The sequence below is a fragment of the Neolamprologus multifasciatus genome, chromosome 16, assembly GCF_963576455.1.
Source record: "Neolamprologus multifasciatus chromosome 16, fNeoMul1.2, whole genome shotgun sequence".
Classification (NCBI taxonomy): Eukaryota; Metazoa; Chordata; class Actinopteri; order Cichliformes; family Cichlidae; genus Neolamprologus; species Neolamprologus multifasciatus.
Window position 1 is genome coordinate 9,947,104 of NC_140454.1, and position 56,243 is coordinate 10,003,346.

Sequence of the window (56,243 nt, forward strand, 5' to 3'; positions counted from 1 at the left end):
ACTGAAAAAAACAAAGGAAAACGTTCGCATTAAAAGGTGTTCAAACAAGTACAAGATATTTACAATAAGCAGACCTCATTACAAGAAAGTGTCTTTCCAACACTGAAAACACAGAGGCCAACTTTAACATTAAAAGGTGTTCAAACAAGTACAAGATATTTACAATAAGCAGACCTCATTACAAGAAAGTGTCTTTCCAACACTGAAAAAAACAAAGGAAAACGTTCGCATTAAAAGGTGTTCAAACAAGTACAAGATATTTACAATAAGCAGACCTCAGTGCAAGAAAGAGTCTTTCCAACACTGAAAAAAACAAAGGAAAACGTTCGCATTAAAAGGTGTTCAAACAAGTACAAGATATTTACAATAAGCAGACCTCATTACAAGAAAGTGTCTTTCCAACACTGAAAAAACAAAGGAAAACGTTAGCATTAAAAGGTGTTCAAACAAGTACAAGATATTTACAATAAGCAGACCTCAGTACAAGAAAGTGTCTTTCCAACACTGAAAAAAACAAAGGAAAACGTTCGCATTAAAAGGTGTTCAAACAAGTACAAGATATTTACAATAAGCAGACCTCAGTACAAGAAAGTGTCTTTCCAACACTGAAAACACAGAGGCCGACTTTAACATTAAAAGGTGTTCAAAAAAGTACAAGATATTTACAATAAGCAGACCTCATTACAAGAAAGTGTCTTTCCAACACTGAAAACACAGAGGCCGACTTTAACATTAAAAGGTGTTCAAACAAGTACAAGATATTTACAATAAGCAGACCTCAGTACAAGAAAGTGTCTTTCCAACACTGAAAAAAACAAAGGAAAACGTTCGCATTAAAAGGTGTTCAAACAAGTACAAGATATTTACAATAAGCAGACCTCAGTACAAGAAAGAGTCTTTCCAACACTGAAAAGCACAGAGGCCGACTTTAACATTAAAAGGTGTTCAAACAAGTACAAGATATTTACAATAAGCAGACCTCATTACAAGAAAGTGTCTTTCCAACACTGAAAAAAACAAAGGAAAACGTTCGCATTAAAAGGTGTTCAAACAAGTACAAGATATTTACAATAAGCAGACCTCAGTACAAGAAAGAGTCTTTCCAACACTGAAAAGCACAGAGGAAGACTTTAACATTAAAAGGTGTTCAAACAAGTACAAGATATTTACAATAAGCAGACCTCATTACAAGAAAGTGTCTTTCCAACACTGAAAAAAACAAAGGAAAACGTTCGCATTAAAAGGTGTTCAAACAAGTACAAGATATTTACAATAAGCAGACCTCAGTACAAGAAAGAGTCTTTCCAACACTGAAAAGCACAGAGGCCGACTTTAGCATTAAAAGGTGTTCAAACAAGTACAAGATATTTACAATAAGCAGACCTCAGTACAAGAAAGTGTCTTTCCAACACTGAAAAAACAAAGGAAAACGTTAGCATTAAAAGGTGTTCAAACAAGTACAAGATATTTACAATAAGCAGACCTCAGTACAAGAAAGTGTCTTTCCAACACTGAAAAAAACAAAGGAAAACGTTCGCATTAAAAGGTGTTCAAACAAGTACAAGATATTTACAATAAGCAGACCTCAGTACAAGAAAGTGTCTTTCCAACACTGAAAAAACAAAGGAAACGTTTGCGTTAAAAGGTGTTCAAACAAGTACAAGATATTTACAATAAGCAGACCTCAGTACAAGAAAGTGTCTTTCCAACACTGAAAAAACAAAGGAAAACGTTCGCATTAAAAGGTGTTCAAACAAGTACAAGATATTTACAATAAGCAGACCTCAGTACAAGAAAGTGTCTTTCCAACACTGAAAAAACAAAGGAAACGTTAGCATTAAAAGGTGTTCAAACAAGTACAAGATATTTACAATAAGCAGACCTCAGTACAAGAAAGTGTCTTTCCAACACTGAAAAAACAAAGGAAACTTTAACATTAAAAGGTGTTCAAACAAGTACAAGATATTTACAATAAGCAGACCTCATTACAAGAAAGTGTCTTTCCAACACTGAAAAAACAAAGGAAAACGTTAGCATTAAAAGGTGTTCAAACAAGTACAAGATATTTACAATAAGCAGACCTCAGTACAAGAAAGTGTCTTTCCAACACTGAAAAACACAAAAGAAAACTTTAGCATTAAAAGGTGTTCAAACAAGTACAAGATATTTACAATAAGCAGACCTCATTACAAGAAAGTGTCTTTCCAACACTGAAAAAAACAAAGGAAAACGTTAGCATTAAAAGGTGTTCAAACAAGTACAAGATATTTACAATAAGCAGACCTCAGTACAAGAAAGTGTCTTTCCAACACTGAAAAACACAGAGGCCGACTTTAGCATTAAAAGGTGTTCAAACAAGTACAAGATATTTACAATAAGCAGACCTCATTACAAGAAAGTGTCTTTCCAACACTGAAAAAAACAAAGGAAAACGTTCGCATTAAAAGGTGTTCAAACAAGTACAAGATATTTACAATAAGCAGACCTCAGTACAAGAAAGTGTCTTTCCAACACTGAAAAAAACAAAGGAAAACGTTCGCATTAAAAGGTGTTCAAACAAGTACAAGATATTTACAATAAGCAGACCTCAGTACAAGAAAGTGTCTTTCCAACACTGAAAAAAACAAAGGAAAACGTTTGCATTAAAAGGTGTTCAAACAAGTACAAGATATTTACAATAAGCAGACCTCATTACAAGAAAGTGTCTTTCCAACACTGAAAAACACAAAGGAAAACGTTTAGCATTAAAAGGTGTTCAAACAAGTACAAGATATTTACAATAAGCAGACCTCATTACAAGAAAGTGTCTTTCCAACACTGAAAACACAGAGGCCGACTTTAACATTAAAAGGTGTTCAAACAAGTACAAGATATTTACAATAAGCAGACCTCAGTACAAGAAAGTGTCTTTCCAACACTGAAAAAAACAAAGGAAAACGTTCGCATTAAAAGGTGTTCAAACAAGTACAAGATATTTACAATAAGCAGACCTCAGTACAAGAAAGTGTCTTTCCAACACTGAAAAACACAGAGGCCGACTTTAACATTAAAAGGTGTTCAAACAAGTACAAGATATTTACAATAAGCAGACCTCAGTACAAGAAAGTGTCTTTCCAACACTGAAAACACAGAGGCCGACTTTAACATTAAAAGGTGTTCAAACAAGTACAAGATATTTACAATAAGCAGACCTCATTACAAGAAAGTGTCTTTCCAACACTGAAAAAACAAAGGAAAACGTTAGCATTAAAAGGTGTTCAAACAAGTACAAGATATTTACAATAAGCAGACCTCAGTACAAGAAAGTGTCTTTCCAACACTGAAAAAAACAAAGGAAAACGTTTAGCATTAAAAGGTGTTCAAACAAGTACAAGATATTTACAATAAGCAGACCTCAGTACAAGAAAGTGTCTTTCCAACACTGAAAAAACAAAGGAAAACGTTCGCATTAAAAGGTGTTCAAACAAGTACAAGATATTTACAATAAGCAGACCTCATTACAAGAAAGTGTCTTTCCAACACTGAAAAAAACAAAGGAAAACGTTAGCATTAAAAGGTGTTCAAACAAGTACAAGATATTTACAATAAGCAGACCTCATTACAAGAAAGTGTCTTTCCAACACTGAAAACACAAAGGAAAACTTTCAGCATTAAAAGGTGTTCAAAAAAGTACAAGATATTTACAATAAGCAGACCTCATTACAAGAAAGTGTCTTTCCAACACTGAAAAAAACAAAGGAAAACGTTCGCATTAAAAGGTGTTCAAACAAGTACAAGATATTTACAATAAGCAGACCTCAGTACAAGAAAGAGTCTTTCCAACACTGAAAAGCACAAAGGAAAACGTTCGCATTAAAAGGTGTTCAAACAAGTACAAGATATTTACAATAAGCAGACCTCATTACAAGAAAGTGTCTTTCCAACACTGAAAAAAACAAAGGAAAACGTTCGCATTAAAAGGTGTTCAAACAAGTACAAGATATTTACAATAAGCAGACCTCATTACAAGAAAGTGTCTTTCCAACACTGAAAAAAACAAAGGAAAACGTTCGCATTAAAAGGTGTTCAAACAAGTACAAGATATTTACAATAAGCAGACCTCAGTACAAGAAAGAGTCTTTCCAACACTGAAAAGCACAGAGGCCGACTTTAACATTAAAAGGTGTTCAAAAAAGTACAAGATATTTACAATAAGCAGACCTCATTACAAGAAAGTGTCTTTCCAACACTGAAAACACAGAGGCCGACTTTAACATTAAAAGGTGTTCAAAAAAGTACAAGATATTTACAATAAGCAGACCTCATTACAAGAAAGTGTCTTTCCAACACTGAAAAAAACAAAGGAAAACGTTCGCATTAAAAGGTGTTCAAACAAGTACAAGATATTTACAATAAGCAGACCTCAGTACAAGAAAGTGTCTTTCCAACACTGAAAAAAACAAAGGAAAACGTTTGCATTAAAAGGTGTTCAAACAAGTACAAGATATTTACAATAAGCAGACCTCAGTACAAGAAAGTGTCTTTCCAACACTGAAAAAAACAAAGGAAAACGTTCGAATTAAAAGGTGTTCAAACAAGTACAAGATATTTACAATAAGCAGACCTCATTACAAGAAAGTGTCTTTCCAACACTGAAAAAAACAAAGGAAAACGTTCGCATTAAAAGGTGTTCAAACAAGTACAAGATATTTACAATAAGCAGACCTCAGTACAAGAAAGAGTCTTTCCAACACTGAAAAGCACAGAGGCCGACTTTAACATTAAAAGGTGTTCAAACAAGTACAAGATATTTACAATAAGCAGACCTCATTACAAGAAAGTGTCTTTCCAACACTGAAAAAAACAAAGGAAAACGTTTCGCATTAAAAGGTGTTCAAACAAGTACAAGATATTTACAATAAGCAGACCTCAGTACAAGAAAGAGTCTTTCCAACACTGAAAACACAGAGGCCGACTTTAACATTAAAAGGTGTTCAAACAAGTACAAGATATTTACAATAAGCAGACCTCATTACAAGAAAGTGTCTTTCCAACACTGAAAAAAACAAAGGAAAACGTTCGCATTAAAAGGTGTTCAAACAAGTACAAGATATTTACAATAAGCAGACCTCAGTGCAAGAAAGAGTCTTTCCAACACTGAAAAGCACAAAGGAAAACGTTCGCATTAAAAGGTGTTCAAACAACTACAAGATATTTACAATAAGCAGACCTCATTACAAGAAAGTGTCTTTCCAACACTGAAAAAAACAAAGGAAAACGTTCGAATTAAAAGGTGTTCAAACAAGTACAAGATATTTACAATAAGCAGACCTCATTACAAGAAAGTGTCTTTCCAACACTGAAAAAAACAAAGGAAAACGTTCGCATTAAAAGGTGTTCAAACAAGTACAAGATATTTACAATAAGCAGACCTCAGTACAAGAAAGAGTCTTTCCAACACTGAAAAGCACAGAGGCCGACTTTAACATTAAAAGGTGTTCAAAAAAGTACAAGATATTTACAATAAGCAGACCTCATTACAAGAAAGTGTCTTTCCAACACTGAAAACACAGAGGCCGACTTTAACATTAAAAGGTGTTCAAAAAAGTACAAGATATTTACAATAAGCAGACCTCATTACAAGAAAGTGTCTTTCCAACACTGAAAAAAACAAAGGAAAACGTTCGCATTAAAAGGTGTTCAAACAAGTACAAGATATTTACAATAAGCAGACCTCATTACAAGAAAGTGTCTTTCCAACACTGAAAAAAACAAAGGAAAACGTTTGCATTAAAAGGTGTTCAAACAAGTACAAGATATTTACAATAAGCAGACCTCAGTGCAAGAAAGTGTCTTTCCAACACTGAAAAAAACAAAGGAAAACGTTCGAATTAAAAGGTGTTCAAACAAGTACAAGATATTTACAATAAGCAGACCTCATTACAAGAAAGTGTCTTTCCAACACTGAAAAAAACAAAGGAAAACGTTCGCATTAAAAGGTGTTCAAACAAGTACAAGATATTTACAATAAGCAGACCTCATTACAAGAAAGAGTCTTTCCAACACTGAAAAGCACAGAGGCCGACTTTAACATTAAAAGGTGTTCAAAAAAGTACAAGATATTTACAATAAGCAGACCTCATTACAAGAAAGTGTCTTTCCAACACTGAAAAAAACAAAGGAAAACGTTTGCATTAAAAGGTGTTCAAACAAGTACAAGATATTTACAATAAGCAGACCTCATTACAAGAAAGTGTCTTTCCAACACTGAAAATCACAAAGGAAAACTTTCAGCATTAAAAGGTGTTCAAAAAAGTACAAGATATTTACAATAAGCAGACCTCATTACAAGAAAGTGTCTTTCCAACACTGAAAAAAACAAAGGAAAACGTTCGCATTAAAAGGTGTTCAAACAAGTACAAGATATTTACAATAAGCAGACCTCAGTACAAGAAAGAGTCTTTCCAACACTGAAAAGCACAAAGGAAAACGTTCGCATTAAAAGGTGTTCAAACAAGTACAAGATATTTACAATAAGCAGACCTCATTACAAGAAAGTGTCTTTCCAACACTGAAAAAAACAAAGGAAAACGTTCGAATTAAAAGGTGTTCAAACAAGTACAAGATATTTACAATAAGCAGACCTCATTACAAGAAAGTGTCTTTCCAACACTGAAAAAAACAAAGGAAAACGTTCGCATTAAAAGGTGTTCAAACAAGTACAAGATATTTACAATAAGCAGACCTCAGTACAAGAAAGAGTCTTTCCAACACTGAAAAGCACAGAGGCCGACTTTAACATTAAAAGGTGTTCAAAAAAGTACAAGATATTTACAATAAGCAGACCTCATTACAAGAAAGTGTCTTTCCAACACTGAAAACACAGAGGCCGACTTTAACATTAAAAGGTGTTCAAAAAAGTACAAGATATTTACAATAAGCAGACCTCATTACAAGAAAGTGTCTTTCCAACACTGAAAAAAACAAAGGAAAACGTTCGCATTAAAAGGTGTTCAAACAAGTACAAGATATTTACAATAAGCAGACCTCATTACAAGAAAGTGTCTTTCCAACACTGAAAAAAACAAAGGAAAACGTTTGCATTAAAAGGTGTTCAAACAAGTACAAGATATTTACAATAAGCAGACCTCAGTACAAGAAAGAGTCTTTCCAACACTGAAAACACAGAGGCCGACTTTAACATTAAAAGGTGTTCAAAAAAGTACAAGATATTTACAATAAGCAGACCTCATTACAAGAAAGTGTCTTTCCAACACTGAAAAGAACAGAGGCCGACTTTAACATTAAAAGGTGTTCAAAAAAGTACAAGATATTTACAATAAGCAGACCTCATTACAAGAAAGTGTCTTTCCAACACTGAAAAGCACAAAGGAAAACTTCAGCATTAAAAGGTGTTCAAAAAAGTACAAGATATTTACAATAAGCAGACCTCATTACAAGAAAGTGTCTTTCCAACACTGAAAAAAACAAAGGAAAACGTTCGCATTAAAAGGTGTTCAAACAAGTACAAGATATTTACAATAAGCAGACCTCAGTGCAAGAAAGAGTCTTTCTAGCACTGAAAAGCACAAAGGAAAACGTTCGCATTAAAAGGTGTTCAAACAACTACAAGATATTTACAATAAGCAGACCTCATTACAAGAAAGTGTCTTTCCAACACTGAAAAAAACAAAGGAAAACGTTTGAATTAAAAGGTGTTCAAACAAGTACAAGATATTTACAATAAGCAGACCTCATTACAAGAAAGTGTCTTTCCAACACTGAAAAAAACAAAGGAAAACAGTTCGCATTAAAAGGTGTTCAAACAAGTACAAGATATTTACAATAAGCAGACCTCAGTACAAGAAAGAGTCTTTCCAACACTGAAAAGCACAGAAGCCGACTTTAACATTAAAAGGTGTTCAAAAAAGTACAAGATATTTACAATAAGCAGACCTCATTACAAGAAAGTGTCTTTCCAACACTGAAAACACAGAGGCCGACTTTAACATTAAAAGGTGTTCAAAAAAGTACAAGATATTTACAATAAGCAGACCTCATTACAAGAAAGTGTCTTTCCAACACTGAAAAAAACAAAGGAAAACGTTTGCATTAAAAGGTGTTCAAACAAGTACAAGATATTTACAATAAGCAGACCTCAGTGCAAGAAAGTGTCTTTCCAACACTGAAAAAAACAAAGGAAAACGTTCGAATTAAAAGGTGTTCAAACAAGTACAAGATATTTACAATAAGCAGACCTCATTACAAGAAAGTGTCTTTCCAACACTGAAAAAAACAAAGGAAAACGTTCGCATTAAAAGGTGTTCAAACAAGTACAAGATATTTACAATAAGCAGACCTCAGTACAAGAAAGAGTCTTTCCAACACTGAAAAGCACAGAGGCCGACTTTAACATTAAAAGGTGTTCAAACAAGTACAAGATATTTACAATAAGCAGACCTCATTACAAGAAAGTGTCTTTCCAACACTGAAAAAAACAAAGGAAAACGTTTGCATTAAAAGGTGTTCAAACAAGTACAAGATATTTACAATAAGCAGACCTCAGTGCAAGAAAGAGTCTTTCCAACACTGAAAACACAGAGGCCGACTTTAACATTAAAAGGTGTTCAAAAAAGTACAAGATATTTACAATAAGCAGACCTCATTACAAGAAAGAGTCTTTCCAACACTGAAAAGCACAGAGGCCGACTTTAACATTAAAAGGTGTTCAAAAAAGTACAAGATATTTACAATAAGCAGACCTCATTACAAGAAAGTGTCTTTCCAACACTGAAAAGCACAAAGGAAAACTTCAGCATTAAAAGGTGTTCAAAAAAGTACAAGATATTTACAATAAGCAGACCTCATTACAAGAAAGTGTCTTTCCAACACTGAAAATCACAAAGGAAAACTTCAGCATTAAAAGGTGTTCAAAAAAGTACAAGATATTTACAATAAGCAGACCTCATTACAAGAAAGTGTCTTTCCAACACTGAAAAAAACAAAGGAAAACGTTCGCATTAAAAGGTGTTCAAACAAGTACAAGATATTTACAATAAGCAGACCTCAGTGCAAGAAAGAGTCTTTCTAGCACTGAAAAGCACAAAGGAAAACGTTCGCATTAAAAGGTGTTCAAACAACTACAAGATATTTACAATAAGCAGACCTCATTACAAGAAAGTGTCTTTCCAACACTGAAAAAAACAAAGGAAAACGTTCGAATTAAAAGGTGTTCAAACAAGTACAAGATATTTACAATAAGCAGACCTCATTACAAGAAAGTGTCTTTCCAACACTGAAAAAAACAAAGGAAAACGTTTGCATTAAAAGGTGTTCAAACAAGTACAAGATATTTACAATAAGCAGACCTCAGTACAAGAAAGAGTCTTTCCAACACTGAAAAGCACAAAGGAAAACGTTAGCATTAAAAGGTGTTCAAACAAGTACAAGATATTTACAATAAGCAGACCTCATTACAAGAAAGAGTCTTTCCAACACTGAAAACACAGAGGCCGACTTTAACATTAAAAGGTGTTCAAACAAGTACAAGATATTTACAATAAGCAGACCTCAGTACAAGAAAGTGTCTTTCCAACACTGAAAAAAACAAAGGAAAACGTTCGCATTAAAAGGTGTTCAAACAAGTACAAGATATTTACAATAAGCAGACCTCATTACAAGAAAGTGTCTTTCCAACACTGAAAAAAACAAAGGAAAACGTTTGCATTAAAAGGTGTTCAAACAAGTACAAGATATTTACAATAAGCAGACCTCAGTGCAAGAAAGTGTCTTTCCAACACTGAAAAAAACAAAGGAAAACGTTCGAATTAAAAGGTGTTCAAACAAGTACAAGATATTTACAATAAGCAGACCTCATTACAAGAAAGTGTCTTTCCAACACTGAAAAAAACAAAGGAAAACGTTCGCATTAAAAGGTGTTCAAACAAGTACAAGATATTTACAATAAGCAGACCTCAGTACAAGAAAGTGTCTTTCCAACACTGAAAACACAGAGGCCGACTTTAACATTAAAAGGTGTTCAAAAAAGTACAAGATATTTACAATAAGCAGACCTCATTACAAGAAAGTGTCTTTCCAACACTGAAAACACAGAGGCCAACTTTAACATTAAAAGGTGTTCAAAAAAGTACAAGATATTTACAATAAGCAGACCTCATTACAAGAAAGTGTCTTTCCAACACTGAAAAAAACAAAGGAAAACGTTTGCATTAAAAGGTGTTCAAACAAGTACAAGATATTTACAATAAGCAGACCTCAGTGCAAGAAAGAGTCTTTCCAGCACTGAAAAGCACAAAGGAAAACGTTCGCATTAAAAGGTGTTCAAACAAGTACAAGATATTTACAATAAGCAGACCTCATTACAAGAAAGTGTCTTTCCAACACTGAAAACACAGAGGCCAACTTTAACATTAAAAGGTGTTCAAAAAAGTACAAGATATTTACAATAAGCAGACCTCATTACAAGAAAGTGTCTTTCCAACACTGAAAAAAACAAAGGAAAACGTTCGCATTAAAAGGTGTTCAAACAAGTACAAGATATTTACAATAAGCAGACCTCAGTACAAGAAAGAGTCTTTCCAACACTGAAAACACAGAGGCCGACTTTAACATTAAAAGGTGTTCAAAAAAGTACAAGATATTTACAATAAGCAGACCTCATTACAAGAAAGTGTCTTTCCAACACTGAAAACACAGAGGCCAACTTTAACATTAAAAGGTGTTCAAACAAGTACAAGATATTTACAATAAGCAGACCTCAGTACAAGAAAGTGTCTTTCCAACACTGAAAAAAACAAAGGAAAACTTTAACATTAAAAGGTGTTCAAAACAAGTACAAGATATTTACAATAAGCAGACCTCAGTACAAGAAAGAGTCTTTCCAACACTGAAAAGCACAGAGGCCGACTTTAACATTAAAAGGTGTTCAAACAAGTACAAGATATTTACAATAAGCAGACCTCATTACAAGAAAGTGTCTTTCCAACACTGAAAAAAACAAAGGAAAACGTTCGCATTAAAAGGTGTTCAAACAAGTACAAGATATTTACAATAAGCAGACCTCAGTACAAGAAAGAGTCTTTCCAACACTGAAAAGCACAGAGGCCGACTTTAACATTAAAAGGTGTTCAAACAAGTACAAGATATTTACAATAAGCAGACCTCATTACAAGAAAGTGTCTTTCCAACACTGAAAAAAACAAAGGAAAACGTTCGCATTAAAAGGTGTTCAAACAAGTACAAGATATTTACAATAAGCAGACCTCAGTACAAGAAAGTGTCTTTCCAACACTGAAAAGAACAGCGGCCGACTTTAGCATTAAAAGGTGTTCAAACAAGTACAAGATATTTACAATAAGCAGACCTCAGTACAAGAAAGTGTCTTTCCAACACTGAAAAGCACAGAGGCCGACTTTAACATTAAAAGGTGTTCAAACAAGTACAAGATATTTACAATAAGCAGACCTCAGTACAAGAAAGTGTCTTTCCAACACTGAAAAAAACAAAGGAAAACGTTTGCGTTAAAAGGTGTTCAAACAAGTACAAGATATTTACAATAAGCAGACCTCAGTACAAGAAAGAGTCTTTCCAACACTGAAAAAAACAAAGGAAAACGTTCGCATTAAAAGGTGTTCAAACAAGTACAAGATATTTACAATAAGCAGACCTCAGTGCAAGAAAGTATATTTCCAACACTGAAAAAAACAAAGGAAAACTTTAGCATTAAAAGGTGTTCAAACAAGTACAAGATATTTACAATAAGCAGACCTCAGTACAAGAAAGTGTCTTTCCAACACTGAAAAGCACAGAGGCCGACTTTAACATTAAAAGGTGTTCAAACAAGTACAAGATATTTACAATAAGCAGACCTCAGTACAAGAAAGAGTCTTTCCAACACTGAAAAAAACAAAGGAAAACTTTAACATTAAAAGGTGTTCAAACAAGTACAAGATATTTACAATAAGCAGACCTCAGTACAAGAAAGTGTCTTTCCAACACTGAAAAAAACAAAGGAAAACATTAGCATTAAAAGGTGTTCAAACAAGTACAAGATATTTACAATAAGCAGACCTCAGTGCAAGAAAGAGTCTTTCCAACACTGAAAAAAACAAAGGAAAACTTTAGCATTAAAAGGTGTTCAAACAAGTACAAGATATTTACAATAAGCAGACCTCATTACAAGAAAGTGTCTTTCCAACACTGAAAAAAACAAAGGAAAACGTTCGCATTAAAAGGTGTTCAAACAAGTACAAGATATTTACAATAAGCAGACCTCAGTACAAGAAAGTGTCTTTCCAACACTGAAAAGCACAGAGGAAAACTTTAGCATTAAAAGGTGTTCAAACAAGTACAAGATATTTACAATAAGCAGACCTCAGTACAAGAAAGTGTCTTTCCAACACTGAAAAAAACAAAGGAAAACGTTAGCATTAAAAGGTGTTCAAACAAGTACAAGATATTTACAATAAGCAGACCTCAGTACAAGAAAGTGTCTTTCCAACACTGAAAAAAACAAAGGAAAACGTTAGCATTAAAAGGTGTTCAAACAACTACAAGATATTAACAATAAGCAGACCTCAGTGCAAGAAAGTGTATTTTCAACACTGAAAAAAACAAAGGAAAACTTTAGATTTAAAAGGTGTTCAAACAAGTACAAGATATTTACAATAAGCAGACCTCATTACAAGAAAGTGTCTTTCCAGCACTGAGAAGCACAAAGGAAAACTTTTACATTAAAAGGTGTAAAAACAACTACAAGATATTTACAATAAGCAGACCTCAGTACAAGAAAGTGTTTTTCAAACACTGAAAAGCACAGCGGCCGACTTTAACATTAAAAGGTGTTCAAACAACTACAAGACATTTACAATAAGCAGACCTGAGTACAAGAAAGTGTCTTTCCAACACTGAAAAAAACAAAGGAAAACTTTAGCATTAAAAGGTGTTCAAACAAGTACAAGATATTTACAATAAGCAGACCTCAGTACAAGAAAGAGTCTTTCCAACACTGAAAAGCACAGAGGCCGACTTTAACATTAAAAGATGTTCAAACAAGTACAAGATATTTACAATAAGCAGACCTCAGTACAAGAAAGTGTCTTTCCAACACTGAAAAACACAGAGGCCGACTTTAACATTAAAAGGTGTTCAAACAAGTACAAGATATTTACAATAAGCAGACCTCAGTACAAGAAAGAGTCTTTCCAACACTGAAAAAAACAAAGGAAAACTTTAGCATTAAAAGGTGTTCAAACAAGTACAAGATATTTACAATAAGCAGACCTCAGTACAAGAAAGTGTCTTTCCAACACTGAAAAAAACAAAGGAAAACTTTAGCATTAAAAGGTGTTCAAACAAGTACAAGATATTTACAATAAGCAGACCTCAGTGCAAGAAAGTGTCTTTCCAACACTGAAAAAAACAAAGGAAAACTTTAGCATTAAAAGGTGTTCAAAAAAGTACAAGATATTTACAATAAGCAGACCTCATTACAAGAAAGAGTCTTTCCAACACTGAAAAGCACAGAGGCCGACTTTAACATTAAAAGGTGTTCAAAAAAGTACAAGATATTTACAATAAGCAGACCTCAGTACAAGAAAGTGTCTTTCCAACACTGAAAACACAAAGGAAAACTTTAGCATTAAAAGGTGTTCAAACAAGTACAAGATATTTACAATAAGCAGACCTCAGTGCAAGAAAGGGAGGTGGGGAGAATCACTTTCCACTTCAATGACAGGCTTCACCATCCAAATCTTCATGAGAAGAGGGGAGGGTGAGAGGGCGATGTACTCACCTTTACTGACACGCTCGGTATCAGTGTCCCATGCTTCATCAGAAGAGATGGGGCTCAGGAGACTGTCATCAAGGATCTTGATGACTTCAGAAAGGTTTCGTTCACGGGACGTTCAACAATGTAGTCAAGATAGCCTGTAAGGAAACAAGTTTAAAATAACATTAGGAATGTAGTAAACACCCAGTGCTAAAGCTACAGGCTTCATTTATGTCAAACTGAATGACACTTTACTTGTTCATGTGAGAAGAAAACAAGATTTCAACTATGTCCACAATCATTAAGTGAAGATCCATTTTTTAAAGAAGAGCAAATCTCTGCCAAGGCAGCTCACTCTGTGCACACTACACTTTTAAGGTAACAGCATTGTATTTTGTATAGTTCATTTTGTTTATTTATTCTTTTTAAAGCTTTATGCAAACACTACGTTGGAGTAGGGTAATGGATAATAGGTAGTGATTTGTAAAGAACTGGACATGAATAGCTTATCATATAAATATAGTATAGTAAATTTATAACTAACTTCGCAGCTCATTCCCTTATTTTTTTTTTAATTCTTTCATTAACGATGTAAAATATAACGCAACATTTAAACTCCCCATGTACCAATTCCATGTCCTAAATATTGCAATACAAAAAAACGCAGTAGAACTCCAAGCACAATTTTAAAAATAAAACACATTTTTGTAACAGTTTGACTTCATGATTATTTTTGACTATGATTAATGGTTTCAATATTCTTTTTTATATTATTTTATTTTTATTATTTTTTTATCATCGCATTATGTAGCTGGGAAAAAGTTATAGTTTATTTAAATGAAACCTTTGATCCAGAGAAGAAAATGATGTTAGGACCTACAGGGGTTCTGGTATGTTTACTCCTATATGTTCTACCATTGTGAGGACATCTGTTACCATAGAAACTGATATACACATATATATATGTATATTTGGGGGAGGGGGGCATTTTACGAATTTTAAGCTAATTTTAACCATTGCACTGGAAAAAAGTGTCAAATTTGAAGGCTTCAAATCAAAATAACACCTTTTTTCACATTCATACACCAGTCGGGAATAAATTCTACACCTCTCCTGGAAAATTTTAAGCATACAAGCAATTTACCGGGAAAAGTCTTGGAATACACTTATTTTGATCACATTAAAACTTGATATTCAAACTGGAACTTGTTAAATTATTATAGTCATCTAGTGACTCTTAAAATAACTGAAGAAATTTTGAAATGTACCAGGTGACTGTCGACAACTCGGGGTCCACGACGAGCCATCTTCAAGCTTCGCTGTTATGATGAAACACAAGTACAAAAGATCCAAAGATGCAGTAGTTGTTGTCGCTTTCTAGTAAAATCCGCTTTCTGTAGAAATATTCTCTAAAAGTTATCTTTCCACAAGCTGAGCTTGGAGCAGGTCAAGACAAGTCCAAGAGCAAGTGTAAAGGAACGACTGGAACCTTGTGCAGCATTCATATACCTACAGCGGGCCATGGTTACGGTTGCTAACATGCATGTGCACGTGATAGAACTATATGAACTGAGCCCATCGCAGTGTAATTTACAGTAAAGTTATGGTCATTTATAGTTACTGCCTTTGTCACCCTTTATGTGGGATGTCTAATAACCATGTAGGTATATCCAGAAATAAACATAGATATTAGAAAGCAGTAAGTCAGTGCCTGAGATGTTTGCTTGAGTGAAAATCATTAGCATAGCTCATGCTAATATTACATTTTCACATTTTTCTTTTCAAAGGTAACAAAAACTTAGCGTTCTCGCTACTTACCATGCTGTAATACAGGTATATCCTAGCAATGACAACATTTAACAAATGTCTTTTAAAATGCTAGCCGTGCTAATTAGCCTTAGGATTGCTTGAGGTCTTGTTTGCAGCTGACAAAAATCCTTAGAACCTAGAAACTATTATTCTTACCACTGTGCTGTGTTTATGTCATAGCAAGAACCTATAACGATTATTGACATTTGACCTCACTGTATGATTATAGCAGCTGTGTGTTATGTCATGGCACGTTTAAAAAATGCCACCTGAAATTTATGCAACCAGTGCAAGGAGGGGGGTTCTTGAGAGTTTTGTACTTTCATCTGATAACACATACTGTTTATGTATATTTAACACAACGGGCAAGGGATTCTGGTATAATTATAATTAACACAGATTGTGTAGTCTTTAAATAGACGAGCATTTTTAAAAGCACATATTATTTGAACACTTCAGTAACTTATTTTTAGTTTTGCTGCATATACGTTGAATGCAACTAAATCACATTACCTTGACTTATTTCTAATTCAACACGTAATATAAACACTGTATGCTTATTTTAAAAAATAATAATTAAAACACTCCTTGTAATGCGTTGAAATCAGCCCAACTTTTATTTTTTAATTTAAATAAAGCATTTCAGCCAACATACTGGACACTGTTCTGCTGAACAACACACATATTTCCAATATTGTAGCTGGTGTTACTTAATAATTTATTATTTTATTTGTCAAACAATTTAAAACTTTAATAACCTTTCAATAAAACAAAGTCTCAGATTTAATTATTCTGAAACTAAGTTCAAGCTTCCCATAACTTTTTATTGCAAGTTACATTACTAATATAATAAACATAAAATGTTTTTATTGTTCATCCACAAGTGCAGTCTCTGGCTCAAACAACACAGAGGCTTGGTATGTTCGTTTGTCAGTCGAGGCATTACTGCTTGAATGCCTGTCATGAATTTAGCTCATCCAAATGCAATTGTCTGAAGAAAGTCTTTAACACTGTCCTAACTTCCCTTAAGTACAGTGGCAGTAGATGTGGGCTGTAGATGCAATGACCTTGAACCTGCAGGTGACCACACCATCTGTGATCGAGAGCTCATCTCTCCTGGTGTCCTGCAAGGAAACAACAATATTCTTTAGAACACCAAGTTATATTTGGTCTACTTATTTAATTTATCTGTGGCCAGGTTGTGGGGGCAGCAGCCTAAGCAGAGAACTCCAGACCTCCTTCTCCACATCCACCTCCTCCAGCTTATCTAGGGGAACTCCATCATGTCTTGGGTCTGATTCAGGGCCTCCTCTTGGTGGGAGACGGCCAGTACACCTCACCTGGGAAACGCCCAGGAGGAATCCTTGTCAGATGCCAGAACCACTTTAACTGGCTCCTTTCAATATGGATAAGAGAAAAATACAGAAAAAAAACATGTTCTGTCTGTGATAGACTATATATAAGACATCAACAGGGCGTTTTTACCTAGAGAAGTGATGATCACTTGATTCTTTTTCTCATTTTCAGATCATTGTAAGTACAAATGGTTGTGCGTGAAAATTCAAAGATCATCAGTTTGTGAAATAGTCAGAACAGCCCGACTGTTTATGTTTTTTTAAACATAATGTGTGTGTGTTTGCAAAATATATACAATGTGCAGGGGTCCAGAGCTCCAAAGGAAGGAAATTGCACACAACCACACTCTCTTCTGTTTACACACACTGCTCTTCTGTCACTCACTCCTTCTCACTCCATGGCACTCAGCCGAACTCGGGAATCTGGGACAGGTTACAGGGGCAGGTCTAGGGAATCTATTTACAGAGACAAATAGTTAGAAAAAAGCTAGAGAATCACAAGGAAATAAGATGAGGAATTTGCCGGGGCTACATGAACTCAGGTTGTACAACGATCCAGCATTGAGACGCTCTGAGCCACAAGTAGTTGCTAGGGAAACTAGGTCAATGACCAGCAGTTGGTGATAATCAGTCCAGGTGCGTGGGCCAAGGGCAGGAGCCCATAATGAGCTCTGCCCAGACAGACAGGAGGCAGTGGAGAGAGAGCAAGAGAGGAAACAAAAATCAACAAACATGTCCAAGAGTGAGCTAGCTGGGGAGATACAGACACCCAGAACATCATCATTCCCAACGTGTAAAATACTGGTGATTTGTCGCACCCCTAGGGCTCTCATACTGAAGCAAAAGGTATCTTTCTACATCCTTATTATATGCTCTGGGTTCTCAATTGACTCCAATATAAACCCGCTCTCGGTAAGAGATGCTTAGAGGCTCCAGCCATCCATTCAAACACAAACACATCAAAGTATCACTAATAATTAAACAATAAAATAGCTTCATGTTGTGGCCATCACATAGTGTTTTCCAAAGTGATTCAGGATCTGAAAGTGAACAGATTTAACATACATAACGCTTTGTTAGGTTTATTATTTTCATTTCACACACAAAACACATTTATAGATTCATTCCAGCCTGCTCTCATTTCCAATGCGTAAAATACAGACGACTTGTCACTTGTCACGACTTGTTATTTTACAGGTTGAGATGAGAACGTGTTGAGGAACCATGACATCTTAGTACCTTTCATTCGCTTGTTTTCTCTCACTCCTTACTTGTCATATATGGTTGCTTGGTCAAGGTCCCTTCCCAGCCAACACACACATATGGGGCCAAAATGGGAAGTAGCAGGGCTAAAATTTGGGGCCCACTTCAGAAACCCAGCTGGGGCCCAGCTAATTTTGTCTTCAGTTTCCATGGTGTTTCCAGTGTGTTTGCCAAGATGGGTTAATGATGGGCCTTGGATGAGCCCAAATCAGGCCCAGCCAACCAAAACATGTGTGGGGCCCAGATGAACAGAAGCAGGTCTGATACTTGGGACCCAGCTGTCTTTGTCCTCAGTTTCCATGGTGGACCCAACTGTGTTTCCCCAGATGGGACCTAGATGGGCATCATGTTAGACCCATATTGTTTAACCTAATCCAATAAGTGTCCCCAAAGCCTTTCCCACCATGGGTATAGAATTACATAAATTTCCTCATGAGATCAACGTGGTTTGGACACAAACACCAAATTTTGTTTTTTGAATTTTATCAAAGCTACACATTCTGTGTCAGACACTCTGCCCACAGAAAAGTGAAGGGCAATTTATAATTCAAAGCATATATTTGACACTTCAAAAAAGGAATATTTGTGATTGGCTATCGATGGGCAGAGGCCGTGGTTTAGACTTTGCGCTCTCTGATTCGTTCTCCTCATGGTCCTTCCCCAAAGGACAAAGGAATTGTCCTTCAGGCAGGGGTCTTGTCCTGTGTGAGAAACTCCTTCCTACTCTACAGTTGTTACCGGACATGTTTTATCTCTACATAAGTGTCAGCCTTAACTGGTAGTTTCTGATTTTGTTGCACTATCAGCAGGCTGGAAAATTATGGATTTAAGAGTGTTCCTTTCCTCTCCTCCTTTGAATCCATAAGTGCAATAATGTATAACAGTAGCATATCAACGGCTATGATCCCATAATAGAAGGAAGTGTGAAATCAGATGGTAAGCAAAACAAGCAGTACTAGTATTTAAAAGTATATTTCAATACTATGACTTTTGTTTCAAGTCAGCAATCTGCACAGAAAACTTTACTGTGACCAGCAACCAATGTGGAGACATGTCAAGAAAACTGAGAAATGCACCGAATATCTTTGTACTTTTTCAGAAGGAGATGTAGACCGGTTTAAGGATTTAATGAGCATATTCAAATTATTTTATTTAAGCATTAAAAAAAAATAAAAATCACAAAGAATGAAGTGCTGAATGTCTACGTAACCCCCCCAAAACAAAAACCCAAATCAAAACAAAACAGGATATTTAAGTGAGATGACAAAAGGCAAATAAACTCTGAAACTACAAAACATCACAACACAGGAATTTATCAGCCTGTAGAATAGGCACATGGGAGGAAAACATATGAACAAGGCATGAAGGCTTCAGCTGCACATGGGGAACATTGAATTACTTTATAAATGTCTCAGTCCTTTAAAACAATGTGCACAATGTGCAGAGAAAGTTTAAATGTAAAATGCAGAGACTGCAGCTATTAAAAATCATCACTGTGCAACTGTGCTTCCCTTTCAGTGTTTCTTAAATGTATAAACCCAACCTCAAGCATAGTATGAGAGATGATGTGAAATGTGTTGCTCGCATTTATTAAAAAGTCCTTCAAGCAAGAGGGAAACGCCACCGCCCCCCCGAAAGGGATACTAAGTTAAAACCCTAAAATCTTCTTTGTACAATGGGCTCATTAAACCATTCTCAAATATTTGTATCTTTCGTTGCAGAGTCTTTGAAACCCTTCGGTGTGTGCTTCATAACAGATACAGCCGTCTGATGCTTCAGTCCTTTCAGTGTTTGCCGTCTGTCTGGCAAAGGCGAGTCTGCAGCTCAACCACGACACGTCTCATCATGCCTCCCAACTGATCGTGCATCTCAACAAGCTGCTGTGGGGAGCAGACGCTCAGTTCCTGTGGTGTCATTCTGCAGGACAGTGCCTCTATTTCTGATGACAGACTGTCTCGGGGTAGCTGGCATTCAATTTTCTCATCTCCATCTGGCACCTCTGGTGTCAGATTCCCAGAGGCATCCTGCTCAGGTCTCTCATCTGCACAGACAGGCTCGTCCACCAGCTCTGTTGCTACAAACACAAAGAGGAATTCTGTTTACATAATTCTAAAGAGATCAACACTTACACAAGAAATCATTAGCATGGCATCACTCAGGACATTAACTTGTCACTGATGTAATACGCAATTTTTACACACCCAGTGTGTCGCCTGAGGGTTTATCCTCTTCTGCGTTTTGAGGGACACTTGTCTCTTCCAGTTCAGAAGTCATCATCTCTGTTTCATCAAAACTCTTCAATTCATCCCCGCCCCGTCCTTTACGCTGGAAAATGACAGTGAGACATCAGGTACATGTGGAAAAGCTGCAGTAATCTTAGTATTTGTGCTGGGTGGTGTTAGCCTACTGAGGTACCTGTTGTTCATAAATTTTGAGTGCTTTTTTCACATTAGAGATCTTTGGGGAGCGAATTGGCAGAGTCTTGATTTCACTGGGAGTCAGTGCACTCAGGTCACCGACCGTTTTAATGTTTCGGGCACGAACAAGCTGCCCGAAACCTCGAGACCTATGAGGGAGATTGAAGGTTAAATGAGTCTTGGTTACTTTGGTCAGAGATTAACAGAGAATAAATATTTGACCAAAATTTTCCTTTGGTGAACCCCGCACTGTCCTCACCACATGTTAGAGGAAATCTGAGGCAGCACAGCTTCCACAGGTGTAGAGCAGCCAACCAGGGCAGGGTAGATGCAGTCCCTGGACACAGGTCGAGGTTCCTGGCCCATTTCAGAAATCTGACAAAAAAGGTTCTATGTACCATTAGGATGAGGTCTGATACCTATGTAAAGCTGGAATAATCAAGATGTTAATGCTACTGCGACTGAAATTCTGGACCTATGCCAGTGTTTTTTGGGTCATTCCTTCTCTTTCTGGTAAGAAAACAACAACAAAAATTATTCTAAAAACATGAGTGAAGCCTCATGCAGGATTCCAGATTAGGGCTGCCACAATTAGTCGACTAGTCGCAATTACGTCTACGACTAATTTAATAGTCAACGCGTCGTTTGAAGCTTTGTAAGATCCCGAAAGACGCAGGAATAAGTAGTAGGATTTAAGAGTGTAATAGCAGACTGAAACAGAAGACGGCAGCACTGCATGTACAAGGATGCCAGCTGCCGTGAAACCCCACAGAAGAAAAAGCAGTGTCCGGTATCATAGCTGTGTCGAAATTCAGGGGCCACATCCTTCAGAGACTGCATTTGTAGGCCGATTACGTTACAGCAACGCGACAAAGGCCGTGCAAATTTGAAGACTCCTCCAAATGCGTCCTCCTTTTCCCCAGATTTGAAGGATGGGTGGGGTGTATACTTCGTGGCCCAACCTATCCCAGAATTCATAGCGCAGCTCAGCCAGTTCCAGTTTCCAACAATAGCAGCTACGTAGTTTTAATATTACTCTTTCTGGGTCACAAAGTAAACTTTTAACATATTTTCAGGCAAGAATGTAGCTGGGTAAACTTCAAATATCTTCTCGGGTTATCAAGACACCACATATTTGCAAAAGTGATCGGACATTTTCTGAGACATCTGTTACCCACCAGCTCAATAGCTAGCCGGGGTTCAAGGCTCACTAGAGCCGGCGAGAACACCAAACTCCCAGCACATCGAATTTACTCCAGTGTCCTGTTATATTTTAGATAGCAAGGAGCAGACTGCTGAGTTTATTAAATTCCACTGAGACAATCTGCAAATTTCATTAAAAGTTTAATAAACTATCATCTGTTTTTATTTTTAGTTAGCACATACCTTAAACAATTCAAACTGTAAGCTAATGATAGTTATATAAGAGCAGATGCATGCTGGTGCAATAAGCTGAACGTTTTACGTTCAATGGATGCACGATCTGATTAATCAACTAATCGCAAAAACAACCAGTGACTAGTCGACTATCAAAATAATCGTTTGTGGCAGCCCTATTCCAGATACATCCCAGTTGCAAAACTAAGGACGGGTACTGAAATCCATCTGTACTAAATGGGCCTGAGGCTACATTTTTCAATTGAATTTATACAGTGCGAAATTCCAACAACAGTCGCTTGAAGGTGAAGACCCTACAATAATACATCTGCCGAGTCTGGTTGGGGATGAGGGGAGAGAGATGGGACATTAAAGAGAGATCAGCGTTATCAATAACTACTAAAGACCAGAGTATTAATAATCTCCAATGGCAACAGCACTCCTTTTGAACTTCTTTAAGAAGAAATCTGATTGGTACATTAAAGTTCTTTCATATTTGTACCTGACCAGCCAGCATGCTACCCGGGCAGCTAACTGGCACCATCTAGTCCAAAAGAAAAGCCACATGTATTTTTCAGAAGTCTGAAACTAAGCTTTAGAAGTAAAGAACACACTGGGCTAAAATGTTGTTTGTGTGTGGCAGCTTACTGGTGAGAAATATCACATTTGTGTGCTTACCAGACATTTCTTGGAGCTCTTGTAACCTGGGCTGTGAAGATTTCTAGGATTCAGTATCACCAAGCCCTTTGTTGGAGTAGTGACCTGCTAAAAGAAGCAGAAGACCGTCAGAGTTTGCATGGTTGTAAAATATCGCAATTACAAACACTGATACTCAAACGTACCTTTGGCTGTGGAATATTAGTAACCCTTGACCTTCTAGGTGAGCTGGTTCTGATGGCTGGGCTACGACGATCGATGTCGTCTGCAGTTTCCTGCTGCTGGATTGGATTAGCAAAGGACACACGCCTGGACTACAAGTCGACAACAAAAAAAAGTTACAAATATTTCAAGCCAATGTTTATTTGAAATACATTTTACCAAAATGTGTTCATCACTCACTTTAACAAGAGGTGAAGGAGTGTCCACTTCCAGTGATCTCTTCTGGCCCTTCTTAAGAATACTGGTAGAGGGTGAAGCAGAAGGAGACCAGGTACCTCTGGTCTTGCCACTGCTGGGGCTATGTCCAGTATCTGGAGCCATTACAGTCTCCAGGTCCTTCTGTTTCACTGGAGAATCAAGAAAATCGCCTTTACTTGTAGGTTCTGATTGCAATGAAGTCTTACAAACATCAGTCAAAGCATCAGTGCTGGCAGTATTCTGTTCATCCTCCACAATCTCACTTTGACCATCTTTTTCATTCTCCTGTGGTGGTGTGGTCTCTTTCTCAGCACTGGCCTCTGAATGCTGAATTGAAGCAGCATGTTGTTCCTCCTCAGAAAGGTCACCAGTAACTTTTAGACTCTCCATTTGCGTGTCCGTGTTCTCCTCAGGAGGTTTTTGGGGATCTGAATTTAAATCCAACATTTGTTTTTCTGTCACCACTTCATCAGCTTTCTCCTCTGGTGACTCCCTGACCTGCACACTGTGTGTTGCCTCATTAGGAGGTGCAAGTGTCTGTTCATTACACACTTCGACAGATTCAATCATTTCCAAGTCCCCTGTGTGATTTTGTGTGGTGGAATCATCACCATTTGTTTCAGAGTCTCTTTGCTCTGTCTCACTGGCTGGCACAGTCCTTTGCTTTGAGTCATCAGCTTGAGGTTCTGGACCTAGAACATCATCTACTTCCATTGGCAACTCTTCTTTACTTTGAGCTTCAATTGTATTTGTATGCTGGATCAACTCAGAACTAGGTGAATCTTGGGTTTTTGATTCCTCCAAATCAGTGACATCTTTTGGTTCGGTGATTTGACTATCCAACTCCTGAGAGGCATCGGTGTCAACCTTTTCCATATCTTTCTCAATAGTGTCCTTCGATTCGACTGAAAGAAGTCTCTGAAGTGATGCTCGGGGCCTCCCTCTTTTCTTTTTGGGAATGACTGAGTGTTCTCTGACCTCAGAGGATTCAGATTCTGAGGACTCCATACTTGCCATTAACGCTGGAGAGGACCTTCGTCTGGAATATCTGCCCCTGCCTTGAGAGGACTCTGAACCGGAAAGATCTAATGACTGGGAACTCTCTGGTGTAGAGCTAGGACTTGATTTTAGGTGCTCCTCTAATAACTTGCTCCTTCTAGTCCTTCCTCCAATTCGAGCGTCTGCCTGGCTGACTACAGAATTTGTTATCTGAGAATTAGACCTCATTTGCCTTCCTGATGAAATTGTATCGTCATTTTTGTCTTCAGATTCTGACACTTCAGATGATACCTTACTTCTTCTTGATCTACGTTTAGAGGGGCTATCAGTAGATGAAGGTGTGATCACTTGAGAGTCTTCTCTACTTTCTAGTTCGTTGTCTTCATCCTTGAGTAGTTCTTTGCCTAAAATATTTGTCGTGCTTGAGCCAACTTGGGACTTATTAGTTGGAGAAGTAGTGACAACTTGAGAATCCTTTTTGGCGTCTCCATTAGGCTCAGACTCCTGCGACTGGCCTTTAACTTGAGGTGAAGAAATAACCATTTCAGAGTCCTTCTGTTTCTCGCCATTGTTTTCTGACTTTTGGGACTCACCGCCAGTTTGAGGAGAAAGAATGATTGCTTGGGAGTCTGTATCTGACTCCTTTTCTTTTTCAATGTGGTTTACTTGCTCATCTGTGGCAGTTTGACAAGACTCCTTTGTGTCAGGCAAAATGTTTTTTTCCAATCCATCTTCATCACTGAATGCTTTGCTCTGTTGACTAAGCCTACCCTGTGATTTGCTTTCATGATTAGACTGCTTGTCTGATCTTAAATCAGTTTGGCTGGACTCATTGATGCTTCTCCTTTTACGTCCAGGTTTATCAAGTAACTCCTGTGAACTGGTGTTCAGTTTGATCTTCTTGCGAGCTCTACCCTGAGAATTGGTTTGGCTCGACTCACTCGAGTCCCTCTGCGCTCTTGAGCGCAATCCTTCTCTACCGGTATCCTCTGCAGCTTGCTTACTTCTTGTGTTTGGTCTGCTCTGCATCAGAGACTTTGGAGAATCACTGATAGGCTCTTCTCCAGAACGTCTCCTTTTGACATGTGAGTATTTGGCTTCCCGTTCCTCAGGGTCCTCTCCAGGGAGCTGAGGTCTAACTCTCTGGCGTCCAGATCGTCTGGGTTCACTGGGAGATGTCTGACTTGGAGATGACTGAGAATCCTCCAGCGCTGATTGAGATTCCTCTTCCTGACTTGAGGGAATTATTTCCTGTGAAATAGAAGGTCTTTTTGTGCTCTCCATTTCAGTCTGTGTATCTGGGATGACATTTTCATCCTCCATTGAGTCACTAGACAGTCTCTCAGTCAGCTTTACGGGCTCAGTTTTTGTTCTACAGTCTTTGGGTCTTCGAGGGGACTCGTCAGCATTGTTAACTGAGCACTGAGAGCTAGATTTTCCTGTCTGAATGGATTGGGAATCCTGAGAGTTTGGACAAGTGACAGGAGATGAATCCTGAGAGGCTGATGTCTTGCTGGTTTTAGAGCGTTCTTGGCTATTGGATATCTTTAAAAGAGGGCCTGTAAATGAGGACGCAGTGCTGGCGCTGGCGGGTTTTCCCTCACCATACTTCTCCAGAGTAATGAAAGACTGACGACGACTGTTGGGTTTCTGGGGAGTCCCTGAAACCAAATCGGATGAGGGAGAGATGTCAGGGCCTGTGCCTTCTTTAGACTCTTTGTCTACATCTTCACCCCTATCGTCACTCTTTGTATGCTCCTCCATCGAAACATCTGCACACTCTGGGATATTCTCTTGCTGCTTGCCATTTTCTGTCAACTTCTCTGCATCTGTTGGGCTGGCATAGTCTTGAGTCTCTTTCGTTAGAATTTCAGCATCTTCTTTTTCAGTGTCCATCTGAGGAAGGTAAAAGAAACAAAAATAAAAGTTATCAACTCTCTCTACAGATGTACACCAGAACTAACTGATCAATATATCTATATAGTGTTCATTTGGCAATTGCAGTTTGGTTTCAATGTTGAGCTGATTGGTGCCTATAGAAAAGAACAAAACAATGTCTATGTTATCTCTGTATGTACTCCAGGGGTCTCGAACTCCAGGCCTCGAGGGCTGCTGTCCTGCAGATTTTAGATGTGTCCTTGATCCAACACAGCAGATTTAAATGGCTAAGTTACCTCCTCAACATGTCTTGAAGTTCTCCAGAGGCCTGGTAATGAGCTAATCGTTTGATTCAGGTGTGTTGACCCAGGGTGAGATCTAAAACCTGCAGGACACCGGCCCTCGAGGCCTGGAGTTCGAGACCCCTGATGTACTCATTGCTGTTAGCTTATGTAGTCAACTAAAAATGTCCATTTGATTTGTCCAAACAAATCAAAAACATCGAATCAACCCCCTCCCCCAAGAGGAGACTTGGAACTTTGAACCCGACTGGAGTTGTGTGTTTTGTTACCTTGTCAGTAGTCTTTTCGTTTAACACATCGACTTGTTCAGTTGGCAATTTGTCCCTGTGGAGGAAAATAAATAAATTCTCTGTTAATTCTGAATATATTTTATTGTTAGGGAGCAGGGATTTATTGTGATTCTGAGAACTTACAAAGAGTCTTCTTGACTCTGTGTGTACTGTGTGAAGGCCGTGGTATCCAGAGAGGCATCAAGGTTGTTGTACATGGCAGGAATGTCAACTCTTTAACAAAAAGCATTTGCTTTACATAAACAATCATGTGAAATCCAAATGAAAACAGGCTAAAGAGGGGAAACCTGACCGACCTTTTAGTCCTTTTCACCTCTTTCTGATGCTCTGTCAGAACTCTCTCCTTCGCCTCAGGAGGAATGAACACAAAGTCGATGGATGCCTCTTCTTCCAGGACCTCCCTGCGGGGTGGCTTGGGTGAACCAAAGTCCAGTTTTGTCTGAAGGGAAACAGATGAAATCAGTTTTGCGATTAAGGGCGACAATAAGGGATTACTAATTATAACATATCTAATTGATATTGTGTTTTTAATACGAGTATTTAAACAAATCAATATGGATAAGCTGGCTGGTTAATCTGGGGCTCAAATTGTGTCTCCCCCCCCCCAATGTGTTTATTTCATCCAACATGTCCCTCAGGAAATTATCAAGTTTGATTCTAAAATTACAGAAACTGGCTTGTTGGTCTTCATTGAGCTCTTCTCCTTCAGCTCAGCAGTCTTTCCCAGCAGCGAGTCCCTCTTCCCCACAGATGAAACCGGCATCCCGCTGAGCTTTGTCTCCAACTGAGAATTCTCACTCTGAACACAGAGACAGAGAGAAAGTGCTGAATAAAGCTGAAATCACAAAAGTGAAAAACAAAGATAACTAGGGCAACTCACTGAATACTGTCCACTGAGCTCATCGGGAAAACTGACGAGCTCGAAGCCAGGAAGAATGATCGGGGTCTTCTGTTTCACCTGGCTCAGTATTGGCCTGTGTTTATTAAAAAAAAAAATTTGGGTAATATTAGCGACATTAGAGTCTTAAAACCATAGGAATGCCCCTGCACGGACTAGGAGCCTCTGTAGGAGTATTTTTTTTTCCACAGTAGTAGTTTTTAAATGCAATAAAAATTGTGAACTCATTAAAAAAAAAATTAATGAAGACAATCACCTCATCTCATCAGGATACGTGAGGCTGACTGCATTGGCAAAGGTGGAGTTCCAGAACTGGGTGACTGAGGTGCGGAGGTGCTTGTTCTTGTGCGGAAACACCACACAAAGCAGAGGAGAGAGCAAAGCCAGGAGTTCATCATTGTAGGCCAGAGAGGAACGGCTTTGCAAGCAGTTGAAAACCTCACCAAGAAGCTTCTCCAACTGTAGGAAGGGAAGAGACAAGGACAGACGTTAAAACTAAACCCTAAAATGATAAATGCTAAAAACCTACTTGGTCAGCTGATGAGGAGCCCACCTTTCCCAGAAGCTGTGAGGTGAACTTGGATGGCTCACTGGCTGCATGTTTATAAAGGAGAGTGAGGGGATGAATCAGAGAGTTCAGAGCCTCCTGGACAACATTTGCCAGAACGAGGTTGGTGAAGAGAGCAGAAAGGACGGACAGCAGGGCCGAGCCTACTGCCTCAGAGGAAGTCTCAGGGTCCTCCAGATAAACCTCTAAACACTGTACCAGCAGGGACTGGAACATAGACAGGTTGCCCAGGGCTTTATTCCTCTTTCGCATCCAATTCACAGGAGTATGGGGGGCTGGAGGAAATGACAGGGTTAGAAACTAAGAGCATGTGTGTAATTTGTATAAAAGATGAAGTCAAGCTCGTTTCAGTTCTTACACTTAAGCTTCTGCTGAAACTGAGGCGTGTACGGAGAGAAGTCCACACACTCGACCATGACATTGAGGATACTGGCAACAGCATTACACGTCGAAGGAACCTGAAGGATCACGTCAGAGTCAGATTAGAGTTCTTCTAAAGGCTACAAGCAATATTCTCACCACTGTGGATTTTTTTTAAATCATGACAGATTGATGAATCAGCTTATTTTCCAAATATTCACATCTCTGAAAATGTTTATTTTTTGTCCATATTTGTTATGGAACATGAAATAAAGTCTAGTTAAGGTTTGAGCTTGTTATACTCGGCTCTGCTGGAAAGCTTCTATGTAAAGTTGTTTATACGTCACCATGTACTCACCCTTAGGGCTTCTCTGTCTATTGCAGCATCCATCTTTGCACAGAGCTCCTCGCAGCAGATGTTCTCCTCAGCTGTGACCACCAATGCAGAGCAGCAAGCAAATACTTTGTAGAGCTTGGACCATGAAGAAAGCATCGACTTCTGAGCCAGCTGAAGAAATTAAAGGGATGAGAATGAGGTCATTGAAGCGGACTGAATGGAAAGAATGACTTTGTTATTTCTTTATGGTTGTTCCATTTGCACCAGACCTGTGGCAGTGGTGTGCCGTGTAAGAGATGTGTAATGGGGAGCATCAGGGCAGAGTGCATAGCACTGAAGTTGTGCTCCAGAGCGTCACCTTGGTTCACTTCATTAGTCTGTCAAAATAAAAAATAAAAAAAAAGAGTCAAAGTTAAATGCTGGTGCTACATTTGTTAAATAAGACTTTAACAGAATGTTAAGGTACAAAAATAAAAACCTTTACACTGCGTTCCAAATTTTTATGCAAATGATGTTTTTCTCTGATATTCCTAAATAGTCGATTCAAATGACAATCAGCATCATTTTCGTGTCTTCAACCATTAGAGTATAATTCAAATGTTACTCAAAACTGCTAATGAAAACAGTGTTTTTCAAAAATAACTGAAAATGCACTGTTCCAAATTATTACGCACAGAGTTTCAAAACATTTTATAGATAGTAGAGAATTGAAAATGGTCATTTGTTGAATTTGCAGCATTAGTAGATCAATTTTACTGAAGTCAAAAGCTATTTCAATCAAAAACATCTTAACAGGTCAAAGCTACATATTAACATAGGATCCCTTATTTGATAGCAGTTTTACAATTCTTGCATCCATGGAACTTGTGAGTTTTTGGAAAGTTTCTTCTTAAATGTCTTTGCAGGATGTCAGAATAACCTCCCAGAGCTGCTGTTTGGATGTGAACTGCCTCCCACCCTCTTATTTTTTTGTTTGAGGATGCTCCAAAGGTTCTCAATAGGATTGAGATCAGGGAAGAATGGGGACCACACCGTGAGTTTCTCTCCTTTTATGCCGATAGCAGCCAATGATGCAGAGGTGTTCGCTGTAGCATAAGGTGGTGCATTGTCTTGCATGAAGATGGTTTTGTTGCAGAAGGCACAGTTCTTCTCTTTCTACCATGGAAGAAAGTGGTCAGTCAGAAACTCCACATACTTTGCAGAGGTCATTTTCACACCTTCAGGGACCCTAAAGACGCCAACGAGCTCTCTCTCCATGATTCAAAACATGGCTCCACCACGTCCTTGCTGACGTTGCAGCCCTGTTGAGACATGGTGGCTGTCAGCCAACCATCCACCACTGCATCCATCTGGACCATCCAGGGTTGCATTGCACTCATCAGTGAACAGGACTGTTTCAAAATTAGTCTTCATGTAGTTCTGGGCCCACTGCAGCCGTTTCTGCTTGTGAGCATTGGTTAGGGGTGGCCAAATATAAGGTTTATGCACAACTGCAAGTCTCTGGAGGACCCTACACCTTGATGTTCGCAGGGTTCCAGAGGCAGCAGCAGCTTCAAATATCTGTTTGCTGCTTTGTTAGCAGCTACTCTCTTAATCTGATGCATTTGTCTGGCAGAAACCTTCCTCATTGTGCCTTTATCTGCACGAACCCATGTGTGCTCTGACTCAGCCACAAATCTCTTACATTATGGTGATCACGCTTAAGTTTTCGTGAAATATCTAAGGTTTTCATTACGTGTCCAAGGCATTCAACTATTTCACGCTTTTCAGCAGCAGAGATCATTTTTGCTTCCTATTTTGCTTGAAAATGGTGGTCTGCTTAATAATGTGGAACATCAGTAGTTTTTCTTTTAATTGGGCTCACCTGGCAAACTAATGATCATAGGTGTCCAAGATTGATTTCAGTCATCCAAAGAGCCCTGAGACACAATTTCATCCATGGGTTTAATTGAAAAACAACTTATTTAATCTTTATGACACTTAAACACAATTTGCATAATAATTTGGAACGCGGTGTATATTCTAAAGTTATTTGGTCTTAAACTTGCATTTTTCTACATCCATATATTAATAAGTGGGCCACCAAGCAAGGCTTTGTTCTTCATACTCAGGGTTTCCACCATTGCACTGCAAACCCTAAAGTTGCTTCCAGCTTTGGAGAATTGTGTTGCGTTTTTCTGTCTATGTCTTTGGACTGTGGGAGGAAGCTGGAAGAAACCACAAAGACACAGGTAGAAAAACTAACACTGTCATGATATTATGAAAGGATACTAAATAACCTTGACCCTATCAAAAGTAATCATTTTTAAACATGCTTTTGGCAGTTGTATCAGTATCATTAGTGTCAGAGTTTATCCTTGGCCCCATCTAGTTTATCCCCTACATTTATCTTAACAGTGCTGCCTCCAGTCCTCAAAAAAAAAAAGAAAAAAAGTAACACACGGTGCCTGTGTTCCACTTTATAAAACAGGCTAATGTGTTGCTTAGAACCCCTCTGCCGATCAAACAAGCCTCTAAAATCTGCACTAAAACGTCAACATTCAGACAGGTAAAAATATTGTCTTCTCAAAGTTGACTTGTTGGAGACAAAGTGAAACAAAGATTTTTAAATGTCCCTATTAAACAACAGCAGTGATTGTCAATAATCCCACTCCTACTTGTGTGACGATGTCAGTGAGGGAGCTGACGACCACGCTCCACATTCTCAGCAGCTGCTCCTTGTTCTGCAGAGACGTGGCACTGCGGCTGATGGCACCCAACAGCGATTCTGCAAATGCTAGAGGGGAGGTTGGACCTGACAGTCCACAGTTGACCAGCGTTTGAAGGCAGTGATAAAACCTGCAGACAGATTCAGGAGGCAATGCATTAAGCAAAGAAGATGAGAGTGTGTGCATACATAGATATCTAATATATAAGCAACTTTCCATCGAATGTTGGCTGGGACTCAAGACTTAAAGTAGAGCCTCTTCTCCTCAACACTGAAAGGAGCCAGGTGAGCCGTTTCAGCTCTCATGGTAGATAGAAGGCACTTAATCATAGAAAGTGCTTGTATGTATGGTCCTCAGGAAGAGTAGAAAAGCCCTATGCAAGAACCACTTCATTTACCATTTGTAGCAGGTCTTGACTAAGTGCCCAACTGTCTTGTTCCCTCCCCCGCCAGTTTATACAGTTTTCAGTAAAATTACTGGAAGTAATGCACAAGATGTTACCAGTATCTTTTATTGTGTTCCTGTGGAATGAGAATCAAACTAAGCAGTAGACCCACCTCTCATCCTCAACGTAGGCTGGAAGCATGCTGCTGTCGTAGAGGAGGAGGAGGAGGAAGAGAGCAGGTGTTCCCTGAGGAGTTAAACAACATTTAAACAACATTCTGTGTAAGCACTTCCATCGAGCTATGCTAATCGTTGAACCATGAAGCACTCACATTTAGCACGTCCATCTTGCCCACTTGATAAGATGCAGAACTGAGAACTCTCTGAGGAATTCCTTTCACTGTGGCTTCAAACAGAACCTAAGGTTAAGAAAAAAAAACAAAAAACAAACAGTCAGTGCAGTAACAACTTCTGAGCACTGAAACAGACCCAACACCCAAAGAAGCAGCCCAGTGCCTGGCGGGACTGTCGATCGAAGACATCTACCTGTTCGGAACCATGATAACAAGGTTCTTGCTGATCGGAGCTGGCTTGACCCTGGCTTATCGAAGATTAAAGAAAACGGAATCGGCTGTTCAAAACCCCACAAGGCTGCCCGCTGTGACTGAAACGATGGGACAAGTCATGAGTTCTCAAAATGGGCTCATCGAACGTAGCACGGATAAGATCTTGGAGAAGCTTGAGGCTACTGTGAACACTCAGAATAAGACCGCTGAGCGAAAATTGGATAACATCTTGGAGAAGCTCACGGCTCTCCAACGGGAGATTGAGAGTTGTTCGCACTAATGGAAAAACCACCATCATTTCATGCAGCTACCACTTCGGCGCCAGCCCTGATAACAGACTGTGCATAGACTGTTTCTTCCTATCCTACGCAAGGCCACCTGGGTTGGCTGGAAGATTGTTTACTTAGCCTGGCAGGGCGAAGGACACCGTCTCAGCTGAACTCTGGACACACACACTTTCCAAACGCCTTCGATGCTTGTCCCCTCCCGGGGCAGATGTCCAGCGCAGACATGCTGCAGGACCGGATGCACTGTCTACACCAGCTCTCTCTCACCCTTACCCACCCCTGTTGCTTGTCTTGTGTTTCTATGGTGTATTGACAGTCATGTGCTTTTTGTGCTGAGGTGTTTTTTTTCCGTTCTCAACTGTTCTCCCATTAGGAGCTCAGTCTGAGTGGAGTTTTCTTTTTCCTCCTCCTCTCACCTCATGTTATGTATTTTGGTTGTCAGCCTACCTCTCTGACATGACTTCCCAATGTGATGTTTGTGTAAAGTTTGGTCAGAAGATTCCTTTGTAAGTGCGCATGTGCCGTTAGCGTGCTGCCTGCTGTAACCTATAATTTCCTTCGGGATTAATAAAGTATTCTGATTCATTAAAACAGGTAAAAAGCTAACAATATCAGAAACAACTCAAGGAATGATACAATCTGACATAAAAACCTATCCTTTGGTGCTGCTTTTCAAACCATTTCTATAAGTGACAGTCTGTAAAGCTGTGCGTTTCTAGTTAAATTTTCAGTGAGTCAGTCTTAAAGCTTTCTGCATAACCTTACCAGGACTCTGTCTGCAGGCAGAGATTCTGAGGCGATGATACTCTGCAGAGCTTGAAGCATCAGTGTCAGTACTTCGCTTCCCTGTCGCTCCTTCTTATTGCCTAATGACAGAGCACAAGTATTATTCAGCAGCGAGTCCAACATCAATATTGTCGTCTTTTCAGGCTCTGCTTGAGATGAGAGGAGAGTCATCATTGGGGACAGATCCCCTCAGAATTGTAGTCTTGTCACAGCAGTCCAGACTGAAGACCTGAACGCTCCAACTTAAACTGATGATGAGATGTGACAGGGTCAGGCAGAAGAGGACGGTGAGGTCTCGCTCGTCCTCCCATGGAACAAAGCCCAGACCCAATCTGAGTGCTCTATGTGGCGCTTTGAGGTCAGACCCATGACTTTAAGAGCCCACCCTGCTGAGCAGCAGCCACAACACAACTAGAAATTTAACCCATGATTAGTTATTTAACTACAACAAAAACAAAGAGCAGTGGAAACTGCTGACATTTCTGTTTGTCTGCTTATTTCATGTCTGCAGATAATCACTGCCACAGTTTTGCCAGCAAAGATGAATGATTACTAAAGTCTGTGTGCATAAAGGCTCCCGCAGCTTTCTCCATGCTTTGTTACTTCTTTACCAAATCTAACTTGCATTTGTTAACGAGACAAATAAATACATGCAAACGAATTAAACACTTTAGATTATCCCACCATAAACATTACACACAAACCAGTCAGCTTCACTGTCAAATCAATCAGGTACCTTCACTACTTACCAGACTCTATGGTCAGGGAAACAAACTGGACAAGACTTGTCCATATGAGGGTCAGAAGAGATTCTGCAGGAGAAAAGAGCTTATAAGCTTATGTTTATATGGACTTAGGAGAGCAGGTTTCAGGTTTAAGTAATCAGTCACCCTATTTTCCAACAAATCCTTCAACAGTCTGTGACAAAGAACTTTTAGACCTCTTATCACAGACCTACATGATTAGCAGTCTGTCACCCTAACACTACTTCCTTTCTCCAACTCCTCATCTTAAAAAGATTTCCTCATTAACATCAGGATTCCCAGTGACAACATTAAGGGGAAAAAAAGCCCTCTGACTCATTTACAAGTGGCGAGGCTCAACTTTTACAGCCAAAATGATGCATCAGTTCCGCATCACGCCTGAAAGCAGCAATGGCTTTGTTTGAACCAGTGTTAATAAGCACTGGTGAAAAAAAATGCCATTTTTCTTCTAATGCATTCAAATATATTTAGTTTTGAAAATTCATCTCCAAATCAAAGTCGAGGTGAATGTCAGTCAGTGGATGTTTCTGTGAGGTTTACCTGGAGCATCTTTTCCGATGTTGATGAAGCCATCTCTGGTATTCGAGATGAGCACAGCAGCATGTTTAGTAAAGGAGGAAGCACCAGAGAGGAGCAGGTGGTTCAGGGGCTCTACAAAGAAAAACAATTAAAGGTATAGAGGAGACACACTAAACTCAAGTACTTCTTTAAACACCAAACTGGATGAGATCTTCTTGTCTGTGTTCCTGTGAATGATTTTTTTAAATTTGCACTTGGAGACAGATTTGCAGAAACATGAGCATTTCTGGGACATTTCCGCATCTACAGTAAAACACTTTCTCTTCCCTGTGGCCCCATTGCCAGAAAAAAAAAAGACCAAAATGGAACTGGACATAGAGCAATGGAGAAAATGAAACAGAAAAAGTATTTGAAATTTAAAAGGCGTATTCTTTAGAAACAGTGTGTTTATCTCTGCACCTCCCTGTGTGGAGCCTGAAGGAACAACTATAAAGCAGGCTAATGCAGAAAACACATGACTGTGACCCACCGAGACTCAGGATGAGTTTGTGTTTTGCTGCAGTCGCAACAACCTCTGGACCTCGAAAATAGTGCAGCAACATCTCTAGTCCGAGCAGCTGAATCGACGGTATCGAGGAGGCGAGCTGGATGCTGCAGTTCAGGCTCATCCGAGATGTGTTGGCTGGGCTGTTGAAGCCTGGTGCACTTGCTGCAGACCGAAACAAACACTACATCAGTGTCTGTGTAAGCTGGATTAGTGCATTACATGTGGAGGAGCAACCGTACCGGTCTTGGGTGTACCAGGAGTAGCAGCGCTATTTTGAGCGACAGTTCTGCAAGGAGTGCCTGGTATAGAAGAGGAGGAGTCGGAGCCGATTGTGCACTGGAGCAGAGGTACAGAAACCTGAGAGACACAGAAACACTTCACTCACACCAGAGTTTCACACTTCATCACACATTAGGAAAAACTGACAAGCTAGTAAACTCTGTGTAGATGGAAATAAAGTTGTGTCAGCATGAACATGCAGTACTGTTACATAAAATTATTTTTAAAAAAAAACAAAAAAAACAAAAAAAAAACAAAAGGACCTCCGTGACTGTTCACTGTTCAAGTAAACTCTGTTACCAAGATGTCTAAATATTGACTCATAGCAGCATGTAACCCAAAGAGTTGATTACACTATTATACAGCTATGATGCATATGAAGTATTAAAGTAGGACTAGTATCTACTGCTGAAAGAGGGCTAAGTTCCCAACTGTGGTACTACTGAAGGTTAGCTCATCTTAGGCTGGTCAAAGTTAAACTGATAAAAGAATTTGGAATAAGGTGCATTTAAATAAATAAATAAGCACGGTGCAGGATGTCTGACCGTTTACTGTAATTGTCCCACACTTAAATCGCTTTTAACAGATCTCTAGTTATTACCGCAGTGTCAATTAGCTTAAGTCTGCAGTACCTTTTAAACATGACTAATTACTGAGAAAAACTACCCTATAGCTTCACCAGTGACTGCAATCACACACTAAAATCGCACAAAGTCAGAGAATTGGGGATAATGTATGACCAGGTTTACTGTGAACAGAGCAAATCAGTGTGACAAGTGTGAGGCGCTGCAGTCAGTCCACTCTGCCACAGAAGCAGAACTGCAAGGAAGAAAATTCTATGAATTTTTTAAAATTTTTTTAGAAAAAACAAACTGGGAATCTAACCTGATCAAAGTTGGGTGACAGGTTGGGCCCCAGTTGGATCACCAGGTACCACCACACCTCCACCTTGGTGAGCAGCAGGGCTTCTGTTCTGACATTGATGGATGTGAGCGGCTGCATCAGGAGCTTCATACGTTTGGCACTGCACAAGATGTCTTCGGGAGCACCAAGGGCATAGATTTAAGATTTCAGTTTGACCACTGAACTTCCTATTAAAGACAGGATGTGTGTAATGGGGCTCACCTGGATTCAGAGCAAAGTTATCAATGAGGCTCTTCCAGGCAAGAAAGGCGATCTTCTTAATGGTAGGAGACGAGCTGCGGAAACCAAGCTCCTCCAGGTGCAGGAGAGAGTTGATGAAGGGACCTCCTCTGTGCAGCAGCTGTGCAGGAGACACAGTTAACCTGGCTGATCAGGCCATTCTTATCATTCAAAAAGAACAAGGAATTCCAAAGTTTTAAGCAAACCCAACAGGCCTTTCTCAGAATTTCTGGACACAATGACTACTAAGTTACACTCATTTATTTAAATATCGGCGACCAAATATACAGACTTTACCTTCCCAAGCAGTTTCACAAACAAAGGCCACAGCTTCAGGACATTGGTTTCATTCTTGGACATGAAAAGTTTCTGCAGCTCTGGTATCAGTTTCTATGAAGACACAAAGACAGTTGAGCAGAGATTATTACAATTCCCTTTTCATCTGGACAGGTGTTCAGCACAAGCAACACCAAGCATCAAACTCCATAGAGACGTTAGACTACTCACTGTGGACATCATTGTCTCAATAACAGCAGACACCTCATTCTGCTTTTCCAGTAGAAGGGGCATGCCCATCTCCATGGCTGCGGCGGCCCGCAGACGCACCTTTGATGCAGAGTGGACCACCAGAGGGATTACCAGCTTTGCCCACTGTACTGCTCCTTCGCCCATCTGGGTGGGCACCTGCTCCAGCATCCTATAAACACCAAGGACAGAGAGCCCCATCTCATTTTCCAATATAAATATTTTAGCTGTCCATGTGCAGTACTTATGACACAAAAGAGGCCACATTTTCAAACAAGACAAGCTGACCAATAAAATCTGGAATGACACAATCTAGAATTTTAGATCTGAAATGAAAGCTGCACCAATGGAGAGTACCACCACTGCTGTAACATCAGACTTGGGGGAACATTCATTATCCAAAATGTGTCATTTCTCTCCCTGCTGGAGTTGGCTGAAGGTTTGTGAAGCACTTCAGCGAGAGCCGATCAGCTGCAGTCAGAGCTCTGGTCCACACAGAGTCCCACTGTGAAGCTTCTTTGTGTGGCCAATGCCATATTAGCGTTTTGAAACTGGATGTGAAGAGTGAGGGGTAGCTCTGACTAAGTAAGTGAGGAACACGCTCATGCATGCATGCATGCTCATATGGCAGTAACTCGCCAATCAACCTTAGCTATACTCCTCTTTTTCTGGCCTTCTGGCCATAATGAAGACCACAAGTTCCAAAATTACCTTCATGTTGTAATCAATAATCAGAATGAGCTTTATTGACTAAGTATGTGTATTCATATAAGGAATTCAAACTAGCAACTGAATCCATAAAGTGTTCATAATGATTGTTTTGCCACACTTCTACACAGCTGGACTTTTTGCCCTCTGCTGGCCATTAGAAAGAATGTTTCTTGGTCTATGCCAAAGTCCCCTGACATGCCTTCCACAGCAGGGGAACAAAATGCACAATTTACCTGCCCAACATCTGTTCACAAACAGACGCTCAGTATTCTAACTCATATTACACTAAGCAATAGCACTAAAAGCAGATGTGTTTTCTTCCACAAGAGGCTAACATGAAAGAGGTGTGACAACTAAAGAAAGGACATTGGCATTGACATTTATCCAGACTAAAAAGCAATGCTGGGGTTTCAAATAAAATATGCAATCCATTTCTCATTATCATGTAAAATGACTTATTTTAGAAAGCTGCAGGGAGTGTTAATATTCCATTTTTTGTGACATTTCCCTCGACCCAAAGTGAGAATGTCCCACAGAGCATGATTAAAGGAAAACAGGGCAGAATAAAATACTCTGGTTATCCAGAAGTCTGGCTTCAAATAAATCTTACCTGATTATGACATTCAAAGCTTCATGCTCCATTACCACAGAGTGGATGTCTTCCCTTTTCCACACGCTCTCCAGTGTTCCCAGTATGGACGGCACCTGAGTGTAGAAGAAGCAGCACGGATCAATACAGCAGCTTTGGAAATGCCTCTGCTCCTAAAATCGCTGCTACGTTTTCAGCAGTGTTGACCTGACAACATTTTCAGTAACAGCGATGCTTTCTGAAATTGTAGCACATAAGGTTCAGGTGCTGCTCACTTTTTTAGCAACTTCTTCTGCAGGAAAGCTCTGTTTGGAAATCACCCACAATGCCCTGGTGCAAGTGTTCTTATCAGTCGCCTTCGACACCAGCATGCAAAGTGCTGACAGTATTTCCGCTGCAAAGACTTCTGCAAAAAACAAACAAAAATAACAGTTCCACGTGGCCAAGTCAGATCTGCAGTGATGACGTAAAGATTCAAAGCGTTTATTGTCATATGTACAAGAAGGAAAAACATTTCTCGGTGCAATTAAATTCTCTCTTTGTTGCAAGACACAAATGCTGTCTGATGTACACATGAAGTTACCTGACACTCCAGAGACAACATGAGAATGGTATACGCAAAACCCCAAGGCTTGTAAGGCAGCTTGGCTCAGCTCAGCATTTGGACTAGTTATGTGAGCCTGGAAGTGGCATAAGAAAATAAGGCTTAAAATTTAAATATAAGCATGGAAAATGTAAGTTTCCGACAATTTTGTGCACAGAAGACTCACCAAGATGGCTTTACCCAAACGAGAAAAGTGCTTTTCAATTGCAGGGAGGAACTGGCGCCCCTCCTCTCCACTGAGCCGACTGTACAGCAACAACAGGATATTCTGTCACTTGTGGTCTAGTCCTAACTAACGTCAAACTTTGACATACCGGGGCTCATAACTTACTTGGCGATGGTGAGGTAGGCATCTGTCTGCTCTGACTGTCCAGCAGTGCTGTCCTCCAGAGACTCGAGGAGAGGGAGGAAGCTGGAGTTGCTCAGAGGCCCTGCCGTCGCCATCATTATTACTCACCTTCTCGCCCTTAAAGAGGAGCAGAAGAGGAGGAGAAACATGAGGAAAATGGATAAAAATAAACTTTTATAGAACTGCCCTGTAATAGACTGTTCAGAGTTTATGCACCCTAGATCAGAATCTTCTTGGAAAGTGCAGCCTAGTGGCAGCTCAAGTCAGAATTCAACGGAAAAAGAAGAAATCAGACTCAGTTGTAATAAAATCCCAAAAGTGCAGGTTTATCTTCACCCAGTTAATTTAAACCAAACGTCTGTTGTTCTGTTTGACTCTGGAGTTTATCAAATTCACTGTCTTTAAACCACAGCAACATCCAATCCACTGTGTCTCTCTTCAACCACGTTTCTCATTTACCACCTGAGGGTACGTACACACTGTGTTTGCCCTCCAGCTATATGGAGATTAGTTTTTAGCATGTTTTTTAATTTTTAAAACTACACACAAATACATAAAATAAACATTTCCATTCAGAACGCACATTTAATTCCTATTTCTTTACTAACACATCTGTAAACACATCTCCCATTCATTCAGATATTGGGTTTGGATGTGTTAATAAATATTATACAAAGTTAAATTTGTAACTGACACAGCACTGGCAGACGCCAGTGGCGATATTAGTCAATGCCATATGTTTGCATCACTGATATTCTGACTTTTTTTTTTTATCCCAATTATCTAATTTTCCATCGTTAGTACTAGTGATGATTTCCACTTGAATTTAGTTTTTGTGTGTCTATGTGTGTGCTGGGGGGTTGAAGGGGGGGGGGGGGGGGGGGGGCGCAATTTCCTTGTCTGAATATTTCACACTGCATAAGCTAGCTGTTTATAACAGCGGGCTTCTACCCCAGAACTGTCACACTGCAAAATAATCACGTAAGTAAAAAGATGCATTTACGTACCTCAGTGAGAAGTAGGTGAAGCTGCGATCACCCGCCACTGTAGATACAGCTGTAACACAGTGAAGAATGGGCTTCAAATACAGGCTTGCGACACATGTTCGTTTTAGCTGGCGATGTAAACGCCTCCCAAATCAGTCTGTCAGTGTCTCGCTACTAATGCCATTGCTGGATTCTACACAAATAGAGCAACTATTTTGAACTGACACATCAAAACCTCTGGACGCATTTTCTGAATCGTGACTGAACAATTAGCAGCCTGCTAACTAGCTTTAACAAATTAGCAGCACTAGCAGGCTAAACGTCGAGTCTCCGGCTAGCAAAGTTGCTTTCGCGTCGGCGCACACATACGCAGACGACACTGCGGCTAAAACGTCCCTGCTCATCCCCCCTTATTTAGCCTCACTAAAAGGAACACAAACCTGCATGGCTGAGCAAACGACTGTTTACACTTGCTTGCTTGCTTGTTTGTTTGTTTGTTTCAGCCAACACACACAGCACGTCCCCGCTGCTGACACTTACTGCTCACCTAGGTCGGAGTTATGAGAAGGGACACATACACAGCGCCGACGGCAGCAAATAAGCTTCACTTCAGCGGCCACCACGCTTCACTGTCTGGATTGCTTTCTGTGAAGTGCAGCTTTTAATGGCTCCTATTTCAGCCTCCTTTTCTGTGTCTTGTGCCGTTACCCCGCGAAATTTGCTGGCGCCAAACCACCACGCCGACGTACAAAATTACCTTTGACCCCGCTACGTCACACTCGGCCTGCCCCTTTGAACTTATAAGGAGAGCCCCAGAGCTGACAGCGTCAGCTTTAAAAGGCTCTGAGAGACAACAGAGCGTACAGTTATTATTGTGAATAGCTGTTTACAGTTGTGCCTCGTTTTAAAAGTGGTAGAGAGTGTTCCCAGGGGGAAGAGTGCTGAATGAAGCTGACTTCAACACACATGTAGATGGAGGGAACAGAGGTGATGGGGAGGTGTTGGTATGGTGTTAAGGAGAGATGTGCAGATAGTAGTAGATTTTGCATAAAGAATGGACATGGATTTTTTGAACACATTGCAAGAGGGAGGAGCAGGGAGATGTATAAGACCTGTGTGGACTACTGTGTGCACAAGATGCAATCTGAAAGACATGGGAGGCTGAAAGTTGATATGAGGATAGCATTGGATGGTAGTCTCTAGAATGCCTGTGGAAATCAAGAAGAGAAAACCAGTAAAGGGAAAACAAAGCAATAAATGGTGGAAGTTAAAAAAAGGAAGACTGATGCATAGGGTTCGGGAGCTCTGGGTGGTAGTGACTGTTACAAGATGACTGGGACGTACATCTGACGTGCTTTGGGATCATCAGAAAGAAAGCGAGAAGACTCTTTCTTGATCTTTCTCTTCAAGCTATGATTAAATGTTCATTCTTTGCAGATTTAGAGTATCTCTGACATAATAGGTTAGACTGAAATGACTTTTTAATTCTCAGTGTTTGCTAAGTATGATATGTCATTTGTAATATTTGCAAGTGGGCCCTCTAGTGGGCCCACTTGCTATGTAATAACTATATAACTATGTAATAACTGCAAGAGTTAAGGCAGCTAAAGCAGGAGTACTACTCGTGCAGTAAACCCTTGAAGCTCCGTGAAAGCTTCTAAATATATTGTGTTTTTAGATTAACATTACTAAGTGCAATATGTTGTAGATTTCAGGTTTAAAATAATTACCTTATTAAAGAAATATTGAAAACAAATATGTTAACATTTGACAGTTTAATGAATGACATATGGACCCAAAAACCTTGCATGTAGCACAGAGCCAGCGACAGGCAACAAAGCTAAAACACAATCACCTGACTGGAAGGACCGTGCAACAGACGATTTGCCAAAGTGGGTCTTTGTTCTGAGCACCTGTAAGCACATTACAATCAAGACTGCGGGTATTATGCAGTCGCTCCATCTCTGCCTCAAGCTAATGTAATCAAGTATGTTCTCTTTGGAATTTAACTTGTCCAAGAGGAATTTTTCTTTTAACAGACGCAATGGTCCACGTATAGTGTGGCCAAAAACAGTCAGTGGGACTGAACCCTAAAGGTTTCTGATTTGTCTCTCTGACAGCGAATAACAGCAGAGGCAGCCCCTCGTCACACTCCCGGTTTGCAGTACACATCATTGTGAGAACGTACTGGTTTCCTGATTTTGTTTTTAGAAGTAGTCCGAGGCATTCAACAAAAACATGCTGAAATGGCTCTTCAATAACTGGGATGGGTAAGTAAGTGTAAGTAAGCGGTCACCCTTCTTAAATCTATTCAACTTAAGTTGGATTTAAAGTGAAGTCTTCCAACTTAAGCTGCATTTTGACACCCTCACAGACAAGAAAAAATTGCCAATTGCCAACCAGAAAAGTAGTGGGGAACAAAGGTCAATACAATACGGGCGATCGTGGCTCAAGAGTTGGGAGTTTGCCTTGTAATCGGAAGGTTGCCAGTTCGAGCCCCGGCTTGGACAGTCTCAATCGTTGCCTACTGGTGGTGGTCAGAGGCCCGGTGGCGCCAGTGTTGGAAGTTAAATTGAGAGACTTGCCTCTGTCAGTGCGCCCCAGGGTGGCTGTGGCTACAATGTAGTTTACCATCACCAGTGTGTGAATGTGTGTGTGAATGGGTGGGTGACTGGATGTGTAAAGCGCTTTGGGGTCCTTAGGGACTAGTAAATGCGCTATACAAAAAAAATAACAATAATAATAATAATACAAGCAACTTACCCAACACAATATAAGCAACTTACTCAACATACGACGAAAAGAACAAACAACAAAAAAGAATGGACAAGCCCCCAATTCATGAAACAAACTTACAGAAGCCACAGAACCACTGAATTCTGATGTGGTCTCCCAAAGATTTACACAACCAACCTGGTGTAAAAACAAATGTCTTTGTCTGAGCTTGCAGAATGCTGTATGAAAAAATGGGATTGCAGCTGTAGCACCTCTATCTGGTGTTTGTAAGGCTTTGTTTCAAATTAGCCATCTCCTTTGCCATCGCTGCTGCTTTTGGTGTCACCCAGTAATCGTGATCAGGCCCTGCTTTTTCCATCTCTGCCTCAGAATCGACATTCAGTTCCACTGAAGTGATCGCTGCTCCCAAACATTCACTGTGGGTATTTTGTAGTCATCCCATGAAAACAGTGAGTGATAGAGCTCCCTTTTTCAGTTTCCTCAGTCATCCAGCAGTCACAACAAAGACTCCTCACTGAAGTGACTGCTACGTACGCAGATGTTTTTTGTGGGACTAAAGTTGTCCTTGTAGATGTTGATTAGCCACTGTGTTCTAACAACAGTATCAACAGGAAATTAATGAAAGCTTATCTCCAAATTATAGAGAGAGGAATTTGCCACGCCTCCTTCAATTCATGTCAAGTTACCACATTTAAGGGTTTTCATGTTTATTTCCTCTTCATCAAGTTTTTTGTGTTTAGGATGCTTCATGTTTTCTTTTAGGTTTTCCCAGTTTTTCCCAGTTTAGGTTTTGTTTAGCTTTACATTGTTTCACCCTTTTATTTTGTGCTGTGCTATCAGCCTCAATAAACGGCGCGTTTTTTGTCAATATCAAGTTTAGTTTTGCGCGACTGCAATTTGGTCCTCTTCCACTCCTCACACAGTCAGCTTCACAGCCAGACTGTGACAACAACATTTTTTTTAACTTGCTGAAATGCCAGTTGCCTTCCTATAACCCTAAATCTGCTCATCCTTACATGTTTCTATAAGCAGTGCAGTAATGCTTAAACTGGAAATAGCCAACAGGACCTACTCAGACACGCACTCGCATTCCAGAGTTTGATGCCATATTGTCCACAGAATGCACGAGCAGTTCATTACATCCAGAAAAGCCGGAACCTTCAAAGAAGGAGAATAATAAAAAATTACCATAATAATAAATCAAATAATAAGTCTGACAAATAATTGTAGTGCGCCTCAATGCAATTGCATTGGCACAATGAATCTTAAAAAAATAGAAGCGTTATATACACAGCAGATAAATAAGTGGTGTGAGAGGAAAAGCTCTGTGCAGCAGTTTGATATTTTAAGCTCTGTGGGAATGTGTGAGTCCATTATCAGTCCTTTACATTACTGTTATCATTTTGCCTTAGTTAACTGTTGTCACTGAAAGCATATTTCTCTTGGCTCGTACTGGAAACTGGAGCATGGCTCCATTTCACAGGCATCTCCATCTCAGTGACTGTATAAAAGTGTCCATCTCCTGTAATCAATGACTTCAGCTTGTCAAGCCGAGAGGATAACAGCTCGCAGCTTTTTCCTTGTTTGAGCATGTGCATTGTAAATCAGTGTCTAACAGGAAAACGTTGGGAGATTAGCAGGCTAGGAAAGCTAAAGCTGGCTCTGTTTTCACTGTTCTGAGATCAGTTACAAACCACATTTTGTGTGGAACAAAACTAGCATCAGCAAATAGACAGTTTTTTCTTCCTGACCAACTTGGAGTGCAGTGTGAAACTTTTAATAAGTCCTTTAGCACATTATCAAGGAAAAACGTGATAGTTTTAGCCTTTTAGTTTTGATCATTTATGTGCATTTTGCCAATAATACACCCACATGGAAAAGAAATAGTAAAAATGTATGAAAGACTTACATAAGATGAGGCCTACTTCATATAGTGAATCATATAAGGCTTATATGATTTACTCATGAAAGTGGCCACTTTCCCATTACATTTTTATATATTGTTTTAGTAAAGTATCCAAAAACATACACGTTTCATTGATATGATTTTTCAAGGGATCTTATATCTGTTTTCACTCTTGTATGCTTTTCATACAAGTTTCACACAAGACAGATACAAACTTTATAAGATTTATATATATCTTTTCCATATGGGCAGTTTTAAGTGTAGCGTTTTATTGCTTTTTCTTTTATAGCACCAAATCCACACTTAAGCTTAAATTTCATAACTTAGATTTTATCTACTGATTTTATCTGTTTTGATTTTATATACTGTTTTGTTTGTTAGTTTGCTTGTTTTAATCAATTTTAAATCATTGTTTTTGTTTCTAATGTATCTGTAAAGCACTTTGAATCACCTTGTTGTTGAATTGTGCTATACAAATAAACTTGCCTTGCCTTGCCTTATGTTCTTTTTTTTAAGGAATGGTTCTAAAAAAATACATTGACAGCTAATTATACAAATGTTTTGCTAATATGGTAGATATTTATTTAACTATCCATGCATCCATCTTCTTCCGCTTATCCGGGGTGGGTTGCTGTATTTAAGTATACAGACAAAACAAAAAACAAAAAAAAAACAGACAGCACAAAACATTATACTTTAAGGTAGTTCTTATATAGAGCTTTTTTACTCTTCCTGAGCACTCACAGCACTTTATCTGTGCTTATTGGGTCTCGCCCAAGCATGCAGTCTGGAGTAGGTTTGGAGTAAGGTTTTAAACCAGCAACCTTCTGCTCTACCACCTGAGTTACAGTCACCCTATGTAACAGCCAGTGTTGTTTTTGTTTTGTGAATAAAATTGTATGCCTGAAACTAAACTTGGAATGAACACAGAACCCATTAGTGGTTAGAACAGATGAAGAATGCTGCAAATGTAATATTTTAGCATTGTCGATTGAGTGGGTTACTGTTTCCGTGTCCTGCTGGGCCCCCAATTTGGGCTTGTCAGTCGGGACAGTGGGGGCTGTTGACATGGGTCCTGGGTCTGCTTTTCCTCACCTTGCGGTCTCAATCACCTCTTCACTGCAACAGCTAAATTCTGTTTGGTTGTGTGCCTGTCTCAGTTTTGTCTTTTAGGTGCTGTTTGTTTATTGTGTGTTTGACACAGATCTGTTTGGTCTATCAAAGACTTTTGTCTTTTTTTCTCTCTCTCTCTTTTTGTCCCTTTACTTTTTCAGTTCCTCCTTCTTGTCTTTATGTTATTATCTTCTCCTGTCTTTCACCAGCTCTGACATAAAAAAAGAATGCATCCTTATTTTTCTCAAATAATTATTCCTTTAATCAGCTACAGAGAATTTTTAATCAAGTACATAAGGTAACATCATAAATACAGCAACAGGATTATATCAGTGTATTAAACCATCAGTCAAAGGAGGGGCTTTATTTATGTGGGAGAGATGCATTAAAAGCAATATACTGTAACTGGAAGCCCCCAGCTGTAACCGAAGCATCAGAGAGGAACTTCAGTGTCATCACGTTCCCTGGAAAACATCACAAACAAATGTTTTGTATTGCTTTAAATCCAAATGTTTCTTTGTGTTCTTTTGATGTGAAAATGTGAGGGCTCTCACCTGTGCTGATTATATCATCTGGCAAATAATCACCACAGAACCTGGAAATAGATTTTATAAAGTCAGACACTTTCTTGCATTGTTTTTCTTGTAATTAAACGATTTGGCATTTGAGGCTGTGAAAATGTTACCTTGGGTTCTTAAAACATTTAACTGACATTTTTCCTAAATTCGGACATCTTCTGTGCTAAATAACTACCCAGCTAGTTTTTCTCACCTCCCAGCAAAGCCCGATACGTCATCGTAGCTGTCGTAAACCTCCAAGTAATCTGCCAGACACTCTGTATCATCCTCTACATCAAACTCCATGAAGTGGAGGCGGATCTTCTGGCCCAGGCGGACTCGGATGTGCCAGTAGCAGATCTGTTCATCTTCATACTCCTCAGGGAACCCAGGAGACTGGATGATCTTCTGCTGCTCTGTCAGGACCCCGCCACACTCCTTGGCTATAAGAAATGACATGAGTGGATCAAGGTTTTCAGAAAATATAATATGAGAATATATTTATCCGTCCATCTTCATCCGCTTTATCCGAGGCCGGGTCGCGGGGGCAGCAGCCTAAGCAGAGAGGCCCAGACCTCCCTCTCCCCAGCCACCTCCTCCAGCTTATACGGGGGAACACCAAGGCGTTCCCAGGCCAGCCGAGAGATATAATCTCTCCAGCGTGTCCTGGGTGTGCCCCGGGGCCTCCTTCCGGTGGGACATGCCCAGAACACCTCACCCAGGAGGCGCCCAGGGGGCATCCTTGTCAGATGCCCGAACCACCTCAGCTGGCTCCTTTCGATGTGGAGCAGCAGCGGCTCTACTCTGAGCCCCTCCCAGATGGCCGAACTTCTCACCCTATCTCTAAGGGAGAGGCCAGCCACCCTTCGGAGGAAGCTCATTTCCGCCGCTTGTATCCGCGATCTCGTTCTTTCGGTCACTACCCACAGCTTGTGGCCATAGGTGAGGGTAGGGACGTAGATCGACCGGTAAATTGAGAGCTTCGCTTTTACAATATATTTATATAAAGGAAATAAAATTCAGCTATTACTCTAAAATTTTTATTTCTGTTTAATCAGTCTGAGAACCAGCAGCTATAAACACCCCCAACCTTCACCATAATAGATTACTGTCTTCTTTTTTTTTTTTTTTTTTTTTGCATGAACCTTTAGAGTGCTAGCTGACTATAACTGGGACTAAACTATTAAACACTCCATGTTTGCTAGTTACAAAGTTACACTTTGCTTTCTAAAGTAATGCATAATATTAATCACATTATATTTTTCAGCATGCAGTATTTAGTACATGTATGTGTACATGTACTTAATTCAGTAATTACATTACAGTCACAAATGTCCTTACTCGCATCACAATGGTTCTTCAGTTATCTTAACCCTGGGTGGACTGAAATAAAATTCAACCATATCTGCCTTTTTCTTCCTGCACTTTGGCTACAATCAAATGATTTCAGTTCATTTTCAGTAGAAGGAAAATAGTGGAGTAGTCTACAACTGATGTGTAGGTAAGAAGTGATGTGTAATAATTTATTATACTCATTACTTTTTTGAGAATTTACTCAAACATGGTTACAGTTAGTTTAATACTTTAAGTCAACATCTTTCACAGCTCACCGAGCTCAGCTGAATGTTCCACTGGTAAAAACTGTTCTTTGGTGGTATTCTTGTGCTGGGCACTACAGAACATAACCTCAATACAGCAATTCTGTATCACTTTAATAGCAAGGCAAGCATCTGTTATCGTAGGGTACACCAGCACTGAAGAAGGCTGGTAGGAGCTCTTGCAGTACATTGATATATGGTGGCTTTTGAAATAAAAATCAATGTTCGCTGCATATTTCCCTTCTATACTTTATTTTACACCTGTAAAAAGCAGCACGTGACTATTCTAGAATATACTCATGCAATATATGATTTTACCTAGTTAAAAAAAACTGATTTGACTTTACAAAAAGGTAACTGGGTTATATAACCCAATGGGGAGGAAAAATGTTTATTCTTTTAGTCTGTTGCTGGGACTGTGCCTCAGCATATGAAACATTTAAGTTTGGGATGTCCCTTTCATGTGAGCTCTGAATAAATTCAAAACAGAGAACATGAATCCTGTTGTTGAGCAAGACAAAAATCAAACACACATGTTGAGACGGTGACAATCACTGCTTTGAGCGACACAAAATTAATGTCTTACAGAATCTTTCATTTTTTTGTTCAGATTTGCAACAGTAAGCTAACATCTATCAAAGGGTACAGTTTAGCCAAAATGTCTGATCCAGACATGGTGAGAGGGATTCCACAGCTGGCTGACGTGGTGACCTAAACTGCCAAATTTTGGGATGAGAGAACTATAACCAGTTTCATAAACTGGTTTAAATAAAATTAATATTTTCTAAAAGAAACATTAAATTCCATCAATATTTTATTATTCTGCATATCAGTGTGTGTATTGTCATATACATTATATAAGACAACATGTTCTTAGCTAGGAGTAAGAGAGCAAGAGACAGTCCTGCAACAGTTTGTTTTCTACTAAAGTGCCACTTAAGTGTTGCTTCTTTCTAAGGTTATCTCAATTCCAATTATTCATTACGTATTTAGTGGTGACTTGAACAAAATTTCACCAAGGATGCAAATTTTGATGCGTGTGTATATACACACACATACACAGGCATCATGACCACCAAGAGGTGAAGTGAATAACGCTAATTATCCCTTGATCGTGACACCTGTAAGTAGGTGAGATATATTATGGAGCAACTGAACATTTCCTCAAATATGGAGGTTGATCAAGCCTTGAAAGCAGCTAATTCCTACAGTTTTCCTACGTTTCTGGGTTAGTTACAACCCCTTTGTCTGCATAAAAGCAGTGTTAGGACACACTATGGTACCAAACCCTCGTAACAGTACTGCACTGCAGGAAGATGTGTGTTGCTACAAAAATGGCAAGAAAAAAGGCAATTAACAATGGAAAAGAGACAGGCCATCATGACACTTAAAAAGGTCTTTTCTATAGAGAAATTTCAAAGAAAGTCAAGGTGTCAGTGAGTACAGTTTCCTTCACCATCAAAAGGCACTCAGAAACAAACTGTGACATGAAGAGGTCTGACAGACCCAAAGACACAACTGAATCAGAGGACAAGTTTCTGAGAGTTAACAGCTTACATGATAGGCGGGCTCACAGGACAACAGCTTCAAGCACAGCTTAATAGTGGTTGTAGTAAGCAAGTCTCAGTTTCAACTGTAAAGAGAAGACTTTGAGCTGACAGGACGAGTTGCAGCAAGAAAGCCATTACTAAGACGTAAGGCAAAGAGGCTTGCCTGGGCCATAAAACAACATCATTGGACTACTGAAGACTGGAAGAAGGTATTATGGACTGATGGATCAAAATTTGAAATCTTCAGTTCATCATGCAGGATCTCTGTACCCCGTGAAGTAGGTGAAAGGATGGTTCCACAGTGTGTGGCGTCAACTGTCGAACATGGAGGAGGAACTGTGATGGTCTGGGACTGTTTTGTTGGATTGAGGGTCGGTGACTTATACAGAGTGAGAGAGAAACTAAACCAAAACGGCTACAACAGCATTCTGCATTGGCTTGCTCTCTGGTATGCGTTTAGTTGGTCAGGGGTTCATCCTACAGCAAGATAATGACCCAAAACATAAGTCCAAGCCAGAACTACCTCAGGAAAAAAGAACAAGAGGGTAAGCTTGAAAACATGCTTAAACAAACAGTCACCGCAGTCTCCAGACTTAAACCTCATCGAGCTGGTTTGGGATTAACTGGACAGAAGGGTGAAAGCAAAGCAACCTACAAGTGCCACATTTATGGGAACTTCTGTTAGAGATACCGGAAAAACTTTATGAAGAATATTTGATGTCTATTGTAGAAAGAATGCCACGGGTGTGTTCAGCTGTTATATCTGCCAAAGGTGGCTACTTTGATGAGTCAAAAGTTTTAGTGTGTAAATTTATTTGGTTTTTGGGGTTTTTCCAATTGCTTATTTGTACTATGCTTTTATTTCAGAGTACAATGAGACATTAAACTGGAGAGAAACTAAACTTTCAATAGAAAATGATGCAGTATTATTCAGGGTCAACATTGAGCTGTTAGAGCTCATAAGCCAGAACGTGTCTTAGTTATCTGTTATTCATCAGTTCCACTGGCATCCACCAGGTTTATTCATTTTCTGACCATGACTGAAATTATGGTTGTGAGTCAAGACAAAAAATGGTCCCACTATGGTCTCATCTGCACTAGTTGCCTTTATGGTCCTCCATGTTTGACACAAAACTGTGCTAAATCTGAGGCACCTCAAGATGACAGCAGTAAAGATAAACAGTGGTAAAGCTGTAAAGGTTTTAATGTGTACTGACTCACTAAATAAGCAATATGCAGAGCACTGACCAGACTCTATCCATGAATGTGCAGCTGTGTTTCTAAGCACCAAGTATTGTGCTGTGTGTCTAGTGATACAAATCCTGTTTATATATACTGACTTAGCATGTTCCATGTTTTGAGGTTACTGGAACATGGTGCAAGTTTTACCAGTATCCAAATGGATGAGTTTAAGTAAAATTATAAACTGTGCAGTTGTTATGAAGGTTAAAATTAGCTATTGATGATGAAACTGGTTTTGGTTAAAGGCTGTAAAAATGTTTATTTCTACTGTAAAGTTTTTCTATTTTAACATAGGAGTCTGTCTCACTTCTGGAGCCAACCTCAAGTGATCTCCAGAGGAATTGGTTTTGGCACATCTACATTTGTATCTTTTTGGCAGCTCTGCTGCTGCCTCATAACCTGGTGATAATTCTATGTGGGACTGCCACTAAGAGCCACCCTTTCCAATTATACATAGTCATTTTATTAATGAATGATGTAAAAATATTAAACAGTGCACAACAGAAAGGGAACGTCATACTCACAGTTTGGGTTGTAGCAGTAAACATCCCATTTCTCACTTTTGTTCAGCCTGTATCCGTAGTCAATTATGCCAACCTTCCCAAAACCACAGTTGGATCCGGATTTAACGATTGGGTAGCCAACGCGTCCTTTGTCAAACCATCCAGCAGCGCAGACATGAAAACCTGAACATGAGAAGAAATATGTTTTTTTCCCCCAACTATCCCCCATGAGCTGTTGATAATACTGACACAAATAAACTACTGTATGCTACAAAGTATGAGAACTCTGCTAAGAACCAGAGAACAGCTGGTCAAAACCTGTTGGGGACCAAGATTTGGCTGTTTTTCCTATGTGTGCACACACAGAGGAATTCAAGTTAGAGTCACAATCAGCAGCCCCCCCAGAGCAGGCCAGATAAAACATGGCCTCCTGGGTAGACTTCTGTGGAGAAACTCAGCTGTAACAGTAAGGCTGATTGTAAGGCCAGAGGCAGAGGCTAGAGTCCATTTCTGTGCTGTGGGAACAGTGGCACTACCCACCAAAGAAGTTGTTAACAGACTTTTACAATATACAGGGAGTGTTTAAAATTAGGCGAGATGGGAGATGGGATTAAGGCAACAGGCACCCATAGAAACACGCATGGAAAGAATTGTTTCACTCACTTCTTCCTTTTGACCTTTACCATGTCAGCACATGTACCACTTTTCCTACAAGTTAAAAGCATTCCAGGGGTTTAAGATGTTACATCAGGATGTTTGATGGACTACACATTAAGGAAGCGCCTGCATGTGTTTTGAGTAAATCACTTCTGATGAATTACAGTCCACACACACTTTCTTTCTCTGGAAGGAACTCTGTGTGTGTGTTGTGTTTGCGAATGAACTGCTGCAGACCTATTTGACGAGCTGCCTCCAGTTGTTCGTAAGTGGCCAGCGTCCCTCCCTCATACTTGCAGACAGCCTTGGCCTCTTTATACGTCAACTGGTATCTTCCTTTGCGTGATTCCCGGTGGTAAACTCCAGCTGCTTGTTCTGTCAAAGACAGAGAACAGAAAAGGAAGTCTAAGCCTTAGGATTCTCTGCATACAGAGATAAAGACTAGAGATTCTACATAGCATAGTCATTTTGTGCCTGAGGCATGTTTAAAAGGACCCAGTGGTTACAGCCAATTTGGACACCATGTTTTTATTGTGAGAGAGAATGAAAAAGACAGTGTGATTCTTTCTTTCTTTCTTTCTTTTTTAAATTGGAAGGCCACCAACAATTTTGTCCTATCAACAGGGAGTCTTCTGCTGATCCTGTGCTTTTACGCATGCTTGACTGCAAAACTTGGCAGAAAACCTTCTAAATTAGCCAACAGTTGATATTTTGATCTTTTTAATGAATGTAATGTTTTTACAATAATTAAACTCAGTGCTACAGTAGCCTTTTCAACATGTCGGCTCAGACTGGTGATATCCAGCATTCGACATAGTACTACATCAGTATGTTCTGTAACAATGACCGACCTTAAAAGTTCATATAAACATGTAACCGAGTAACAAATATTGTATGAATTCTTTTTCTTCAGTCTTGCTTCTGTATGAAGGACTGAAACTGCCAAAATCAAAACTAAGTAAAGTTGGAAACACAGGAAATAAATGAGTAAATAAATTAATAGAATTTTATGATTTTATTTTATGAAGCTATACAGACAATAAATGGCATACAAATTCATCATTCATTCATCTATCATTTATTATATTGAATCTATTTAATGTATTTTAATTTTTTTAATTCATTAATCTATATTTTCTTTCCAAACAAATGTTCAGGTATACATACACACATACACACACACACACATATATATATATATATATATTTAAACAGCAGCTTGTTTGATTAGCATTATTGCAGACTCCTCAAAGCTGTAAACTTCAGTAACATTATTAATGTCACAATAATGGAAAGCAATCACATTCCCAGATTAGCAGAAACAGTATTGAACTTTCTTGTGATCTGGACATTTTGGAAAGCCCTGAGATGAAGTCATTTCCTCATGTTTACTGGCCTCCTGCGGCACTCCTGCCAGGTCATAAACGTGCAGTTTGGCACGAGGGAAGCAGCTGGACTACTGTATAGCCTATTAATCCTCCTGACAACAAGCCTTTATGTGAAAATAACCTCTGCTGTGGATTATCACAGGTAGCTGGAGGTTGAACTAGTTTTTATGAATAACCAAAAACTGACTTCGCAGCTCTAAGGGGATGCAATTATTCTTATCTGAACTGGATAACAGTTTCTGAAAAAACAATGTTTCTAGCTACCACAGGACGAAAAAAAGGAATCTTTCGGTCTTACCTAGCCAAATTGAATTATGAAAAATTCCGTTACTGTAGCTCCATGCTTCCACCTCCTTTAGCACAAACCCGAGTAACCAAAGAAGAGCCAAGACACGCATCCTGCAGCCCTCAGTGCACAGCTGTTCTCTCCAGATGTTTCCAGTAGTTCTCTCCTATGCCCCTCTGCTGCTTCTGGCTTTATATACCAAACGCTGGCTGCTGGTGCCTCCCAGGAGAGGTGGGAGGTATCAAGTAGTCTGGTGTGAGATAATTAACTGCAGCCAGTGACTACTTTTACAGTATCCAGCACAAATAAAGATAAATGCTGGAGTTAGTACTGTTTGTCTGTTCACTATAACAAACGTTTGTGTTGTCAGAAAAAGACCTTCTTAAAAATAAAGCAAGTCAATTCAGAGGTTTTGTAAAAGGTTAGACATTGTGGAAATGTGTTTAACAACAGAGGAGCGTGTAAAGTTATATTTACACACTGCATAATAAAAAGTCAGAGAGCACTTGAACCATCTTACCTTTGATTTTTGATGTGGGTTGATTATTTTGGTTTGCAGTCACCTTTGTTATATCATTTTGTTCTAAACAAGTTTGTGTGTCAGTAAAGGACTGTTTACATGCATTTTTAATCCACAAAGACCAGATTTGTGGTCCTTTTATTTTTTTGAGCAGTATATTTAATGATTTAAAAAAAAACAGTTGTTGAGTTTTAAAAGTCATTTATAAATAAAATATTGTACATTACTGTATATAAGAATTCATTATGAGAAAGACTTACACTGCCTTAGAAAACATGTAGGAGTCATTCAAACTGATAACACTTTTAACATTGTTCCTTTAATTTTTATTAATGTGGCTGTCATGCTCCATTATACTGTATATTTCTCTGTGAGTGTCATCAGCATTAGCTAGGTGTCTGTATTCTCACATGAACAGTGAACTAAATCACTAATTATAAAGTTCTAAATTATAAAGATGAGAGTTTCGTGAAAAGTTGTGTGCTGTGTTTTTAGATTTTAGCCCAACTCTCACGTACAGGATCAATTCCAACACTTAGTGCCAAAAACTAGAGTTCCTCTAATGACCGCTGAAGGCTGGTTCAAAATTGAGTCAGTCTCCACTGAACTCTGTGTTTGTGTGTGTTGTGTTTGTGAGAGAAATACACAACTTTACAGCATGTTGAATTCAAGAACAAAAAAAATCTGTTTGGATCTTTAATGCTAATTTCCTCCTTTAAGACAACTGCACAGTGAGGGATAACTATATACGTATATAACTTAAACATTTGTGTTGTGGTAAGGCTTAATGTTAAGGTTGTGAGTACTTGACTGGTAGGTGTCCCAGCCTGCAAAAGACATGTAGCCACTGTGACATTAGACATTGTTTTAGGGCACATTGGGCTCACATTGTGGAGCTTCAGTATTACTGCACTGGCCACAAGTACTTTATTTTGGGGTTTTTTTAACAAAAAGTGGCCAATGGATTCGATGAAATCAGCACTCAGAGTTAAATATAGTGCTTAATTTAAGTATAATACTATGTTTAACAGTAGCACAAACCTACCGTGAAAGTTTCCAAAACATTTGTGAGTGTAACCCTTATTAAAGAAACACCAGTACCCAGGAGATATCCATTAAATATAAACACAAATTGCAAACAATAAAAAATAAGACAGACTTGTTTTATTTATTTATTTATTTTACCCTGAAGATACTTTACTAAAGTGGAGAGTCCACATTGAAGATGATTCACAGCTGCATGGTGACCAAGTCCACAGCAAGTCAAAGACGTGATGGAGTAGCACAACACGAAGTGGTCAAGTCCCGAGGTAAACTGTTTTTTCGAAAAGTGCGCAGTTGAGATACAGCTGACAATTTAAAGTAAAGAATATGGTTGGTTGACTGATGACAGGGTAGTAAAAATGTTTATGGGTTACCTAGGCAACTGGAGCCTGTAATATTTACTAGTAACTGACGGTCAAAGTAATTCATGACGTATGAATCACTTCCTGGTTATCTGGACTCATTTTCAGAAAATTCTGAGTAAAACCACAGCTCTGTTTCTTTCTGTTGCTATGAAATGGTAAAAGTATACTTTACATTCGATGCACGTTAAAATAACTCATATACCTGTGATGCACTGATGATGAATTGCTGATGAGGCCATTCACCAGTTTTTCAAAGCGATCAGGACCCGTCATATTTTTAGTTAGTTTTCTGAGTTTAGCAAACCTGCTTTTTTTTTTTCTTTTTCTAAAATG

General features: G+C 39.1%; 2 protein-coding genes and 1 long non-coding RNA gene across 12 annotated transcripts; all 3 read right to left on the reverse strand.

Moving 5' to 3' along the window:
- Window positions 1-4,869: 4,869 nt before the first annotated feature.
- Window positions 4,870-15,287, reverse strand: LOC146500275 (uncharacterized). Of its 4 annotated transcripts, none has more exons than XR_014869809.1 (6): window positions 15,037-15,287; window positions 12,878-13,926; window positions 9,247-12,776; window positions 8,036-8,741; window positions 6,118-7,732; window positions 4,870-6,016 (listed from the first exon to the last, which is right to left on the reverse strand). It is a non-coding gene; the product is annotated as an uncharacterized LOC146500275 (long non-coding RNA). The 4 variants fall into 4 exon arrangements; XR_014869811.1 differs by having other exon boundaries at window positions 4,870-7,732; window positions 9,247-10,555; window positions 10,858-12,776; window positions 15,037-15,286; XR_014869810.1 differs by having other exon boundaries at window positions 4,870-7,732; window positions 9,247-9,851; window positions 10,153-12,776; window positions 15,037-15,286.
- Window positions 15,288-19,303: 4,016 nt separating this feature from the next.
- Window positions 19,304-41,219, reverse strand: rif1 (replication timing regulatory factor 1). Of its 7 annotated transcripts, none has more exons than XM_085135499.1 (37): window positions 40,993-41,219; window positions 40,467-40,515; window positions 39,442-39,576; window positions 39,277-39,355; window positions 39,090-39,186; window positions 38,782-38,912; window positions 38,528-38,622; window positions 37,189-37,378; window positions 36,979-37,071; window positions 36,664-36,802; window positions 36,424-36,575; window positions 35,499-35,616; window positions 35,242-35,421; window positions 34,734-34,844; window positions 34,179-34,241; window positions 33,409-33,509; window positions 32,123-32,209; window positions 31,964-32,037; window positions 31,356-31,536; window positions 28,968-29,075; window positions 28,720-28,869; window positions 28,360-28,459; window positions 27,987-28,276; window positions 27,690-27,892; window positions 27,416-27,509; window positions 27,203-27,334; window positions 26,832-26,974; window positions 26,659-26,748; window positions 26,515-26,569; window positions 23,330-25,961; window positions 23,049-23,215; window positions 22,832-22,960; window positions 22,668-22,754; window positions 20,872-20,987; window positions 20,611-20,761; window positions 20,397-20,520; window positions 19,304-20,269 (listed from the first exon to the last, which is right to left on the reverse strand). In XM_085135499.1, exons 3-37 carry the CDS (start codon window positions 39,555-39,557, stop codon window positions 19,980-19,982), a joined length of 7,068 nt encoding a protein of 2,355 aa, XP_084991625.1. In that variant the 5' UTR covers window positions 39,558-39,576; window positions 40,467-40,515; window positions 40,993-41,219; the 3' UTR covers window positions 19,304-19,979. The 7 variants fall into 7 exon arrangements, with proteins under 7 accessions (XP_084991625.1, XP_084991624.1, XP_084991621.1 ...); XM_085135498.1 differs by having other exon boundaries at window positions 19,304-20,197; window positions 20,228-20,269; window positions 23,049-25,961; XM_085135495.1 differs by having other exon boundaries at window positions 23,049-25,961; window positions 41,024-41,219.
- A 5,216-nt stretch (window positions 41,220-46,435) lies between these two features.
- tnfaip6 (tumor necrosis factor, alpha-induced protein 6) lies at window positions 46,436-54,623 on the reverse strand. The gene is made up of 6 exons (XM_085136203.1): window positions 53,994-54,623; window positions 52,545-52,682; window positions 51,672-51,833; window positions 46,972-47,200; window positions 46,755-46,795; window positions 46,436-46,664 (listed from the first exon to the last, which is right to left on the reverse strand). The coding sequence occupies exons 1-6, from the start codon at window positions 54,091-54,093 to the stop codon at window positions 46,564-46,566; spliced, it is 771 nt and encodes a 256-aa protein (XP_084992329.1). The 5' UTR covers window positions 54,094-54,623; the 3' UTR covers window positions 46,436-46,563.
- Between the last annotated feature and the right edge of the window lie 1,620 nt (window positions 54,624-56,243).

Coding starts and splice junctions, on each gene's coding strand:
- tnfaip6 (XM_085136203.1), bottom strand. CDS start 54,093: ATGCGTGTCTTGGCTCTTCTTTGGTTACTCGGGTTTGTGCTAAAGGAG. Junction 52,683..53,993: donor TCATAATTCAATTTGGCTAG/GTAAGACCGAAA, acceptor TGTCTTTGACAG/AACAAGCAGCTGGAGTTTAC. Junction 51,834..52,544: donor GGAGGCAGCTCGTCAAATAG/GTCTGCAGCAGT, acceptor TCTCATGTTCAG/GTTTTCATGTCTGCGCTGCT.
- rif1 (XM_085135495.1), bottom strand. CDS start 39,557: ATGATGGCGACGGCAGGGCCTCTGAGCAACTCCAGCTTCCTCCCTCTC. Junction 37,072..37,188: donor TTGAGACAATGATGTCCACA/GTGAGTAGTCTA, acceptor GTGTCTTCATAG/AAACTGATACCAGAGCTGCA. Junction 27,510..27,689: donor ACGTATCCTGATGAGATGAG/GTGATTGTCTTC, acceptor TAATAAACACAG/GCCAATACTGAGCCAGGTGA.